At 46.9% G+C, this 72,089-nt stretch overlaps 1 protein-coding gene, 1 long non-coding RNA gene, 6 other non-coding genes and 2 pseudogenes across 8 annotated transcripts; 7 read left to right on the forward strand and 3 right to left on the reverse strand.

Moving 5' to 3' along the window:
• Positions 1-13,872: 13,872 nt before the first annotated feature.
• Positions 13,873-13,944, reverse strand: trnaq-cug. Its single transcript has one exon. It is a non-coding gene; the product is annotated as a tRNA-Gln (tRNA).
• Positions 13,945-14,780: 836 nt separating this feature from the next.
• LOC119118899 (piggyBac transposable element-derived protein 3-like) lies at positions 14,781-16,535 on the forward strand. The gene has a single exon (XM_037245626.1). It carries the CDS (start codon positions 14,781-14,783, stop codon positions 16,533-16,535), a length of 1,755 nt encoding a protein of 584 aa, XP_037101521.1.
• A 5,991-nt stretch (positions 16,536-22,526) lies between these two features.
• trnas-gcu lies at positions 22,527-22,608 on the forward strand. The gene has a single exon. It is a non-coding gene; the product is annotated as a tRNA-Ser (tRNA).
• Positions 22,609-29,975: 7,367 nt separating this feature from the next.
• trnas-aga lies at positions 29,976-30,057 on the forward strand. The gene has a single exon. It is a non-coding gene; the product is annotated as a tRNA-Ser (tRNA).
• A 6,011-nt stretch (positions 30,058-36,068) lies between these two features.
• Positions 36,069-36,189, reverse strand: LOC119118907 (annotated as a pseudogene).
• A 10,135-nt stretch (positions 36,190-46,324) lies between these two features.
• On the forward strand, positions 46,325-47,594 carry LOC119118895. Its single transcript, XR_005097002.1, has 3 exons — positions 46,325-46,346; positions 46,856-46,874; positions 46,976-47,594. It is a non-coding gene; the product is annotated as an uncharacterized LOC119118895 (long non-coding RNA).
• Positions 47,595-54,511: 6,917 nt separating this feature from the next.
• On the forward strand, positions 54,512-54,584 carry trnat-agu. The gene has a single exon. It is a non-coding gene; the product is annotated as a tRNA-Thr (tRNA).
• Positions 54,585-55,011: 427 nt separating this feature from the next.
• trnam-cau lies at positions 55,012-55,084 on the forward strand. The gene has a single exon. It is a non-coding gene; the product is annotated as a tRNA-Met (tRNA).
• A 1,986-nt stretch (positions 55,085-57,070) lies between these two features.
• Positions 57,071-57,182, forward strand: LOC119118904. The gene has a single exon (XR_005097006.1). It is a non-coding gene; the product is annotated as a U5 spliceosomal RNA (small nuclear RNA).
• Positions 57,183-65,758: 8,576 nt separating this feature from the next.
• Positions 65,759-65,930, reverse strand: LOC119118903 (annotated as a pseudogene).
• Between the last annotated feature and the right edge of the window lie 6,159 nt (positions 65,931-72,089).

Genomic DNA, 72,089 nt, shown 5'->3' on the forward strand with positions numbered 1-72,089 from the left:
AGTTAGCCTGTCTCTTTGCTGTGCAGGTGATGTCATTTTGCCAGACACGAAAGGTTTCCCTTTTCTTGGAGATGAGCTGTTCTATCTCCGTGTCGTTCTCATCAAACCAGTCCTGATGCTTTCTGGCCTTGTACCCGAGAGTGGCACGGCAGGTGTCGAGGATGGAAGACTTGAGCAGGCTCCAGTGTTCGTCAATGTCCTCAGGGTATTCCTGATTGAGGCTTTCTCCAAGAGAGGCCTGAAACTGCTGCAGGGCGGCAGTTTTGTTCAGGGTCTCAAGGTTTAGTCTCTGCCGGCTCAGCTTCTTTTGCAGTCTCCTCTTCCTCTTGAGTCTGATGGACATCGTGGATCGTATCAGGCGGTGATCTGTCCAGCAGGCCTCTGAATCCATCATGGCTTTTGTGATGCTCACGTCGCGCTGATCCCTGGCCCTGACAATGACATAGTCAATAAGATGCCATTGTTTAGAACGAGGGTGTCTCCATGAACCATTGAGTTTGTTCTTCTGGCGAAAGATGGTATTGGTGATGGTAAGGTCGTATTGAGCACATTTGCTAAGAAGCAAAACCCCATTGGAGTTGATGTTTCCAATGCCTTCCTTTCCAATGGTGCCCTTCCAGAGGTGGTGGTCTCGGCCCACCAGGCATTGAAATCTCCCAATATAATAATCTTGTCCTCCTTGGGGATTTTTGACAATACCTCATCCAGACAGGCATATAAGGCCTCTTTTTTGTCCTCATCGGAAACGAGGGTAGGTGCATAAGCACTAAGAACTGTTGCCGTCATCTAACATCCACCGCCTGATGTGCCAGCTTGTGACTAGGGGCTTCCAGACTTCACAATCCTGCCCCCGTTGCCACTTACTGGTCGCCACAGGACTTTAATCCGGGATGTAAGGTGGACTCCCTGAAAAAGACGCCTGTGCGTGACTTTGTTTAAAGTGGGGAGACTGGTGCACAGACAGTCACCACACTGTCCTTGACAGATCGGGGTCAGAGTCCAGTGGCAAGGAGACCAAGACGACTGGTGACCCTTTTCTGCTGCAGCCTTCATCCGCCTTCCCAGCCGTTGTGACGCCACCCCTTAGGTCAGCTATCATCCTCCGCCTGGTCCACCGTTGAGGTCTTCACTATTTTACCCATAGCTGGAGCTGTTTACCCACAGTGGTTGATGGGCAGTAGGGCGTGTCCACACACCGGTGGGCCTACATGCCACATCTCTGGGGCCCACTGCTGCTCCGAGATCCTGCACAACTTAGCCTGGGACCACAAGGGGCCAGTTGCCGTGTGTGGCCACGAGGAGGCGTGTGCAAGTCTTGGCAATGGAGAGGCTGTGTACCGGCTTATACACTCGGCTCCTCTTTTCACCCCCGGAAACAGAGGGCTAGCCGGTGGCGGTAGCTGAAAGCAGAAAAGTGGCAAGCAGACGCAGCATGCAGCATGCACAAACTACAGGCACTACGACTCCAACACGACTGCACTGACGCATCACACGCCCTGTGTGCTGATGGAACACACACACACACACACACACACACACACACACACACACACACACACACACACACACACACACACACACAGGGCAGTGACTCTCCAATACACATAGATACCAAATGGTCAGGTGAAGCTTTCCCGCCTTTTCCGGACAGTATAAAACCTTCTGACCTGGAGACCTGACCTAGTGTTGTTACATCTGCTGAAGTGCCATGTGCATTGACCGGCCATTAAACAACCCAAGATCTTGCCAATAAAGAACCAACCGTTACTCCACATCTTAGTTTTCCTGACCCAACAACAGACATCATCAACAACATGCAACAGCCGTTGGTGGAATCGAACCCGCACTTTCCTAACTGTGAAGCGGACGTGCTAACCAGTGTACCACCGAGCCGCCAAAGAGTATAAATACTACTATGTTGAGTCAAATACAAGACAGATTACAGATTTAAAACCACCCTTCGACGAGGATGGGAATCCATGCGAGCAGAGCACAGCGGATTATCAATCCATCGCCTTAAACTCTCGGCCACCTCATCGTGGACAACTTGTGTTGACACATCACATTATGTACGTTGTGCCAAGATACTTTGGATGTGAAGATAATGAAAATCCGGCGAGGATGTGATATGAAATGATGAGTGGAGAGCACAATGGGGTAGCAACACATCGCCTGAATATCTCAGCCACCGCATCTCATGCATGAGTTGTATGGGCGACATGATATGGTATGTACGGTGTGGTATAAGCCGCAAGGTAATATGATACAATACTTTAGATGTGAAACGAAGAAGAGATAAGCCACAAAAGAAGTGACACTGTCAACAAAGAAAAACGTTTTTTCAATGTTGTCTCACCCCAAATCTTTGGGATTATCGGATCTGCGCAGTTGGATAATTCCACCAACATTTTAACATCAACATTCTTTCATGGTCTGCCTGGGTGTCCTGGCTGAAGATCCTAAAGGTTTTGAATTCATTTTATGATTCCGCATATAAGCCATGATCGTATAGTGATAAGTACCGTAAATTCCGGACTATAAGCCGCGGCTTTTTTCCCAAATTTTGAACCCTGCGGTTTATAGTCAGGTGCGGCTTATATAAGGATTTTTTCGTGATTTTTGTGATGACTTGATCACTTCAAGATTCAAGAGTTTTTATTCGCCATGTTTGAGCGTGCCAAACAAGGAATTTGACTTCGGTAAAACACACCCTCTGTTCAACATTTAGGTGACTAACAACACTCAGGACATGTGAATAATGGCAAAAACAGTGTAGACAAATTCAAAAAGGTGTGAAGAGCAGGATGTTATTGCACAGTAATGACTCTGAGACTCTATGAGTGGTGTGAGTTCATCAGAGCAACAGCCTGGGGGAAGAAGATGTCTCTGTGTCTGCTGGTTTTGGCGTACCGAGCTCTATAACGCCGTCCGGAGGGGAGTAGTTCAAACAGACTGCAACCTGGGTGAGAAGGGTCTGTAGAGATGTTCCTTGCACGTTTCCTGGTCCTGGACAGGTACAAGTCTTGGATAGATGGGAGGTTGATTCCAATGATCTTTTCTGCAGTCCTGATTGTCCGTTGCAGTCTGTGCTTGTCTTGTTTGGAGGCTGATCCAAACCAGACAGTGATGAAGGTGCAGAGGACAGACTGGATGATGGCAGTGTAGAAGGTCTTCAGAAGCTCTCGCGGCAGGTTGAACTTCTTGAGCTGTCTCAGGAAGTACAGCCTCTGCTGGGCCTTCTTCCGGACAGAGTCTATGAGGCCGGTCCATTTCGGGTCGCGAGAGATTGTGGTTCCCAGGAACTTGAAGGTGTCTGTGGAGAGAATAGTATTACTGCGGATAGTGAGGGGTAAAAGTGGTGAAGGGTCTCGCCTGAAATCCACTGTCATCTCCACGGTCTTGAGCGGGTTCAGCTCCAGATGAGAGTCTGTGCCCCTCTGGTGGGACACGTTACGTGCTGTCTGTATCTGGGCAGTTCGTGTGCGAGGTTCGCCCTGTTAAGATCACCCAGAACAATGATTAGTGAGTTTGGTAGAAGTTTCTCCATGTCTGTTACCTGGTCAGCCAGCATCTGCGTGGCTTCACTCGCACGTGCGTGTGGTGGGATGTAAACAGCCGCCATGACGATCGAGGAGAACTCCCGTGGTGAATAGAACGGCCGGCAGTTTATGAAAAGTGTTTCTAGGAGAGGGCTGCAAAACTCTTTCAACACCGTGACATCAGTACACCAACGTTCATTAATGTAGAAACAGAGACCACCTCCCTTTGATTTTCCGGAGAGCTCCGCGCTGCGATCTGCTCGCGTTAGCCTGAACCCGGCTAGCTCCACGGCGTGGTGGGGGGTTCGTTCGCTGAGCCACGTTTCCACAAAGCACAGCGCGGCCGATCTGCTGAAGTCCGTGTTCCTTGAAGTGAGGAGCAGCAGTTCGTCCATCTTGTTCGCCAGGGAGCGGACATTCGCCAGATGATATTATGAGCTTTAGTAGGAATGCACGCTAGGTGACCTGCGTCAAAGGGCTCTAAACCCTTTCTCTTACTCTGCCATGTGACTCAGAGATTACACAAGCAGTGGCGCTGTTTGGACCATCTGCATTGTATTAAAACCCAATCAATCAGCATTTAAATTCAATTCTTCTGACATTTTGCTCACCAAAAACAAGTTGTTGACGTCATGATGGCGCCGCGGATGGCAGCCACGGTGAGTCGCTCTCTGTTTATTTGTCTTATTTTGTGTGTTTTCTGTGTCCTCTGCTGTCCATCCCGGATCACTTTTACTAGAGAAGCGCTGTAAAACATCGGACAGTCTTCTTCTGGTATTTTCTCTCCTGTTCTCTTCGATTCAGACTGTTTGTCGGAGATTCTAGCCGGAGCGGCGGTGCTGTACAAGCTAGCACGACGACGGCGGCGCGGAAAACGAGCGGGAGCACTCGTAAGGCTGAGGCAGAGAGGGTTCCGTTCTGCCCTACCGTCAATTCATCTGGCGAATGTCCGCTCCCTGGCGAACAAGATGGACGAACTGCTGCTCCTCACTTCAAGGAACACGGACTTCAGCAGATCCGCCGCGCTGTGCTTTGTGGAAACGTGGCTCAGCGAACGAACGCCCCACCACGCCGTTGAGCTAGCGGGCTTCAGGCTAACGCGAGCAGATCGCAGCGCGGAGCTCTCCGGAAAATCAAAGGGAGGTGGTCTCTGTTTCTACATTAATGAACGTTGGTGTACTGATGTCACGGTGTTGAAAGAGTTTTGCAGCCCTCTCCTAGAAACACTTTTCATAAACTGCCGGCCGTTCTATTCACCACGGGAGTTCTCCTCGATCGTCATGGCGGCTGTTTACATCCCACCACACGCACGTGCGAGTGAAGCCACGCAGATGCTGGCTTGACCAGGTAGCAGACATGGAGAAACTTCTACCAAACTCACTAATCATTGTTCTGGGTGATCTTAACAGGGCGAACCTCGCACACGAACTCCCCAGATACAGACAGCACGTAACGTGTCCCACCAGAGGGGCACAGACTCTGGACCACTGCTACACCGTGATCAAGGATGCATACCACTCTGCGGCTCGTGCAGCTTTAGGACTCTCGGACCACTGTCTAGTTCATCTGATCCTGGCCTACAGGCAGAAACTAAAAACTTCTAAGCCTGTGGTGAGGACTGTGAGGAAGTGGACAGTGGAGTCAAGGCAGGACCTCCAAGCCTGCTTTGACTGCACCGATTGGGGAGCTTTCGAAGCTGCAACTTCAGACTTGCATGAACTCACTGACACTGTCACATCATACATCAGTTTTTGTGAGGATCTGTGTGTGCAGACTAAGACCTTCTGCACGTACAACAACGACAAACCTTGGTTTACACCGAACCTCAGGAGGTTGCGCAAAGTCAAGGAGGAGGCCTTCAGGAGCGGCGACCGCGACCTGTTCAGGCAGACCAGAAACACACTGAACCGAGAGGTCAGGAAAGCCAAGAGGTGTTACGGGGAGAACCTGAAGAGACACCTCTCTGCCAATCCTGATCCCTCAACAGTGTGGAAAGGTCTGCAGAGCATCACGGGCTACAAGAAACGAACCCCCCGTCCTGTGGAGAGCCCAAGGCTTGCTAACCAGCTGAATAAGTTCTACTGCAGGTTTGATCAGTCCTCCCACACAACGGGACTTCCTGCAGCACAATCTACATACTCACCTCTCCCCACAACTGCTCTGTCCACACCTCTATCATCGTTGTCACCCACTCTCTCTCTTGCAGAGGCCGCGCCCGCACTCCAGGTCCGCGAGGAGGAAGTGCGCCAGATGTTCCGGAGACAAAAGACCAGGAAGGCACCGGGCCCAGACGGCGTGTCACCTTCCTGCTTGAAAGTCTGCGCTGAACAGCTGGCGCCCACCTTTGCACGGATCTTCAACCGTTCTCTGGGGCTGTGTGAGGTGCCCTCGTGCTTCAAGAGCTCCACCATCGTTCCAGTGGCCAAGAAGCCCGCCATCACAGGTTTGAATGACTATAGACCCGTCGCACTGACATCTGTGGTCATGAAATCTTTCGAGAGGTTAGTGCTGAACCACCTGAAGGAGGTCACGGGCCCCCTGCTTGACCCCCTCCAGTTTGCCTACCGGGCAAACAGGTCAGTGGATGATGCGGTCAACATGGGACTGCACTACATCCTGCACCACCTGGACACTCCAGGAACGTACGCCAGGATCCTGTTCGTGGACTTCAGCTCGGCGTTCAACACCATCGCTCCTGACATCCTCCAACAGAAGCTCATCCAGCTTGCGGTGCCTGCCCCCACCTGTCAGTGGATCACCAGCTTCCTGACCAACAGGAGACAGCGTGTGAGGCTGGGGGGCATCACATCTGACACCCGGACCACCAATACTGGAGCCCCTCAGGGGTGCGTCCTCTCCCCACTGCTCTTCTCTCTCTACACCAATGATTTCTCCTCAGATGACTCTCCTGTGAAGCTCCTGAAGTATGCAGACGACACCACTCTCATCGGACTGATCCAGGACGGTGATGAGACTGCGTACAGACAGGAGGTGGAGCGGCTGGTCCACTGGTGCAACCAAAACCATCTGGAGCTGAACCCGCTCAAGACCGTGGAGATGACAGTGGATTTCAGGCGAGACCCTTCACCACTTTTACCCCTCACTATCCGCAGTAATACTATTCTCTCCACAGACACCTTCAAGTTCCTGGGAACCACAATCTCTCGGGACCTGAAATGGACCGGCCACATAGACTCTGTCCGGAAGAAGGCCCAGCAGAGGCTGTACTTCCTGAGTCAGCTCAAGAAGTTCAACCTGCCGCGAGAGCTTCTGAAGACCTTCTACACTGCCATCATCCAGTCTGTCCTCTGCACCTCCATCACTGTCTGGTTTGGATCAGCCTCCAAACAAGACAAGCACAGACTGCAACGGACAATCAGGACTGCAGAAAAGATCATTGGAATCAACCTCCCTTCTATCCAAGACTTGTACCTGTCCAGGACCAGGAAACGTGCAAGGAACATCTCTACAGACCCTTCTCACCCAGGTTGCAGTCTGTTTGAACTACTCCCCTCCGGACGGCGTTATAGAGCTCGGTACGCCAAAACCAGCAGACACCGAGACAGCTTCTTCCCCCAGGCTGTTGCTCTGATGAACTCACACCACTCATAGAGTCTCAGAGGCATTACTGTGCAATAACATCCTGCTCTTCACACCTTTTGAATTTGTCTACACTGTTTTTGCCATTATTCACATGTCCTGAGAGTTGTTAGTCACCTATATGTTGAACAGAGGGTGTGTTTTACCGAAGTCAAATTCCTTGTTTGGCACGCTCAAACATGGCGAATAAAAACTCTTGAATCTTGAATCTTGAATCTTGTAATGAACGTGAACTTTTAATGCATTTTATTCAGAAGGTTACTTTGAACCCCGAGGCTTAAATGGCGGCGCGGCGTATTTATGGATTTTTACGGCCTCCAGGGGGCGCTCTAGCAGGAAGCAAGTCGCTCTTGCTTCTTATATTATTCTTCTTCTTATTATTTCTTCTTCGTCTGTCTCGCTGACAGACGAAGAAGAAATAATGCGCCGAAGAAGACGTGCTAGTTTGTGTTTTGAACATTTCGCGCATCACGCACACACCCTCATGGAAAACACACGAAGAAATGCATTTGATGCAGCTTTTAAGTTAAAAGCAATCGATTTGGCTGTCAAAGAGGGAAATAGAGCTTAAATGGCGGCGCGGCGTATTTATGGATTTTTACGGCCTCCGGGGCGCTCTAGAAGGAAGCAAGAGCGAGACAGACGAAGAAGAGATAATGCGCCGAAGAAGACGTGCTAGTTTGTCAAGACGGTTGCGTCACCCTTTTCTTTATTTCGTGGTCCCGTCTACTCTGGAGCTATACGTGTCGCTCGCTAGTTTAATGTAATTTAGCGCTTCGTGCATGAATAAAATTAGCATGAACAGACCCTCATCACACTCGAAGAAATGCATAAAAGCGACGACGAAAGAGAGACTGAGCAAGTGTGAGGCGAAGGATATCTAACGCTATTCCAATCGGACGCTGAGGAGGAAAACTTCGATGGTTTCAGTGGAAGGAGGAAGATGAAGACGATGAAGCTCTTTTTTTACTTTTACTGGTATGTTTTTTAACGAGCCCTGTTGGTGCTGTACTACCGTGTTGCTGCTGTGTTACCGCCGCGTCTCAGTGACTTTTACCGGGTATGTTTTTTTTAATCCAGCCCTATTAGTCTTGTGTTACTTCCGTGTTGCTGCGGCATTACTGCCGCATTACTGCCGCGTCACGGGCAGTGTTTGGAAAGAAATGTTAAGGTATGTTATTAAAACTTTAAAAAAGCTTTCTGTGTCCAGTCTTTCTTTGTTAATAACTCGGGTGCACACTTCCGTGTTGCTGCGGTACTACTGCTGCGTCACAGGCAATGTTTAGAAAGACATGTTAAAGTATGTTATTAAAACTTTAAAAAGGCTTTCTGTGAACGGTCTTTCTTTGTAAAAAACGCGTGTGCACGTGCGGCTTATAGTCCGGTGCGGCTTGTATAAGAAAAAAACTAAAACATTACCCAAGTTTAGCTGGTGCGGCTTATAGTCCGGTGCGGTTTATAGTCCGGAATTTACGGTACTCTGCGTTGTGCCCGCAGCTCGTTCGAATCATTTTTGCAAAAATGTTACACACAAACGTAGCAGGCACGACCTATTCTGGGGCAATGGACGCAATGGATAATGCATCTGAGTACGGAACCGAAGATTCTAGGTTCGATTCCTGGCTAGCTCATATGCCATTTTTTGGTCAACATTAGCTATGTGCACTTGAATCTTAAGCGCTGAAGTGACTCACAGACACTGTCAACAAAGAAGTTTTTCCCATGTTGTCTCATCTCAAGTCTTTGGGATCATTGGATCTGCGCAGTCTGATAGTTCCACCACCAGCTCAGTGGCCTAGTGGTAGAGTGTCCGCCCTGAGACTGGAAGGTTGTGGGTTCAAACCCCGGCCGGGTCATACCAAAGACTATAAAAATGGGACCCATTGCCTCCCTGCTTGGCACTCAGCATTAAGGGTTGGAGTTGGGGGGGTTAAATCACCAACTGATTCCCGAGCGCGGCACCGCTGCTGCTCACTGCTCCCCTCTCCCCCAGGGGATGGATTAAAATCACACGGGGATGGGTTAAATGCAGAGGACAAATTTCACCGCACCCAGGTGTGTGTGTGACGATCATTGGGACTTTAATCTTTAATCTTAATTTTAACATCAACATTCTTTCATGGTATGCCTGTGTTAGAGTGGTGCTCACTCTAACTTATTTTGCAAGAACCACACGGGAGACAGTATGCCCTTTTAAACACCTGCAGGTGGAGAGTCATTCGTCGCTGTGCATACAGCGATGATCGAATGAGGTCTGACTCTGGCCTCTTGCAAGAGCATTTTTATTAAGAGAAACAGGGTGGGGGTGAGAGTGGACTGGATGGAGAGAAAGCCCTTGACCTCTAGTCAAAGCATAGCAGGGGGTGTTTTACGACGTTGTGTAGGATGGGACAAGCTAGGTTATTTATTACAGGTTACATTCCAACATAAGCATAAAACTAATCTAGCTAGGTTATTTATTACAGGTTACATTCCAACATAATCATACGATCAAGATAATCTGGAAAACCCTGACAGCCTGGGTGTCCTGGCTGAAGATCCTAAAGAAAAGACCCTAAAACTCATTGTATGCTATTGCATGATCGTATAGCGTTGTGGCCGCAGCATCCCCGGAACGAAGCTGGGTCATGGCGTAATTAAATTACCTTGCTGAATTTGTCCGTTGTTCACTGTTGCCAAACAGCCTTCTGTTAAACACAAGCTTCCAGACATTACGTCCACCTATGTTTCAATATCAAGTTTATTTCATCAAGTTTTTCTGAATTCATCTTGGTGAAACTCCCTCAGGCATTCCTATCTTTTTTTAGGCCTGGCTGCCACGAGGCAGCGGTAGACATACAATTATGACCCTGAAAGGATATGCGCAAACTGGCTATGATATTTATAAAAATTCATTAATCACCGAAATGCAGTCCTCAGGTCCATGTCATATTCGCTACCAATCGGAATGTAACGGCGTCAGCTAATTTGATACGGGGCTCGTTGGTCGAGGGGAATGATTCTCGCTTCGGGTGCGAGAGGTCTTGGGTTCAACTATCGAATGAGGCCTACTTTGAAACACAGCTGGCTCCTATTCTCTGCCATTTTCGACAGGCCAATGTCACATGCGCATCATTTGCAGGCTGCATTTGTGTGACACGTGATATGAATTTAGACACAGCTAAGAACTACCAAATGGAATGTATCAGAGTCAGCATGGTTCCATCTAAAGTGAGTGAAAGAAGCCAGTTTTCTCCCAGTCTCAAATCAGGTACCACAACATAATTGCAGCGCAAAATCGTTTTAATTTGTCATGGACTTTGCATAGGAACCAACAATGACAAGAAATAGTCGAAGAAGCTGTTTCCACCCAGTCTCGAACTGGGGATCTTTCACGTGTTAGGCCAGGGGTCGGCAACCCAAAATGTTCAAAAAGCCATGTTGTCCCACCCCAAAAAAAACATACCTGTCGAGAGTGGCAAAAATCTAAAAACCTTTTATAAGGCAATATAGACTGTCAATACATGACCTGTATGCCTACTATTAAAATAATTAAGTAGGCTACAAATACAAAGCAACAAAGCGACGCAAGACGTTGCCCCTGGATAGCCGGCAGACTTTGTTGTGCAGCAGGAGATCGACATATTCGCTCTCAACTTCATCTAGCAATTCACGGAACTGGTGGTGGTTTAATGCTTTTGCGATTATTTTCTTCACAATTTGGATGACAAGGTTCATTACCTCCATACACTCTGGTGGGAATGTTTACGCACACAGCGCCTCTTGGTGCACTATGCAATGGAATGCAAGCAAATTTCGATCCAATGCTTTCTGTCGTAAAGTCACAAACTTTTGCGACCCTCTCAAACTCGGTGTGCCGTCTATAGCGTCTGAAATCAGGTGGCCAGTGTGTATCGCTGTCATTTAAACACTGCAGCACAGCCTCGCAGATGTCCTCCCCCCGTGTTTGGCCTTTTAGTGGTATCAATTTCTTCTTACGGCCCATTAGAGTTCACGTACCTGCATAGCAGAGCTGTCTGTTCGATATCGGTCACGTCACACGACTCTTCACAGGCAATTGAGAAAGCTGGAGCTGAATTGATGTCCTTGATACATGAGTATCATGAACTCACTTAACATCTAAGGCCCCATCCCTGAAGATGAGAGGCCAAGTGTACTCAGCCTGCGTCAGAAGTGGTATGACGTACGGAAGTGAAGCATGGGCCCTGAAAACAGAACACAAAGACAAACTAAACAGAGCAGAAATGAGGATGATCAGATGGATGTGTGGTGTGTCAATGATGGAGGAAAAGACCAGTGCAGAGCTGAGAAAGAAGATGGGAGTGGAGGCCATAGTGGATGTGGTGAGGAGAGGCCGACTGCGATGGTACGGACATGTAGTGAGGAAGGACGAGAACGACTGGGTGAAGAAAGTTATGTCGTATAATGTAGAGGGAACAAGACCCAGTGGCCGACCTAAAAAGACCTGGCAGACGACCGTGGCAGCCGACATGAAGGCACTCGGCATCAACCACGAGATGGCCATGGACCGTTCCCGGTGGAAGAAAGCCATATCGAGAATCCAGTCCAACCCAGCGGCAACTGGAAAGCGGACTTTAAACCGATGATGATGACGATGATGATGATTTGCTGATTGGTAATATTGTTTGCCATTCAAATTACCATTCCGTTCACTGATTTTGCGGAGAGAGGCATGTCTTTAATTTTCGGAATGATCTCGGTTTTGTTTTTGAAGTCCGAAAATACGCACTCTGATATTTTAACGAATTAATCCTTCATGTACTCGCCATCGGTGAATGGTTTTCCGCGCTTTATTATCTCCCGGGCTGCAACAAAACTTGCAGCAGTAGTAGAGTTTGGAGATGCAATCTATTTCTTGAAACTGTTTTTTCGTTCCTCAAATTGCACCTTCCCTCTCCGTTCCAACTGGGTGATCGGCAGCAAATTTAGCATGCTTTAGCTGAAAATGTCACTCCAAATTGCTCTTTTTGTTATATTTGACAACTTCTCATTGCAAATCAAACATTCAGGCAATCCTTCAGCATTGGCAATGAAAGCAAATAGTTGAGTCCATTCTTTCTTAAACCCTCTTTTCTTATCAGCAATCTTTCTGTTTTTGCCTTTAGAATCCATGGCCCGTCACTCAAACACCTGTTTGTTTACAACTCGCCTGTGCTGTGTCGCTTGCTATGCGCCACTCTGATATTCACTATTTTTAATATATTCACAACTACGTACATTTTCTACAGAATAAGAATGTTTGTGTCATGATTACCATCTAAAAACCATATTTAAAAAAACAAAACAACAACATCTTTTCCCATTTTCACGCATTTTTGCAAGAGCTCCAGGGAGCAGCTAGGATTGCGCTAAAGAGCTGCATGAGGCTCTGGAGCCGCGGGTTGCCGACCCCTGAACTAGCCCCATTTAATCTGAGGTGCATGCCATATGGGCTATCAATTGCAATGAAACGGCTTGAGTTAATTGACCTTGATTCTCTTTCGTCTGCTATTTTGATTCTCATCATACATAAAACATCACTTAAATCTGCCATCATGTGTTATCCATTGCGCCACTCGCCCTACAACACCGTATTGACTGTAAACTTGTGCGGAAAACTGTCATTGTCCAAAGGAAGGCTGTTTAGCAACAGTGACCAGCAGACAAATTCAACAAGGTAATTTGATTATGCCATAACCCGGATTCGAATCGAACCAAAAAACGAACCGAAAGGAACCAATCAGATGGCCCGAATCCATGCATGGTGGATGGCGCCGGTGGTAAACAGTGATATTTGAGAAGGGAAATGAAGTTTATAGGATTTGCAGACAGTGTGGAATCATTATTTCAACAAAAGTAGGCAGGTGCATACATTTGGGCACCCCAAGAGAAAAATGACATCAATATTTAGTAGATCCTCCTTTTGCAGAAATAACAGCCTCTAAACCAGGGGTCCTGAACCTGGAATCGGTCAAACTAGGGGTTCTGTGAGTCGGTCTTAGGGGTTCAGCAGAGCCTCTTCTGGGGAGGTCCGAACACACCTGATTTATAAATTCGTGATAACGCATATCTGAACTGGTCTCGCAAAGGCAACAGCAGAAGTCACATTGATTTGCTGGTATGTCATTTGACGTGAATTCATGCATTGTGTTGGTTTTATTCTTTGAACGAGGTGATGTTCATGCACGGCTCATTTTGTGTGCCAGTAAAAAACATCTATGTCTTGAATTTGAAAAAAATATATACATTTTTTTCACTAACGAGGGGTTTGGTGATTGCGGATATGAAACTGGTGGGATTCGGTACCTCCAACAAGGTTAAGAACCACTGCTCTAAACACTTCCTATAGCTTCCAATGAGAGTGTGGATTCTGGTTGAAGGAATATTGGACCATTCTTCTTGACAAATCGTTAACTCCAATAAACTTCATTTCACTTCTCAAATATCACTGTGTCTGTCTGCTATATGATATATTTAACTGAAATTGCTGATCCGAACAGCCAAGGATTTATAAAGAAAATCTTGAAATTGATTAGGGGTGCCCAAACCTTTGCATACGACTGTATATGACCAAAGATTTGAGGTCCAACCGAGACTAAAACTGGGACCACTGGATTCAGAGTCTAGAGCGCTCATGGAACCCTCAGGTGTAGGGAAGCATACGATTTCATGGGGCAGCACACAAGCTGTTGCCATTTCGCAAATTTTTCCCAACTAAATGACAAATTATTTGAGGTCCCACCGAGACTTGAACTCAGATCACTGGATTCAGAGTCCAGATTGCTCACCATTACACCATAGAACCCTGGCAGTGACAGAAGGAGGAGCATAATTCTTTCTGAGCACAATGCACTAACAGGCGCTCATTTTACGAAATTGACAAAAGTAGTGGAGGCAGGGCTTACACACTCATAGGGCTGTCCACAAAGTACTGAATTGGAATTTCTAAATTTGTGTTCCATGTAAATGACTACAAATTGGAAGTTCCACCAAGACTTGAACTTGGATTGCTAGATTCAGAGTGCTCACAATCACACCATGCCAACATTGATTAATTGATTGATTGATTGATTGATTGATTGATTGATCATTTATTGATCCCGGGGGTGGGGAAATTCAGGCCCCATCAGAATCCATACCACAGAGTGGGTATACAAAAGACACACAGATGGCATGAGCGCAACTCAATAGGCTCTCATAAGGCTGCCACACAAAAGCGCCACAAAGAAACCCAATCAAACGGGTTTCAGCCTGTAGTCTATATGTAGACGCTCCAATTTCCGCAGCTTCCGACGCCGTCAAATGACGACAAGCATTCGTGCCGATTGTATCCGGTTATAACCAACCTTTGACCTGTCGAACCCGGAACCGCTGCCCTTTTGCCAGTTTATGAGTCACGCATGCTACGTGAGCGAAGCCGGACGATCGCGATTCACGATGGAAGATGCAAAAAGGTGAGCTCCGGGAAATTATGATAGACTCGAGATAGCAGGGTGAAACTTTTAGGGAACAATTATCATATAATGGTTATTGACATATGTGATTGCAGTGATGATTCGCCCTAACGTATTTCCTCTATGTATTGTTTTATGCGAAACATCTATACATAGACTATCCGCGTCTATGGGTACACAGTCGGCGATGGAGGTCTTCGATGCAATCGAAGATGAGGACGCAGTTGTGGATAAAATCTTTATTGCTCCACCCGTGGTCAGTTTCGAGTCTGACGAAGACACGGGCGAGGAAGACTGCGGAGGAACGTTCAATAATCTCTCGGGACGGCAGCTTAGCGCTCCCGCCGTGGTGGTCCTCGCCGACGGACGTGTGATCGGAGATGATGATGATGGCGACACTGAGGAAGAAGAGGAGCCCCAACAGGCCTCCACCTCAAAGAAACGCTCGCAGAAAGATGCGTTGGACTACAATTGGACCAACAGTAAAACGCGCCTGACAAAATTCCCGGACGCCAGGCCTCTCGCCGTCCCCACAATTTTGGTTGGAAAGAGCGCAGTTCAGAAGCTGGACTTCTTCCTTTCCGATGTATATCCTCACCTTGTTCGCGAGACCATCAAGTATGCGGCGGTGACTGACTCCAACTTCCAGCTCACCATCGGAGAATTGAAGCGCGTGGTGGGGATCTTGCTGCTCTCGGGTTACCACCAGCTCCCCAGTCGCCGACACTACTGGAACACAGATGAAGATCTCCATTGCGCCCTCGTCGCTGGGGCCATGTCACGCAACAGGTTCGAGGAGATCATCCGCTACATTCACTGTGCCGACAACACGCGCCAGAACAGCAGCGACCGGATGACAAAGCTGCGTCCCATGATGGACATCCTCAACGCTCGGTTCGGGGAGGCGTATCCAATGGACTGCAATCTTGATCTGGACGAGGCAATGATTGAATACTTTGGAAGACACGGATGCAAGCAAGCAATCCGAAACAAGCCGGTGCGGTTCGGCTACAAGGCCTGGTGCCTGAACAGTGGGACCAACGGCTTCCTGCTCCACTTCGACATCTACCAGGGGGCGAGTGTAGATGCCTCTGAAGTGGAACGCAAGTTCGGCAAGGGCGGTGGCACGCTCCTTCGACTTCTGGACAACCTCCCCGATGCTGTGCGTGCACTTCCGCTACGCATCTACATAGACAACTACTTCACCGGCCTCCCGCTAGTTGCAGAGCTGCGCAGGCGGGGCTACGCTTGCACGGGGACGATCCGAGAAAACCGCATCCCGCGCTCTTGCCCGATCACAGATCAGAAGGCTATGAAGAGGAAGCCGCGTGGTGCCGTGTCTGTCGTGTACGACACGGCAAACAAGATTGCGCTCACTCGGTGGAAGGATAACGCCGTGGTCACCATCGCCTCCACCCTCACCGCTGAGCATCCTCTGCAGAAGGTGTCACGCTGGTCAAGGCAGGAGAAGAAGAAGGTGGCAGTGGACCAGCCATTTGTTGTCCAGCTGTACAACCGCAGCATGGGCGGCACGGACCGCGCCGACCAGAGCATCGAGCTCTACCGCATCAACATGCGCCGGAAGAAGTGGTGGTGGCCGATATTCACCTGGATGCTGGACGCGGCCGTCTTCAATGCATGGGTGCTGCACCGGCTGGATGAGCACGGCGGGATGTCTCTGCTGGAGTTCCGACGCGAGGTGGCCCGAACTCTGGTTGCAGCACCAGGCGCCACTCGAGCTCGGAGATCGGGCAGACCGCGCGTGTGCGCAGTTGCCGATGACTCCCGCTTCGACACCGTGGAGCACTGGCCGGAAGTGGCGGCGCAAGGCCGAAAGTGCGCACTGCCGACTTGCAAGTCGCGTCCGTCCAGTGCGTGCTCCAAGTGCCGCGTGGCACTGTGCACTGTGAAGTGTTTCCGTGCTTACCGCCAGCCGGAATAAAATGTGTGAGAAGCACTGGTCGCGTGATCCGTTTTCTGACCGGAAGTGGCGGCGCAAGGCTGAACATCATCACTGCTGAGTTACAGTTTATATCTCCGTTTATGGTACCGCAAGTTTGAAAGTTTGTTGTTGAAAGTTTGTTGCAAATAAATTCGGCTATGAAAGCCACTTGTGTTCATAGAAACTTTGGCATTTTCTTACGGCTGGTCCCCATACCCTGGGGATGACGGCCGCCGTTGCACATGCACGCCCATTGAAAATTGTGGAAATGGTCCCTTTCATGTTGCAGACAGCTGTTACGTGTAAAACACAACTATCTCTGAACATTCAAATAAATTACATCACGTTACACTTGCAAATCGTCAGAATGCTCCGATTTTTGTGCACGTATCAGCACATAGTCTATATATAGATGCCGCATATTTCGTAGACGCGACGTCATAACCAAAAAAGCGCGGCATATTCGTACTTAGGGACACCTAAGGACCCAAAAAATATGCACCTTTTTAGAAATAACAATTTGGGCAGAAACGGGTTAAGTACGAAAGATAAAAGCCATCAAAGCAAAGGAAAAAAAGTAACAGCGGCCAACCAGCACCCCTCAATATCAGAGAACACCCCAAAACACACAAAATAGCCTCCACGGGGTCCATAAACAGGTGTAAGGACAGTCCAGTTCAACGGCGCCCAATGGACCGTGGTCGTGAATCGGTGAAAACATCACAAAACAGGCAAACGTGTGAGCAGCGTCCTGGGCACCCAGTCGGGGCAGGTGCAGATGGACACCACGGGGCTAGCACGGCGAAGGTCGTTGGTTCCGACGATCACGAGGCTGCGAGGCCAAGGCGAGGGACCCGTCAGCACCGGCCGGATAAGCAGGAAGCCGTCGTAGAGTTACGCCGGTCTCAACTGATTACTCGGTAATCCAGAAGAGCATTAGCTTTAAAACCATCCAAGATCTAAAGTAAGTTCCACCAGTTGACATTGTAACTCGGAGAACATGTGATTACTTTATCAAATAGTATATGGCTCCTGTTTGCCGAGGTGTCCCTGGCACACTTTGCAAAGCAGACAACACTGACAAATAGATTTAGAAAATGTTGTTTCTACCCAGTCTCAAACAGGGGGTCTTTCGCGTCTTAGAAGAACAGGATGACCAATACGCTATGGAAACTGCTGTGACGTCCAAAGCATTTTGAGAAGCCTGGCAAAAGTTCAACAAAAGGGAGTGAGGAAGAAAGCAGGCACTTATGAACTTTTTGATTTGCTTTTCAAAACTGTGCCAGCAAAAGCAATTTTTCCATACAAAGAAATAAACTCCGCGTCGGGGAATTGAAGCCCGATTTGCCGAGCCCAGGCTGAGTCGTTTCGCTAAAGGGTACCTGATTTGAGACTGGGTGAAAACCAGGTTTCGCACTTTTCTTTAACTTTTGCCAAGCTCTTCAAAAGGCTATGTGTGTCAGCGCGGTTTCCATGGTGTAGTGGTTATCACATTCCCTCACACGCTGAAGGTCCCTGGTTGGAAACAAGTCTTATGATCCTTTTGATTTTAGACTCCGCGTCGGGGAATTGAAAATGTGGAGTAACAGATATTAGGTTGTTTAATGGCAGTCAGTGCACTTCAGCAGATGAAACAACAACGTCAAACTTCAAATCAGAAGGCTATATACTGACCAAAAGCAGGAACTAGGAAGGGAATGGGAGGGAAGGATAAGGTCTGTTCTGTTATCACCTGAATGTCCTGTTATTTACTGAATGTTTTGTGACTATGTGTCATGGAACTTAACTGAGCTCTGTGTGCCGTGTCTGTGCTCACTGCCTATGTGTAAGTGAAAGTCACAAAGCTCTGTGTGCCGTGTCTGTGCTCTGATTGAGCGACTATGTTTGGGTAAATTATTTACACATTGATCGATATGATGAAGTATATATGTTTGTATGAACTAATAAGAGTATCTGCACATTGCTGTTGCTCCCTCTTCAGGCCCTAAACTGATCGCCATTCAATTCCATCCATTCCATCCATTATCTGTACCGCGGGGGGTCGCAGGCGTGCTGGAGCCTATCCCAGCAGTCATCGGACAGTAGGCAAGGGACACGTTGTAACTGGTTGCCAGCCAATCGCAGGGCACACAGAGACAAACAATCATTCGCACTTGCACTCACATCTATGGGCAGTTTGGATTACTAAATCGGCTGACCAAGCATGTTTTTGTGATGTGGGAAGAAAACCCGGGGAAAACCTAGGCAGGCACGGGGAGAACCTACAAACTCCACACAGGGAGCACCAGATCACAAGTCAAAAGTCCTTATATGATACAAATGGATTTGATTTCATGTCGAATCGTATGCTTTGCATGTTTGAGTGGGGATTTGGGGAGGTTTCACCGAACATGTCAATGAATGAGGGAGTAACCGTAAAGATCTAAAATAGTGATGGGTGCGCTTGGTGCCCAGTAGCACTCACCTTTGGTCCAGTAAGTAAGGTGCACCACTGTAGCAGATGTTTCCATAGTGTAGTGATTATCATGTTTGCCTAACACGCGAGAAGTCCCCAGTTCGTGACTGGGTAGAAACAGCTTCGTTACATTCCGATTGGTAGCGAATATGACATGGACCTGAGGACTGCATTTCAGTGATTAATGAATTCTGATTAATATCATAGCCGGTTTGGACGTGTCCTTTCAGGGTCATAATTGTGTGTCTACCGCTGCCTCGTGGCAGCCAGGCCTAAAAAAAGATGGGAACGCCTGAGGGAGTTTCGCCAAGATGAATTAGGAAGAACTTTATGAAATAAAGTTGATGTGAAAACGTAGGTGGACGTAATGTCTGGAAGCTTGTGTTCAACAGAAGGCTGTTTGGTAACAGTGAACAACGGACAAATTCAGCAAGGTAATTTAATTACGCCATGACCCAGATTCGTTCCGGGGATGCTACGGCCACAACGCTATACGATCATGCAATAGCATACAAGAAATTTAGGGTCTTTTCTTTAGGATCTTCAGCCGACCATGAAAGAATGTTGATGTTAAAATGTTGGTGGAAATATCCAACTGCGCAGATCCGATGATCCCAAAGATTTGGGGTGAGACAACATTGAAATTTTTTTTTTTCTTTGTTGACAGTGTCACTTCTTTTGTGGCTTAGCTCTTCTTCGTTTCACATCTAAAGTATCGTATCATTTTACCTTGTAGCTTATACTACCCCGTACATGCCATATCATGTCGCCCATACAACTCATGCATGAGATGCGATGGCTGAGATATTTAGGCAATGGGTTGCTACTCCATTGTGCTCTCCACTCATCATTTCATATCACATCCTCGTCGGATTTTCAAAGTATCTTGGCACAACGTACATAATGTGTCCTGTCAATGCCATATGAGAAAGATGAGGTGGCCGAGAGTTTAAGGTGATGGATTGCTAATCCATTGTGCTCTGCACTCATGGGTTCAAATCCCATCCTCGTGAAAGTTGGTGTTAAATTGTTGTACAGACGAGCCTCGGTTCTCGAAAAAATCAGTATTTGAACAAAAAATTTGAGAATTTTTTGCTCCGGATGTCGAACGAAATTCGATTGTCGAACCTCACGAGACGAGCCGAGAGGACCCGCATGCCAACTGACTCTGTTCGTTATTACATTCTCGTTACTCTGAGGATTGCAACAACTCTAATCATGCCTCCAAAGGAAGCAAGTGGGAGCAGTAAAGCCATCCTAAAACACAAAGACGCTCCTAAAGCAATGCAACAGTGAGCGCCCGGCGCGCTGCGTTTGCGCGATCGGACCAAATTAAGCTCCCTGCGCACTGAGGTCCACTTAAATTTTGGAAAGTACATCAGGACTTTAAAAATATTTTCTAAATTATTGCTAAGCACTGCAGTTGCGCGATCGGACAAAAATGTACAAATGAAAAAATACTTTAAAAAGGCGGGGTTTTTAAATTTAAATTTTTTTCCATTATTTGTAATGGGAAAACATGATTCGGAATTTGAACGATTAACTTCTCCAACAGCCTTCTGGAACGGATTGAGGTCGAAAACCGAGGCTCCACTGTATCTGTAATCTGGTTTGTATTTGACTCAATATAGTAATATTTGTACTCTTTGGCGGCTCGGTGGAGAACTGGTTAGCATGTCCGCTTCACAGTTAAGAAAGTGCGGGTTCGATTCCATCAACGGCTGTTGCGTGTTGTTGATGATGTCCGTTGTTGGGTCAGGAAAACTATGATGTGGGGTAACGGTTGGTTATTTATTGGCAAGGTTTTGGGTTGTTTAATGGCGGCCAGTACACATGGCACTTCAGCAGATGTAACAACACCCCCCATCTCCAGATCAGAAGGTTTTATACTGTCCGGAAAAGGCGGGAAAGCGTCACCTGACCATTTGGTATCTTTGTGTATTGGAGAGTCACTGCCCTGTGGGTGCGTGTGTGTGTGCGTGTGTGTGTGGGTGTGTATATGTGCGTGTGTGGGTGTGTATGTTGTTGTAAGGCGGACGTAGTTGAGAGCGCCATGAGAACGTTAAAGGGGCAAGTGTGTGCATGGATTGTATTTATAAAACCCGCGCGGAGGTCAGGCCTTGTAGCACAATAGTTAGGGTACTGGTTTAGTCAACAAGGGGTTATGAGTTCAATTTTCACTGAGCCCTGATAATATACTTAATTGCTGTGCAAGCTGAATTTATAATAGTTGAGGGTGTAATTACACGTATCTTGTCCATGGTACTGGTGACCAGCAGTTGTGTGATGAGTTGTTGTTGTCTTTGGGGACATGAAGGGAAATTTTATAGTTTCTCATGGCACACAAATGTGCCCACACTGGTTGAAATTCACTGGCCTAGAGTCCTGGTTAGACTACATTTTCAAGAGTTTCTTTTGGTTCATCTTCTAAAGTTTGACACAGTTTTGCCAAGCAAGGCCGCGTAGCTTAGTGATAAGAGCACTAGAATTGTAAATCAGAGGGTGTGAGTTTAAATTCCCACTAGGTCTGACAGACAGCTACATATGCGAACCTTGCTTGTTTGTTTGTTTTTTGTTGTTTGTTTGTTTATTTTCACATACAAAAAACAATTTAAAATGTACGTAGATTAAATAAATGTGATGGAGATGTCTAAAAAACCCTCCAGGGGCTTGCGAAGTGGCATTCTCCAGATATATGAATACATTTAAGATAAATTTCAATGGATAGAGAAATATGCATCCTAATACATGTCATACGGATGAAAAAAAAAATTATAACAGGGATAGGCATACAACATACAACAATAAGGAAAAACACACCAAAACTATAACTAAAGAGAAGAATGAATGGATCCGGGTTCATTTAGCATACCATATGGAAAGTATTTAGTGTCTAAGAGAAGTGATTTCAGAGCCTTCTTAATTGGTCCCATAAAAATAGTGGCAGCGAATTGTAAATCTTTGACCCTCTGTAGTCTATGTTAAACTGAGTTTGGGCTGTACGGGCTATTGGTGGTCTGAGGTCATTTGAGCTGCGTGTGGGGTAATTATGGACCTGAGAATTATGTCTAAATAAGTTATGAAAAAATAGGGGAAGGGTTCTCCCCAATGAGCCTTGAACAAAGAGACCAATTTGAAGATGATTGACTTGAAAAACAGTGAGGACACCTAGCCGAGTAAAAAGAGGCTGACATGAATGTTTCGGATGTACACAACATATTACTCTTAGAGCTCGTTTCTGCAGACGATATATAGGCTCAAGTTTGGCACTTCTTTTGTGGCTTAGCTCTTCTTCGTTTCACATCTAAAGTATCGTATCAGTTTACCTTGTAGCTTATACTACACCGTACATGCCATATCATGTCGCCAATACAACTCATGCATGAGATGCGATGGCTGAGATATTTAGGCGATGGTTGCTACTCCATTGTGCTCTCCACTCATAATTTCATCACATCCTCGTCGGATTTTCATTATCTTCACAAAGTATCTTGGCACAACGTACATAACGTGATATGTCATCCCCAGATGAACAAGACGAGGTGGCCGAAGGGTTAAGGCGATGGATTGCTAATCCATTGTGCTCTGCACGCATGGGTTCAAATCCCATCCTCGTCGAAAGTTGATGTTAAATTGTTGTACAGTGGAGCCCGGTTCTCAAACAAATCATTATTTGAACAAAAAATTCGAGAATTTTGTGCTTCAGATGTCGAACGAAATTCGATTGTCGAACCTCGCGAGCCAACTGACTCCGTTCATTATTACATTCTCGTTACTCTGAGGATTGCAACAACTCTAATCATGCCTCCAAAGGAAGCAAGTGGGAGCAGTAAAGCCATCCTAAAACACAAAGACGCTCCTAAAGCAATGCAACAGTGAGCGCCCGGCGCGCTGCGGTTGCGCGATCGGACCAAATTAAGCTCTCTGCGCACTGAGGTCCACTTAAATTTTGGAAAGTACATCAGGACTTTAAAAATATTTTCTAAATTTTAGCGACCGCTCTGTCACAATAATGCGACCAGCATCGGCGAAGCACTGCAGTTGCGCGATCGGACAAAAAATGCGCAAATGAAAAAATACTTTAAAAAGGCGTTTTTTTTTTTGCTTGGAACGGATTAATTTCTTTCCATTATTTGTAATGGGAAAACATGATTCGCAATTTGAACGATTCACTTCAACAACCTTCTGTGGTCGAAAACCGAGGCTCCACTGTATCTGTAATCTGGTTTGTATTTGACTCAATATAGTAATATTTATACTCTTTGGCAGCTCGGTGATACACTGGTTAGAATGTCCGCTTCACAGTTAAGAAAGTGCGGGTTTGATTCCATCAACGACTGTTGTGTGTTGTCGATGATGTCCGTTGTTTGGTCAGGAAAACTAAGATGTGGGGTAACGGTTGGTTCTTTATTGGCAAGATCTTGGGTTGTTTAATGGCGGTCAGTACGCATGGCACTTCAGCAGATGTAACAACACCCCCCATCTCCAGATCAGAAGGTTCTATACTGTCCGGAAAAGGCGGGAAAGCGTCACCTGACCATTTGGTATCTATGTGTATTGGAGAGTCACTGCCCTGTGTGTGCGTGTGTGTGTGTGGGTGTGTGTGTGTGCGTGTGTGTGTGTGTGTGTGTGTGTGTATGTTGTTGTAAGGCGGACGTAGTTAAGAGCGCCATGAGAACGTTAAAGGGGCAAGTGTGGGCGTGGATTGTATATATAAAACCCGCGCCCTATGACGCGGTGCGCCCTATGTGTGTAAACACAGTCATGGCACACATAACGGAGACTGCGCCTTTTATTACGGTGCGCGTTTTAATCGTGAAAATACGGTGACTCGTCAGCGCTGGTTTACTGCAATTTGACGACAAACCGCAAAACTATTGGGCATAGAAAGCATCATTTATTGGCACGACTAAAGACTTAAATTTATCAGAAAGAGAGGAGTTGGACCTACTAACAAGGTGGCTAGGTCCAAGATCTGCAGAACAGGTGAAAAGGGTTCATGGAGTACCCGCTGGAGGCGTAAAGATGATTTGGGAACGGGTTGAAGAGTGTCACCGTTCCTCAGAAGCAATTGAGGACACACTGCTAAACAAGATAGAGGAGTTTCCAAGGCTAACAAACAAAGATACGAGCCAGCTAAGAGACCCGGGAGACATCTTGTAGGAGCTATTGTGGGAGCTAAGTCAGATGATTGATTGATTGATTGATTGATTGATTGATTGATTGAAACTTTATAGATCCCCGGGGGTGGGGAAATTCAGGCCCCAGCAGTATTCATACTGAAAAGGGAGCAACAGCAATGTCTAAATATTTCATATTAATTACATATTAATTTATGAAAACATAGTTGCTCCATCAGAGCACAGACACGGCACACACAGCTTGGTAACTTTTCCATTACACATAAGGCAGAGCTTATTAACGTCATGACACATTGATACAAAACATTCAGTAGACAACAAGACATTCTTATGAGGATATGTTTTCCTTCTTTTCCCCTCCCTTTTCTTCCCTTCCGTATTCGTGCTTGCGGAGAATATAAACCTTCTGATCTGGAGTCTGACGTGGTTGTTCTCCTCTGCTGAATTGCACTTGTACTGACTGCCGTGAATCAACCCAAGATCTTGCAAATAAGAACCAACTATTACTCCACATCTTTATTTTCTTTGCTCAACGACGGACATCTTGAAACAAAACGCAACATAACCCTGCCTGATAGTAGTGTGTTTGAATTTTGATTAGTGGTAGGTGCTAAAGACTCATTGCTAGCAAGAGAACTGGTCTTGCAAAAAAGGATTCACTCGCTGAGTCCAAATTCACAGGCTGCATCCTCAGAAAGTTTTTTTATTTTTTTATTGCCAATTATAGGGCTGCATAACGTGACTCCTGGTGCGACGCGAACGCACATCACGTGACACACGAATTCAGCCTTGAAACTGGCATTCGTTAAATGGCGACGGATGCTGAGCGGAGACTACAGACGTATATTTTAAAGTCATTTCCCATATTACTCTTTCAAATATCTATTCAGAAACTCTCAACATATAAGGACATACTGATTGAGAGAAAACAGGGGGGGGGGGGCTGAGAGTGGACAGGTTTGGTGAACCCCCGACATCTGGTCAAATCAGAGCAGGGGGTGTTTTATGATGTTGGGGGAAACAGAACAACTGATTGCTTACCTCTGCAGCTGGTTAACCAGTGCAGAGGTCTTAGCACTTTGTTTACGATGTTGTGGGAACAAACAGAATATTTTTTCCCCCTCAGCAACTGGTTAATCAATATAGTCTCCATTCCAACACAATCGTACAATCAAGACAATTTGTCAACCCTAACAATCTTGGGCCAGGAACTGAGCAGGAAAAAGGTTTCTCACCTGTGTGTGTTGTGTTTATTTTTAAGTGACTGTTCTGAGAGATTCTTTGACCACAAACTGAGCAGGAAAAAGGTTTCTCACCTGTGTGTGTTCTTGCATGTGTTTTTAAATGTCGCTTCTGAGAGAATCTTTGGCCACATCTTTTTTGATGAAAAGACACACCTTGTCCTTTTGCTCGTTAGGCATGACTGTTGTCACATTCAAACTTGTACATAAAGGAGAATCAAAATCAGGACTCGACCCTGCTTTCCAAGACCAGCGCTTCAACCAGCTATGAGGTTCGAGAACACTAACTGGTTCTCAAACTTGGCCCAGCTATCTTGCTTTGCTTGCTCGCAAAATAGTAGCATGGTAGTTAAACGTGCCTATTGATTTGTGACACATCCTAATTTCGCAATATTGTACATGAATAGTTTATAGTTTATTAGTAACAGCTATAGATCAGACCTTGTAGCACAGTAGTTAGGGTACTGGTTTAGTAAACAAGGGGTTATGAGTTCATTTCTCACTGAGCCCTGATAATATGCTTAACAATTGCTGTGCAAGCTGAATTTATAATAGTTGAGGGTGTAATTACACGTATCTTGTCCATGGTACTGGTGACCAGCAGTTGTGTGATGAGTTGTTGTCTTTGGGGACATGAAGGGAAATTTTATAGTTTCTCATGGCACACAAATGTGTCCACACTGGTTGAAATTCACTGGCCTAGAGTCCTGGTTAGACTACATTTTCAAGAGTTTCTTTTGGTTCATCTTCTAAAAGGTTGACACAGTTTAGCCAAGCAAGGCCGCGTAGCTTAGTGATAAGAGCACTAGAATTGTAAATCAGAGGGTGTGAGTTAAATTCACACTCGGGTCTGACAGACAGCTACATCTGCTAACCTTGCTTGTTTGTTTGTTTTTTGTTTGTTTGTTTATTTTCACATACAAAAACAATTTAAAATGTACATAGATTAAATAAATGTGATGGAGAATGTCTAAAAAACCCTCCAGGGGCTTGCGAAGTGGCATTCTCCAGATATATGAATACATTCGATCTCTTTGTGTGTCTTGGCATGTGAAGAAATTGACAATAAAGCAGACTTTGACTTTGACTTGATTTAAGATAAAATTTCAATGGATAGAGAAATATGCATCCTAATACATGTCATACAGATGAAAAAAATATATAACAGGGATAAGGCATACAACATACAACAATAAGGAAAATACACCAAAACTATAACTAAAGAGAATAATGAATGGATCCAGGTTCATTTAGCATACCATTTGGAAAGTATTTAGTGTCTAAGAGAAGTGATTTCAGAGCCTTCTTAAATTGGTCCCATAAAAATAGTGGCAGCGAATTGTAAATCTTTGACCCTCTGTAGCCTATGTTAAACTGAGTTTGGGCTGTACGGGCTATTGGTGGTCTGAGGTCATTTGAGCTGCGTGTGGGGTAATTATGGACCTGAGAATTATGTCTAAATAAGTTATGAAAAAATAGGGGAAGGGTTCTCCCCAATGAGCCATGAACAAAGAGACCAATTTGAAGACGATTGACTTGAAAAACAGTGAGGACACCTAGCCGAGTAAAAAGAGGCTGAGATGAATGTTTCGTATGTACACAACATATTACTCTTAGAGCTCAAGTTTGGCCTGGTGAGTACTAGGTCAAGCGATACTACAATAGTAAATATACGGCTCGATCATTGAATAGTATAGCATATGGCTACCTCGGAGCTTATTAGATGAAGGGTTTTACGCACAATACCAATGCTCTTGGCCATTTTTGTGGAAATAGTCATGATATGACATTTCCAGGACAATGATCCATCAATCATAATGCCAAGGAATTGTGTAGAACACACGTTAATTATAGGGATGTTATCAATATATTTTGCTGGTGATTTGTTAAATATATGAGATTTGAGACGATAACATATGAAGTTTGATTTTTTTAATATTAAGTGATCATTTGAATGTGCTTGATATATGTAACTATTGAATGTAACTGTATGCTGATACATATGCTTAATTTGAATGTGCCTCATATTGGTTCAGCAGTTCATTTTTTCGGACATTTTTCTCAGTTGTCATTGTCATCCCAGTGTCAAAGTTCAATGTGGCTTAGAATAATATTGAATGTTTCGTGACTTGGAAGAAATTCAAGAGGTAGTGGCATAGTGGTTCTCTCAACTCATTTCAGTTTCATTTATGGTCTATTCTTCGGAGATGGTTCAGGTTTTAAACATGACCACGGCCAAGATCTTGAGGTATGGCGTCACAGATGACGAGATGGTGGACGAACTGCAGAAGAGAATTGCAGACGAAACCAGCATCCCTGCAGCCCAGCCGGAGTTGCTGCTGGAGGCCGGCTCAGCCTTGGAGCCTCACGGGCCGGCCACGCAGTGCGCCATCGATTACACCGTAACTCATATTGAATCGTTCTCGCATGAAAAAAATGTCAATGGTACATCATCATCATCGGTTTAAAGTCCGCTTTCCAGGCGCCGCTGGGTTGGACTGGGTTCTCGATATGGCTTTCTTCCATACTGAGAATATTTTTGGAGCAAAACTTTTTCCAGTCGGATGCCCTTCCTGACACCAACCCAAGGGGAAATTGATTTTCTGGAGGGGTTGACTCCCTTAGCCCATTCCTCTCCCGAGGAGCCCACTGGGCAGTGGTACTATTTAACCCATAGTTGGGGTCTGGTTCGTGGGCACCAGGGCGTGTCCACACACCGGTGGGCCTGCGTGCCGCACGTCTAGGGGCCAAACCTCCTCCGAGTCCCTTGTAGTTTAGCCTGGGTCCGTGTTGTACCCACTTACCATGTGTCGCCGCATGGAGGCACTACATAGGGCTTGCTGTTAAAGAGGCTATGTACTGGCAGGGAGAGACTTACGCACTCGGCTCTCCCGTTCGCATACTGCTAGCCAGCGGTGAGGGTTGACAGTGAGAAGTGACATGCACTGGGCACTCCACCAACACACTAGACGCATCACAACAACCCGACTTGGTCTTATGAAGTCAGACACACCACATCATGTCTCAAATCTCACACTATGTGCAGGAGATAGATGGGCGGCGGACAGACTTCCCTCTCGTTTTCCTGTTTGATCGCTCATCTTGTAGTTCCGAACCACCGTTGACTCCTCGCGTCCTCCCTGAAAACATCCGTTTTCTCCATGAGTCTTCCTCCTCCATTTGTTGGAATTAAAATGTATTTTATTCTTAGTGTGTGCCATAGAATAGTGGAACTCTTTAAACATTCTTAGTATTAGAATTACCAACATAGAAAATAAGGCAGAAATTGTATTACTGTATTATTGCTTAATCGCGTGACCCAATGTAACATTATTCAGTTTGAACATTAAAAAAGGGCTAATGGGAAAATAAAAAAAACATTAATATCAATTATATTGTAAAAATACTGTGTACGAAACACAAATATTGAATTTGTCACCATTTAACTATCAATTTTAAATTAATTTACAAAATTACTCTTTTTTCCACACTTTGATTTATTTTAACCCCCTTATTATCATATTATTTTTTGTGTAAAACCTATCAGATATACTACATAAAGCTAGATTTTATGATAGTTATTAATGGTAAAATTATTGTAGTCTTCTTCTTTACCAGAAAAGGATCCAAAGCGCGTTCTGCCTTACAGCCCTCTGAGGAGGACTTGTGGCCAGGTGTGGCACACCATCCGTTCCCTGAAGGAGGAATGGCAGAGACTGAGACTGCAGCAGGGACAGAAAGCAGCCAAGTAGGAAACACACACACGCACGCACACACATGAATGTGTGAACTGTATCCAAAAATGACAATATTTTCCTCCCAGCATGAGCTTGCTGAGACAAAACTTAGCCCTGTCCAAGCAGAAGAATGAGATGGTGTCCATGCACCAGAGACTCAAGGCCCAAGCTGGACTTCTTCAACACCACCCTTCATATAGACATGGACAAATGCCAGGAGCAGACCGCTACTGGAATTGGTATCATGTTAACTCTGTTTCTTTGAATGGGAACAGATCATTGGATTAATTGAATTTGAATGCAATTTGATGGTGGACCTTACCAGAAATGGACTGAAGTACAATCAGCGGCGAAGATAGTATTAGAAGTTCCGATGGATTTCAAGTCCATCGCCTTATCCACCATGTATTTATTATTATTACATAGTGTGCTTGTGGCCGAGTGGTTAAGGAGATGGACTAGAAATACATTGGGGTCTCACCTCGTAGGTCCGGGTCCTGCCGACAACGATCCAAATTTATTCTCATGGTGTAATATTAAGTTAAAGTTAAAAGTTAAAGTCCCAATGATCGTCACACACACATCTGGGTGTGGTGAAATTCGTCCTCTGCATTTAACCCATCCCCGTGTGATTTTAATCCATCCCCTGGGGGAGAGGGGAGCAGTGAGCAGCAGCGGTGCCGTGCTCGGGAATCATTTGGTGATCTAACCCCCCAATTCTAAGCCCTTAATGCTGAATGCCAAGCAGGGAGGCAATGGGTCCCATTTTATAGTCTTTGGTATGACCCGGCCGGGGTTTGAAACCACAACCTTCCAGTCTCAGCTGAGATACTCACCACATTTGTACGGTGTGTACTACACAGTGTGTTGTTGTGGCCGAGTGGTTAAGGCGATGGACTAGAAATCCATTGGGGCCTCCCCTCGCAGGTTCGAGTCCTGCCAACAATGATTTAGAATCTCGTGTTGTATTATGAGATACTCACCACATGCATTTAAACATTGTGTGTCACAGTGTGTTGTTGTGGCCGAGAGGTTTAGGTGATGGACTAGAGATCCATTGGGTCTCCCCTCGCAGGTTTGGTTCCTGCTGACATTTCAGATTTTGAATTAGAATCTTGCTAGCTCCTCGCAATATGCATTTTGACAATGTGAAGACCTCGCCAGTGTGTGTTGTTGTGGCCGACTGGTTAAGGCGATAGACTTGAAATCTGTTGGGGTCTCACCTGGCAGGTTCAGGTCCTGCAGACAATGATCCATAATTTTTATTAGAATCTCGTGGTGTATTATGAGATACTCACCACATCCATTTTAACAGTGGGTATTACAGTTTGTGTTGTTGTGGCCGAGTGGTTAAGGCGATGTACTAGAAACCCATAGGGGGTCTCCCCTCTTAGGTTCAAATCCTGCTGACAACATTTCCATCCATCCATCCATCCATCCATCCATCTTCTTCCGCTTATCCGGGGTCGGGTCGCAGGGGCAGCAGCTTTAGGAGGGACTCCCAGACTTCCCTCTCCCCAGCCACTTCATCCAGCTCATCCCGGGAGATCCCAAGGCGTTCCCAGGCCAGCTGAGAGACATAGTCTCTCCAGCGCGTCCGGGGTCGTCCCCGGGGTCTCCTACCGGTGGGACATGCCCGGAACACCTCCCCAGGGAGGCGTCCAGGAGGCATCCTGATGAGATGCCGGAGCCACCTCATCTGGCTCCTCTGAACGTGGAGGAGTAGCGACTCTACTCCGAGTCTCTCCCGGATGACCGAGCTTCTCACCCTATCTCTAAGGGAGAGCCCGGACATCCTGCGGAGAAAACTCATTTCGGCCGCTTGTATCCGGGATCTCGTTCTTTCGGTCACGACCCATAGCTCGTGACCATAGGTGAGGGTAGGAGCGGAAATCGACCGGTAAATTGAGAGCTTTGCCTTTTGGCTCAGCTCTCTCTTTACCACGACGGACCGGTACAGAGTCCGCATTACTGCCGACGCTGCACCAATCCGCCTGTCGATCTCGCGCTCCATCCTCCCCTCACTCGTGAACAAGACCCCAAGATACTTAAACTCCTCCACTTGGGGCAGGATCTCATCCCCGATCCGGAGAGGGCATTCCACCCTTTTCCGATCGAGGACCATGGACTCGGATTTGGAGGTGCTGACCCTCATCCCAACCGCTTCACACTCGGCTGCGAACCGCTCCAGTGAGAGCTGGAGATCACGGCCTGAAGAAGCCAACAGCACCACGTCATCTGCAAAAAGAAGAGACGCGATGCTAAGGTTTCCAAACTGGACCCCCTCAATGCCTCGGCTGCGCCTAGAAATTCTGTCCATAAAAATTATTAACAGAATCGGTGACAAAGGGCAGCCTTGGCGTAGTCCAACTCTCACTGGGAACGAATCCGATTTACTGCCGGAAATGCGGACCAAACTCTGGCATCGGTGATACAGGGACCGAACCGCCCTTATCAGTTGGCTCGGTACCCCGTACTCCCGAAGCACCCCCCACAGAACCTCCCAAGGGGCACGGTCGAACGCCTTCTCCAAGTCCACAAAACACATGTGGACTGGTTGGGCGAACTCCCATGCACCCTTGAGGATCCTGCTGAGGGTGAAGAGCTGGTCCACTGTTCCACGGCCACGACGAAAGCCACACTGCTCCTCCTGAATCCGAGGTTCAACCTCCCGACGGACCCTCCTCTCCAGCACCCCTGAATAGACCTTACCAGGGAGGCTGAGGAGTGTAGTCCCCCTGTAATTGGAACACACCCGCCGGTCCCCCTTCTTAAAGAGGGGAACCACCACCCCAGTCTGCCAATCCAGAGGCACTGTCCCTGATGTCCACGCAATGTTGTAGAGGCGTGTCAGCCATGACAGCCCCACAACATCCAGAGCCCTTAAGAACTCCGGGCGGATCTCATCCACCTCGCCACCGAGGAGTTTTTTAACTACCTCAGTGACTTCGACCCCAGAGATTGGAGAGTCCGCCTCAGAGTCCCCAGGCCCTGCTTCCACAATGGAAGGCGTGTAGGTGGAATTGAGGAGGTCTTCGAAGTATTCTCCCCACCGACACACGACGTCCCGAGTCGAGGTCAGCAGCACGCCATCCCCACTGTAAACAGTGTTGACGTTGCACTGCTTCCCCCTCCTGAGACGCCGGATGGTGGACCAGAATTTCCTCGAAGCCGTCCGGAAGTCATTCTCCATGGCCTCGCCAAACTCCTCCCACGCCCGGGTTTTTGCCTCAGCAACCGCCGAAGCCGCGTTCCGCTTGGCCATCCGGTACCTGTCAGCTGCCTCCGGAGTCCCGCAGGCCAAAACGGCCCGATAGGACTCCTTCTTCAGCTTGACGGCATCCCTTACCGCCGGTGTCCACCAGCGGGTTCGGGGATTGCCGCCACGACAGGCATCAATGACCTTACGGCCACAGCTCCGGTCGGCCGCCTCAACAATGGAGGCGCGGAACAAGGTCCACTCGGACTCAATGTCCCCCGCCTCCCCCGGGACGTGGGAAAAGCTCTGCCGGAGGTGGGAGTTGAAGCTCTTCCTGACAGGGGATTCTGCCAGACGTTCCCATCAGACCCTCACAGAGCGTTTGGGTCTGCCAGGTCAGACGGGCATCTTCCCCCACCATCGGAGCCAACCCACCACCAGGTTGTGATCAGTTGACAGCTCCACCCCTCTCTTCGCCCGAGTGTCCAAAACATGCGGCCGCAAGTCCGATGACACGACTACAAAGTCGATCATCGAACTGCGGCCTAGGGTGTCCTGGTGCTAAGTGCACACATGGACACCCTTATGTTTGAACATGGTGTTCATTATAGAAAATCCGTGTCGAGCACAGCAGTCCAATAATAGAACACCGCTCGGATTCAGATCGGGGGGGGGGCCGTTCCTCCCAATCACGGCCTTCCAGGTCTCACTGTCATTGCCCACGTGAGCACTGAAGTCACCCAGTAGAACGATGGAGTCCCCAGAAGGAGCGCTCTCCAGCACTTCCTCCAGGGACTCCAAGAAGGGTGGGTACTCTGAGCTGCCGTTTGGTGCATAGACACAAACAACAGTCAGGACCCGTCCCCCCACCCGAAGGCGGAGGGAGGCTACCCTCTCGTTCACTGGGGTGAACCCCAATGTGCAGGCGCCCAGCCGGGGGGCAATAAGTATACCCACACCTGCTCGACGCCTCTCACCGTGGGCAACTCCAGAGTGGAAGAGAGTCCAGCCCCTCTCGAGAGGGCTTGTACCGGAACCCAAACTGTGCGTGGAGGCAAGTCCGACTATGTCTAGTCGGAACTTTTCTGCCTCGCACACCAGCTCGGGCTCCTTTCCAGCCAGAGAGGTGACATTCCATGTCCCAAGAGCCAGCTTCTGCAGCCGGGGATCAGACCGCCAAGGTCCCTGCCTTTGGCCGCCGCCCAGGTTACACTGCACCCGACCCCTTTGGCCCCTCCCACAGGTGGTGAGCCCATGGGAAGGGGGACCCACGTTTCCTTTTCGGGCTGCGCCCAGCCGGGCCCCATGGGCGAAGGCCCGGCCACCAGATGCTCGCCTTCGAGCCCCGCCTCCAGGCCTGGCTCCAGAGGGGTACCCCGTTTACCTGCGTCCGGGCGAGGGAAAACGAAATCCTGACATTTTTTGCCAAATTACAATGGACTGACGTGCCCGTTCAAATGGGTACCACCAGAAATTAAACTGCATTGATAAACGAGGGCTTAAATGTGATTGTCTGTCTGCACTCGGCATAATTTCTCTGTTTAGAATAGAATAGAATAGAATAGAATAGATCTTTATTGTCATTGTCACATGTACAACGAAATTTAAAAAGTGCCAACCGATCCGCGCATGCGATAAAAAAAATATAGAATAAATAGAATAAAAGAAAAAAAAACAAGCTAAAAACCCACGGAAGAACATACACAGACATAATCATTTACGTTTAGCTGCATTCAATGTGACTACCGCTGTAGGATAAAAACTGTTGGCGAATCTGCTAGTCCTCGACCTAATTAATCTGTAGCGTCTGCCTGATGGCAACAGTTCGAAAAGGGAGTGGCCAGGGTGGGAAGTGTCCTTCAGAATGTTCTGTTTTTTTTAGACAGCGGGTTCTGTGTAGGTCTTCCAGTGTGGGGAGAGGGCAGCCAATGATCTTCTGTGCTGTGTTGATGACCCCTTGGAGCTTTTTCCTCTGAGCAGCAGTGCAGCTGGGGTACCAAACACATATACAGTACGTTAAAGTGCTTTCTATGGAGCAGCGATAGAAGGACACCAGCAGTCTCCGTGTAATGCTGTGCCTCCTCAGCACCCTTAAAAAGTAGAGTCTATGTTGGGCCTTTTTAAGCAGCTCAGAGGTGTTCACGCCCCAGGTGAAGTCCTCCTCGATGTGGACTCCCAGGTAGCGGAAGGAGGACACCCTCTTCACACAGACCCCGTCGATGATGAGTGGTGGAATGTCCGTTTTATTTTTCCCCCTAAAATCAATGACCAGTTCTTGGGTTTTAGCCGTGTTTAGGAGCAGATTGTTCTCTCCGCACCACTCCGATAGCTGGACCACTTCGTCCCTGTAGGCAGACTCATCCCCCTTTGAGATGAGCCCCACCACGGTTGTGTCATCCGCAAATTTCACGATGGTGTTGCTGCGGTGGGCGGGGGTGCATGCATGTGTGTAGAGCGTGTAAAGCAGTGGGCTCAGTACGCAGCCCTGTGGGGAGCCGGTACCAAGACTGAGAGGTGTGGATGTATGACGGCCCACTTTCACCCTCTGGCTGCGACCCGTCAGGAAGCTCTTAATCCACCTGCACGTATTATGTGGAAGTCCCAGGCCCTCCAGTATGTCCACCAGTCTGTGGGGGAGGATGGTGTTAAAAGCAGAGCTAAAGTCCACGAAGAGCATCCGCACATAGCTCCCCGGCTGCTCCAGGTGGGACAGTGCAGCGTGGAGGGCTGTAGCTACTGCGTCCTCTGTGGATCTATTTGCCCTGTAGGCAAACTGGTGGGGGTCAAAACCTCTGAACAGGAGTGCTGTGATGTGACCCCGTACCAGCTTTTCAAAGCACTTCATGACCACCGGGGTGAGTGCGACTGGCCGGTAGTCATTGAGGCTGGTGATGTGGCGTTTCTTGGGCAGGGGGACTATAGTGGAGGATTTTAAACAGGATGGGACGGTGGACTCAGTAAGGGACTGGTTGAAAATCTTTGTGAAGACTCCAGCCAGCTGATCTGCGCAGTCCTTCAGGACACGCCCAGTGACGCCGTCAGGACCCGCAGCCTTCCTCGGGTTGATGGTCCGCAGCGTGCGCCTCACCTCGTGCTCCTTCACTGTGAGGGTGAAGCTGCTGCGGTCTGTGGGATGTGATGTGGCCCCTTCAGGTGGCTCGGACTCGAACCGGGCGAAGAAGGTATTGAGGACCTCTGCCAGTGAGGCGTCCCCCTCAGCAGCTCCGATGGTGGTTCTGTAGTTGGTGAGATGCTGGACTCCCTGCCACACCTGCTTGCTGTTGTTGCTGTCCAGGTGATCCTCAATCCTCTTCTTGTAGGCAAGCTGGGCCTCTCTGATGCCTCTCCTCAGGTTGGCTCTGGCTGTGCTGTAGAGAGCCCCGTCCTCAGACCTGAGGGACAGGGCGGTGTCCCTCTCCTCCAGCAGCCGAAGGACCTCCCGGGTCATCCAGGGCTTCTGGTTGGGGTATATCCGTATAGGTTTGTCCACTGTGACAGTGTCTGTGCAGTGCTTAATATAACACAGAACACTGTCTGTGAACACGTTCAAGTCCCGGTGTTCGAAGATGTCCCAGTTAGTCCTGTCGAAGCAGTCCTGCAACTGAACATGTTCACATATATGTCGGTATGAATTATGTGAACGTATGACTGTTGCACGGAGTATGATATAGGCAGCTATCCGTTGCAATATTGATATTTTCACAGAGAAAGGATACTCCGGTTTCGCAGAGCATAAAAAAAATTGACTTAGACTTAGACTTAGACAAACTTTATTGTCATTTTGTCAACACTAGGTGCTGAGATAGACTCTTGTTGTTCCTCCCCACGGAAATCTTTAGTAAAAGGCGAAAGATTTATTCGATCTGAAGAGAAACGAGTGATCTGAAAATCTGAGTCAAAACGGGCCACCCCACTGCTGGTCTCACCAAATTCACAGGCGGTCTCACACTCAAATTGCAGCAACCATTCCTTCTAATACAAACAATAGACGTTCATAGATTTACTATAATTAGAAGGACACAACCTAAATAGAAGGTTTAAACGAGTATTTTGTGTTCATTAATGTCTCACTTACTTTAAACCTTGTTGGCGCACAGGATTGTAGGTACTGGATCGAACACTGACGGCGCTCGTTCTTTCAAGCAGCGTCACCTATCGATTGGGCGTCTATTTTGAGTATTGAAGGTAAAAACAGTTGTATGTCTTGGTACGTGTACTTTTGGTATGAGAGAACGGGAAATGATCCCATCTCTGTGTTTTATTTCAAAATGTGTACCGTAATTTTCGGACTATAAGTCGCGTTTTTTTTTCCATAGTTTGGGTGGGGGGGCGACTTATACTCAGGAGCGATTTATATACATATATATGGGGTTTTTTCACTTTTTTGGGCATTTTATGGCTGGTGCGACTTATACTCCGGTGCGACTTATAGTCCGAAAATTACGGTAATTTCATTATTTTACTCAACACAAATCGGGAAACAAAATACGATCGTAATTTCTCAAATGATTTCTCAAATTTCAAAAATGCTCTATATCAAAGTCAAAAGTCAAAGTCAAAGTCAGCTTTATTGTCAATCCCTTCATATGTCAAGACACACAAAGAAACCGAAATTCCGTTTCCTCCATCCCACGGTGACGAGACATACAAGTAGGCGACACAAAACAAAAACAAGAAGGCACAAACCATAAATAATAAATAATAAATAAAATAAAATGAGCGATGAATAAAAACAGACCAATAACCCATTGAATATGAGGGGCAAAACCGAGCCAGTGAGCATACAGCAAGAACAGGACGCTACGCTGAAAGGGGGAGCGAGTTCAGGATCCTAACAGCCTGGAGTACGAAGCTGTTGGAAAGTCTGGTGGTGCGGGAGCGCAGGCTCCTGTACCGCCTCCCAGAGGGCAGAAGTTCAAACAAAGAGTGAGCGGGGTGACTCACATCACTCACAATCTTGGTCGCCTTGCGAGTGAGATGGGAGGTGTAAATGTCCTTCAAGGAGGGGAGAGAAGCACCAATAGTCTTACTAGCCGTTTTCACAATGCGCTGCAGGGCCTTCAAGTCTTGGTCAGTGCAGCTGCCACCCCAGACAGCAATACAGCTGGAGAGGACGCTCTCAATGGTGCCGCGGTAAAAAGTAGTCATGATGGCCGGAGGAGTCCCCGCTCGCCTGAGTTTCCGAAGGAAGTACAGGCGGCGCTGGGCCTTCTTCGCCAGCGACGCGGTGTTGGTGGACCAGGAGAGATCCTCACTGATGTGCACCCCCAGGAACCTGGCGCTGCTCACTCTCTCCACCACAGCACCGTCGATGGTCAGCGGCAGGTGTTGGGCGTGACCCTTCCGGAAGTCAACGACAATCTCCTTGGTCTTGTCGACGTTCAGCAGGAGGTTGTTGTCCCTGCACCACGCGGTCAGAAGGTCAACCTCCAGCCTGTATGGAGTCTCGTCTCCCTTGGTGATGAGACCCACCAGAGTCGTGTCGTCAGCAAACTTCACTATGCGGTTGCCGCTGCAGGTGGCAGCGCAGTCATGCGTCAGGAGGGTGAAGAGCAGCGGACTGAGCACGCAGCCTTGGGGGGCCCCTGTGCTCAGCGTGATGCTGGCGGAGATCTTGTCGCCAACACGTACCACCTGTGGCCTCTGACAGAGGAAGTCCAGTAGCCAGTTGCAGAGGCCGGTACTGAGGCCCAGCTTGTCAAGTTTGCTGATGAGACGCTGCGGCACAATGGTGTTGAAGGCAGAACTGAAGTCCACAAACAGCAACCTCACATACGAGTCCTTCCCCTCCAGGTGGGTGAGGGCCGAGTGGAGGGCAGAGCAGATGGCATCCTCAGAGGACCGTTTGGCTCGGTACGCAAACTGGAAGGGGTCAATGGTGGGAGGGAGAACTGACCGGATGTGCTCCAAGACAAGCCGCTCAAAGCACTTCATGACGATGGGCGTAAGTGCCACGGGGCGGTAGTCATTGAAGCAGGACGGAGCAGGCTTCTTCGGCACAGGTACGATGGTGGCTGCTTTGAAACTCGACGGGACGATGGCCTGCTGCAGGGAAGTGTTAAAGATGTCCGTGAAGACACCCGTCAGCTCACCAGCGCAGTCCTTCAGCGCTCGACCCGGGATGTTGTCCGGGCCCGCCGCCTTACGGATGTCGATAGCGGCAAGCGTCCTCCTCACGCTGTCGGCGGAGAGGCACAGGGGCAGCTCGTGGGAAGGGGGAGTGGCCTTCAGCGGGCAAGTGCTGTTCTGAGCGTCGAAGCGAGCAAAGAAGCGGTTGAGGTCATTGAGCAGACGGACGTCGCCATCACAGCTCTGCGGCGCGGGCTTGTAGTCCGTGATGGTCTGAATGCCCTGCCAAAGGCGCCGTGCGTCCCTGCTGTCCTTGAAGTGGGCGGTAATTTTGCCCGAGAACGCCCTCTTCGCTTCTTTGATGCCCCGGGACAGGTCGGCCCTCGCAGTCCTCAAGCCAGCCTCATCCCCCGCCCGGAAGGCTTTGTCCCTGGCCCTCAGCAGCCTGAAGACAGCCCCCGTCAGCCATGGCTTCCGGTTTGCCCGAGTGACGACGGATACTGAGTGTGTCACATCATCAATGCACTTCCCGATGTAGGAGGAAACAGAGTCAGTATACTCCTCAATGTCCGCCCGACCGTCGCAAGTGGCCGCCCTCCTAAACACGTCCCAGTCGGTAGAGCCAAAGCAGTCACGAAGCGCATCTCTCTTATATCTTATATCTATATCTCTCTTGCGTCGCGAATACCGTTTTTTCCCATGTATAATGCGCAAAATTTAACTACTTTATTGTCCTAAAATCTGGGGTGCGCATTATACATGGGTACAATTTTTTTTATTTTTTTTTTTTTTTTTTGACACGTTAGCTATATAAAGAGCGAGAGTTCAGTTCTCTACCTAAATGCGTATTACAGGTAATATTTTATTACACAACACTTTGCCTTGTTCCTTTCTTCTCTGCTGTTCACTTCAAACACGCTCCATACGAACACAATGCTCTCGTATCAGACGCTTGCTCGAGCACCTGCTCGTTTGCTGTCACAATGTATGCTACACAAATCCGAAACATTTCTTCGCTATCGAGTTTACTAGCGCATGCGCAATGATACTGACCGGCAGAATAACAACCGGTTGTTCCCAAAGATTATCTTTTTTCTGAAATAATTTTACGTTTACGGACTTAAGTAACCCGGCCGGGTCATACCAAAGACTATAAAAATGGGACCCATTGCCTCCCTGCTTGGCACTCAGCATTAAGGGTTGGAATTGGGGGGTTAGATCACCAAATGATTCCCGAGCGCGGCGCCGCTGCTGCTCACTGCTCCCCTCTCCCCCAGGGGATGGATCAAAATCACACGGGGATGGGTCAAATGCAGAGGACAAATTTCACCACACCCAGATTTGTGTGTGACGATCATTGGGACTTTAAAAAAGAAAAAAGAAAAAGAAAAAAAAAGTCAAAATTTGGGTGCGTATTATACATGGGTACAGGCTTTTTTCCAGCATTGACATGCCATTTTTAGGGTGCGTATTATACATGGGGGCGCGTTATACATGGAAAAAAACGGTAATTGAGGCTTTTGACGTTGCTGGCATGGTTTGGAGTGTAATTCACCTCCATTGCGATGGTGGCGTTTGATATTTGACATTTGAATATAAATCTGTCATTTTACTTTAGGAAGTAAAAGTTGTTTTCTAGAAATCCATACTTTTGATGTATGAGGAACAACAATCAGGCGCATTCTTCAAAAAGACCGACCTACAGCCGACAAAAAGGTTTTGATACGTTCATATCATGTAACGAGTCAGGAACGTGGTAATTACATATTATTTTGCATTGACTAATTTGGTTAATACAGTTTAGCAAGCAAATGCACAGTTCCAGAGTACAGTTAATAACATGCTCAAAAGCGTTCAGTGTGTCACAGCACCGCAGACCTAAACTCCATGTGCGTACTACAGAGCGTGATTTTTGTTTTAATCAGAAAGACCAGGGGAGAGCGCGAATGCAGTCCACCACTGTTGTGTTTATACGGAGTAGAGATGAACGCTAATGCAACTTCTTTTTTCAGCAACTTTTTATTTTCTCCCCACTCGTGTCTCACATAGCAGTACAATGCCCCTGGCGCACTACAGAGCCCCCAACTGTCAACATTATGCGAGACCTCCAATAACACACTATATAATATTATAGTTTCAACATACGGTAATACCACATCTCCCTTTTTCCAGAGATCATAGGGTAGACTGCCTTTGTCTCGTCAGACCTTAGAGGATTATTCTGCCTATTGTGTAGAAAGGTCTGTTCCTAACCTTTGCCAAGGTCTTTCAGGGCACCCTGATGGCATGAGTGACTCTTTTGGGTTGTGTCGCTCTTGTATGCATGTCCTGCAGTTCAGTATTATTTCGTTCACTTGCTGGCTGTGTCCTGGCCACCACACAGATTGACGTGCACGTGCTTTACATTTCACGACACCTAAATGTCCTTCGTGTAATTTGAATAGCATGTCGTTCCTCATTGCAGAAGGTATTACCAGTCGTGTGTCCTTTAGCAGTAAGCCATCTTTCACTGTTAATGTAGCTCGCTCCAGCCAGTAGTTTTTCAGCGCTGTTTTGCATGTGCTGGCCATCCTTCCATGCACATGGTCATGACACGCGAGCAGACACTGTCGGCTTTCAACTGCTCTTTCAGGTTTTCTGTATATGATGAGCTGACAGGTAGACTCTCAGTGACACAGACCACAAATATGTTTGTGCTCTCCATCAGCTCCTGGTCATCAGTTTACAGGTGCACGTGAAAGTGTGTCTGCTGTCCAAAGCGACTTTCCTGGTACGTGCACGATGGAGTATGAGTAGCGCATCAGCCTCATACTGAAACCCTGGATTCTCTGTGGCAAAAGATCCAGTGCTTGGGCTCCGAGCAGGCTGAGAAGGGGTTTATGGTCGGTCTCCAGGCAAAACTCCTTTCCGATGAGGAAATCCCGAAACCGTTCACAGGCCAATGTGAGGCCCATGTGAGGCCCATGTGAGGCCCAGAGCCTCCTTCTCCACCTGTGCGTATCGTTGCTCAGTTGGAGTGAGTGACCGTGATGTGTAAGCCACAGGCTTCCATCCTTCCCCCCATTTCTGGAGAATTACACCCCCCAAACTATACGATGATGCATCAGCAAATACTTTGGTGTCTCTGCCCGGGTCATACATAGCCAGCACCGGAGGAGAGGACAGAGCTTTCTTTAGGTCTTCAAACGCTGCTGCCTGGTCCACGTCCCAGACCCAGCAGTTTTTCTTTGAGAAGAGGTCACGGAGCGGTTTATCTTTTTCAGCTAGCTGGGGAATAAACCTTCCCAGCTGGTTGACCATGCCGAGAAAACTCCTTAATTCACTAGCATTTGTGGTCTCTGTCATGTCTGTGATGGCCTCTGTCTTTCTTGGGTCAGGGCGGATGCCTGTGGCTGTGATTATATGGCCCAGGAAGACTACTTCGCTCTTGGAGATTTCACACTTGTCCACATTCAGTGTGATGCCTGCTTTTTCTAGTCTTTGTAGCACGGCATTAAGTCGAGTGTCATGCTCTTCCTGGTCCCGCCCCCACACCAACAGATCATCGATGTGACAAACCACACTGTTTGAGCCCCTCTGTGATCTCCGCCATCCTGCACTGGAAATGTTCGGGCGCAGAAGCGATGCTAAATGGAAGTCGGTTAAAGTGGAACCGTCCGAAGGGCGTTATGAATGTAGTGTACTTGGCTGACTCCTCCGTTAATGGAATCTGCCAAAAGCCCAAGTTGGCATCCAACTTGCTGAACAGTTTTGCTCCAGTAAGCGTTCCCAGGTTTTGTTCCACAGATGGGAGAATGTATTTTCCACGGTACATATACACATTCAAGCCGGTTAAATCCACACACAACCGCACCTTTCTTTTGTCCTTTTTGGGCACGACCACCATGCCGGCACACCAATCAGTTGGCTCCTCCACCCGGCTGATGACGCCCAGAGCTTCCATGCGGTGGAGCTCTCTCTTGACTTCACCCACCAGAGGTAGTGGAATCCTCCTGGTTTTTTTTACTGAATATGGCACGGCACCTGGCTTGAGCTTTATGGTGTATGGTTGTTGTAGCTTACCCAGACCGCTGCGCAACTTGGGGTAACTTGCCTTGATGGTCTCCATGTCTATGCTGTCAACTCGGATAAGCAAGCCAAGGGCTTTAATGGCTGGCAACCCAAGCAATGGCGTGCTCAGGTTTTGAACAACATAAACACAACCTTCTCCATGGTCTGCTTGGCTCCTTTCCTCAGCTGCAGTCTGGTGAACCCTGACACGTCCAGTGGAATCCGTCCTGGACCCAACAAGGGTTTTTCTGGCTTTTTGAGAACAGGCTGCTTTGTGTTGGAAAATATGTTTTTAAACTCAGTCTGTGATACAGCAGACAGCAGCGGAATTTCGGTTTCTTTGTGTGTCTTGACATATGAAGGGATTGACAATAAAGCTGACTTTGACTTTGACTTGACTTTGAAAAGTAACATCCGCACCAGTATCGAGTTTGAAGGTGACATTTCTATCTATTATGGTTATATCAGCAGTCCATGTATGGCTATCTGATGTCACTGAGCCCAGAAAGAAGCTTTCCTCCTCTTCCTCTATACCGTGCACAGCTTTACCTGCACGACACAGACGCTGGTAGTGACCTTTTTTACCACACGTGTGGCACTTGGCATCGTTGGCAGGGCACTCGTGCTTAGAGTGAGGTGCGACACCACATTTGTAGCACTGGTTTATGTTGCTGAGTGGCTTAGCTCCATTACTTTTGAACTTATTGAATCTTGGCTTTTCTTTTTGCTTTCGGCCTTTACATACTCTGTCTACAGAGCAAACATCCATCTGCTTTACACCACTGGCGTCACTCCTCAGTGTGTTTTGCTGCTTTTTAATCTCCTCAGATTGTCTAGCCATGTTATAGCCTTTTCAAGATTCAAATCTCGCTCCATTTGCATGCGTTCTGAGAGCCGTGTGTCAGCCAGTCCAACCACTATCCAGTCCCTGATTAGCTCATCATGCAATGTCCCATAATTACAGTGTTCAGCTAATGCATACAGAGTGGTGATAAATGCATCAACAGTCTCATTTGTTTCCTGTTTTCGCATATTAAAGCGTGCTCGTTCATAAACAATGTTCTTTTTCACTATAAAGGTGAAGTGGAAACCATCTCTCACTTTAATGTAGTCACGCTGGTCTGCTTCAGTGACCTTCAAGCCTCTCAAAACGACATCTGCTTCGTCTCCCATACAGTATATCAAGGTATTCACCTGATTTTCTTCGGAGCTTGCTGTTAAGTTGCTTGCCTGACGGAATCTCTCATAACTCCTTATCCATTTTGTCCACTCGTGCGGCTTGGAAAAATCAAAGGGCTCCGGTGGTTGAATGCTAAACGTAGCGCTGGCTGTGTTAGCCATCACTCCGCTCGTCTTCTCCGTCACTCATTTGTCTTCCTCACACGTCTCGTCCTTTCCCTCCGCGGTGGACGTTTCTTCATGTGGGTTACTGTTTCACAGTACACCATGTTGTGTTTATACGGAGTAGAGATGAAGGCTTCTTTATTCAGCAACTTTTTATTTCCTCCCCACTCGTGTCTCAATAGCAGTACAATACCCTGGTGCACCACAGCGCCCCAACTGTCAATAATTATGCGAGACCTCCAATAACACACTATATAACAGGGGTCTCAAACTCCAGTCCTCGGGGGCCGCATTCCTACATGTTTTCCAAGTTTCCCTCGTGAAACACACCTGATTCAAATGATCAGTTCATCCTCACGTTCTGCAGGAGCCTGATAATTGAATCAGGTGTGTTTAACGAGGGAAACTGTAGGAATGCGGCCCCCGAGGACTGGAGTTTGAGACCCCTGCTATATAATATAGTTTCAACATACGATAATACCACAGCAGGGATGAGAATCTTCCGCGGATCCGCGGATTTCCGTGTTTTCTTCCATCGGAGGTATCATTTTTGTGAATCTTGTAGATCCGTTGAGAAAATAGTTTTTATATGGGGGGGCTGGCAGCAGTATTGCGACAACAACTGAATTATTTTCGGCAGCATTTTGGCGCTACTTTCGTCACATCATTTGCCTACTCATTTGCCTGATTAGCAAAAGTTTTAGCCAGCATGGCGAAGGTTTTAGAGAAAAAAGATGAGGATGGTGCCAGGGAAATAAAAGTCGAACAGGATCAGGAACTGCTTCAGATGGGCATGGCTCGAGAGCAGCGTCATTTTACAACTCGGAACACAAAGACGCTCTTAAAGCAATGCGACAGTTAGCGCCCGGCGCGCTGCGGTTGCACGATCGGACTATAATAAGCTCCCTGTGCACTTAGGTCCACTTGAATATTGGAAAGTACATCAGGAGTTTAAAAATATTTTCTAAATTTCAGTGACGGCTCTGTCACAATAATGCAACCAGCGCGGTGCAGTTGCGCGGTCGGCGACGCGCTACTGTTGCGCGGTCGGCGGTGCGCTGCAGTTGCGCGATCGGACAAAAATGCGCAAATGAAAAAATGCTTAAAAAAGTCTTGGAACGGATTAAAAATGTTCCATTATTTGTAATGGGAAAAATAGATTCGGAATTCGACCGATTCGCTTCTCAAACCGCCTTCTGGAACGGATTGTGGTCGAAAACCGAGGCTTGACTGTATTATATTCACCTTGGCAGCCCACCAAGCAGGAATATTTTTTTTAACAAAACTGTTGAAATCGAGTGATGAAATGAATGGTTTTGGGGTTGCTATACTGCCAAAATGCAGGAGTTTCCAGGGAGCTTTTCCCCCTGAGCCCCCTCTGGGCCGTTGCCCCTGGCCCCCTGCGGCCCCATGTGGTAGTTGGGGGCTGCCTTTTGCCGATGGGCACAACTGTAGTGTCCCTGCTAATGCAAACTTCCTGTGTTGCAGAGAAGAACCAGCGGACACACATAGTCATTGCCTGTCTTTTTGTACCTTTAATCAGGATTCTGCTATTGGCTGTAATGAAGATTTGGCACACAAATCGTTTGTATATTCCTGAATTGTAAAAGCGGTGCTTTCAGGCCTCCTCATTTTAACATTGTTTTAGTGATCAACACACCAAAACATCTGCAACAGAGAAAACTTGGCATTTTTTCTTTTGGTTTTTGTTGAACTGAAAACTGACATTGGAGGGGTCTGCAATCCATCTCGGGCCATGGTAACGGGGCTGATCGGAAACCAGTTTGTGGGGACAAGGACCGGGTGGATAAACTCAATCTGTTCTTCAACAGATTTGATTCCGCCTCCCTCCCGCCTCTTCACCTCGCTCCGCACCTCATTCTGCCACCTTCGACACTCCAGCCCCCCCGCCAGCTCACCAACCCCCTCTCACCCCCCCCCCCCCCCGAAGTCACTCTTCTGTCTCCACTCCATCACCCCGGTCTTCCGACATCCCCCTCTCCTTTACAGATCTCCAGGTGAGGAGTCACCTCAGTAAGATCGAGGCAGGGAAGACCCCGGGCCCAGACGGCATCTGGCCAAGACTGCTCAGGGACTGTGCGGACCAGCTGAGTGGTGTGGTCAGGTACCTGTTCAACCTGAGCCTGAACAAGGTCCCAGGACTGTGGAAGACCTCCTGCGTGGTCCCTGTACCGAAGGTGCCGCGCCCCAAGGAGCCTAACCACTTCAGGTCTATTGCCTTGACTTCCCACCTGATGAAGACTATGGAGAAGATCATCCTGGGTCACCTGCGTTTATTAGTGGGAGCGCAGCTGGACCCCCTGCAGTTTGCTTACCGGCCTGGTGTTGTGGTGGACGATGCAGTGATTTATTTACTGCACAGAACACTGCTTCACCTGGAGGACTATAGAGGCTTTGCAGTCATGTGATTTTATCACGTGATTTTGTGTTATGCCGCCATCTTGGCGGTCAACCGGTCAGCTCGTTCCTACGTGTTCGTACAGATTCAGTTTGATTTCTGCGCTACATTTTCACCGATTTCATCCGAATTATGGCTGATTTGCTATCCAATGAAGTTGGGCATTTGGATAAAGAATCCAAGAAACGTTACAGAGAGAAGTTGAACCTTGTTGGCACAACGGATCCGTACCTTTTACCGAGAAGCATGCTAAAATCACCTGAGCATTTTGCAACAGCCGACCTGCCTGATCTCTCATATCCAGATATTTATAATTACCTCGTCGATTCACCATCTCCGTACACTGGAAAGGACCTTAAGGCATACAAGAGTCTGGATGCCTACAAGTATTTTACAGCAGGTTTTGTGCATGATGGGCTGATATGGCAGATTCCAAACAGAATCGATTTCTTCTCATGACCAAGGTAAGGAAAATATCATTGAAATCTGAGAAATTAATTCCTACAATAAAACATTACATAATTTCCAACTATTCAATATAGAGCTTATGCAACAATTTCTACAAAAATACTTTTTAGAATTCATGCTTGATAATTCCTTTTGGTCTCTTGCTCAAAATGAACCAGGTTTAAATTTTCAAGCTAATTTAATGAATGATTCATGAGAAAATTTACCAAATGCCAGGTAAAATATGCATAAATGGACAGTAAGAGGTCTAGCCTTGTATATTATATCCAAATTAGGGACTGATAATAATATAAGGTATGTCATATTATCTGTTTCAGGTAAAACACTCTCAACGGATGAATGATCCTCCCCTCAGACCTTGGGTAGCAATAGCGAAAGATGGTCAGATCCTGTGCTGCCACTGTACCTGCATGGCTGGATTGGGTGAAACATGTTCACATTCAGCAGCATCCCTGTTCGCCCTGGAGACATTAATACGTATGAAGACGGCCACTTCATGCACATCACTACCTTGTCAGTGGCTGAAACCATCACCATCGCACATAGAATATGCTGAAGGATGCAATATCGATTTTGCCCGTCCAGCCCAGAAACGAAAGTCAGAAGTTTCAACTCCTGAGGAAAGTGCTGCGAGAAAACTGCTGAATGTTCCTCCACCAACTGAAGAGCAGAAAGCTGCCTTTTACAAGGCTTTGTCTGAATGCGGTGGAAGACCAGCAATTTTGAGCATTGTCCCTGACTATGCTGACAACTTTGTGCCAAGGGCAGTGAAGCGAAAGCTTCCTGTACCTCTCTCCCAGCTGTACGATTCTGGCAATATGAAACTCAGCCCAGATGAACTTGCACTAAAATGCCGGTCAGAGCTGGAAAAGTTGCATTCCATTACCAGAGAGCAGGTTTGCATTTTTTTCGCACTTAGTCATTAATATATATATCATAAATAATTTATTGTTCTCCAACCTGTTACAAATAATCTAATCATAGTGAAAACAATTTTTATTAAAATGTTTTTCAGATATCTGCGGTTGAAGAAGAGTCCAGGGGCCAAGCAACATCACATCTTCACCAGCTTTTCACAAGGGACAGACTGGGAAATATTGACAAGTGCTGCTGCTGCTGCCAATGCCCTCTCGCGGTCTCTCTTGCGCTGCTTGAGATTTTGTCTTCTCTCAAAGATCTTCAATGAACATTTGAGTTTTCGTTTGTGAGGTGACTCGGTATGCTCAAATATACTTGGCACATAGTCTGGGGATAGTGGATCTTCGCTTTTTGCACCTGAAACAATTAAACAATCACATTATTCATAATGACTACCATAAATTCCAAGATGGCGGCGCCCCAGTCGGCCGCGGCCGCTACGCGTCTCAGCAATCTACGGGGATATTCACAAAATATGTCGCCTAGGACACTACAAACAACACAAAGTTTAGTTCATCCATCCAGTAGAGTAGTGTACGATCGCCAGCGCCTGCTGGAGGTACGGTCATCGAGTGTTTTCGGACTCGTAGCCACAACTACCCTGGTCTGTTTGCGTAGCCTCGGAGTGCTTAGGGCGCTAGCCCCAGGAGCTCACGACGCAGCGGGCTCGCCGGGCAGCACACGCCGGAGGAGGAGTAAGCGTAGGCGGTGTGACCGGCGGCGAAAGCGCGGCTGTCGAGGTGGGCTAACGGCTAAGCTGAGAGCTAACCCCTACAAACCGCCGCTTCCATCCATCTTCCTCTCCAACGTCCGCTCACTGGATAATAAAATGGACCATCTAAAACTGGAACTCTCTTCAAAGAGGGAAGTTAGGAACTGCTGCGCTCTCATCCTGACGGAGACATGGCTGAACTCATCAATGCCGGACAACGCCGTTAGCCTGGAGGGGCTCGCTACATTCCGCGCCGACAGAAACAGCGAGCTAAGCGGTAAATCCCGAGGAGGTGGGCTGTGTGTCTACATCAACAACAACTGGTGCAAAAATGCTAGATCTGTCGCCAGCTTCTGCTCTTCGGACATCGAGCTTTTGACTGTTAACTGTAGACCCTTCTACCTGCCCAGAGAGTTTACTGTTGTTAGCATCACGGCTGTGTACGTGCCTCCTAGCGCTAACACTAAAGAGGCCATGAGGGTTCTCTATCGGACGATCAGTGAGCTGCAATCCACGCACACAGAGGGGGTTTTCATCATTGCTGGGGACTTCAACCAGGCTAGCATGAAGACTATTCTCCCTCATTTTTACCAACACGTGGATTTTCCAACTCGGGGAGAGAACACTCTGGACTTGGTTTACACCAATATAAAGGATGCATTCAGAGCAGCCCCCCGCCCCCACCTCGGCTCTTCAGACCACCTATCTGTTATGCTAACCCCTGCATACAGGCCCCTGCTGATCAGAGCAAAACCCACAGTGAAGCAGGTGAGGGTGTGGTCTGAGGGGGCCATGGAGGCACTCCAGGACTGCTTTGAGTGCTCTGACTGGGACATGTTCAAATCAGCAGCAACATATGACAATCAGATCAACATTGATGAGTACGCCATGACTGTGTCAGCCTACATCAACAAATGCTCCGAGGACGTCAGCACCACTAAGAACATCATCACCCGAGCCAACCAACGACCCTGGATGACTGAGGATGTACGTCATATGCTACGAGCACGGAACTCAGCCTTCAAGTCTGGCGACAAGGAGGCACTGAGGACAGCGAGAGCCAACTTGAACCGTGCCATCAGGCTAGCGAAGCGAAGCCACAGTCGGAAAATTCAGGATTTTTTCCACGACGCCAATAACACCAGGAGTATGTGGCAAGGCATACGGGCGATCACGGACTACAACTCACCCTCCCCCCCGGTGGGTGAGGTTGATGCTGACTTCCTAAATGGTCTAAATAACTTCTTTGGGCGTTTTGAGGCACTAAACAGCACTCCGGCAGTTAAAACTGTTCCCCACCAGGAAGAGGAGGTCCTCTGCCTTGACTCAGCCGACGTGTGGAAGACTCTGAGAAGAGTCAACCCACGTAAGGCCCCAGGCCCCGACAACATACCTGGGCGGGTGTTCAAGGAATGTGCAGGCCAGCTGGCTGGTGTCATCACAGACATTTTTAACATCTCGCTGGACCAAGCCAAAGTGCCAGTGTGCTTCAAGGCTGCCTCCATCATTCCGGTGCCGAAGAAACCTCAAATCACCTCATGGAATGACTACAGACCTGTGGCACTGACTCCCATCATGATGAAGTGCTTCGAAAGGCTGCTCAAAGATCACATCGTCTCCAGACTCCCCCCAACATTCGATCCGTTCCAGTTTGCCTACCGGCAGAACCGCTCCACTGAGGATGCCATCTCCTCCGTTCTTCACCTGAGCCTGGCTCACCTGGAGGAGAGGAACACCCACGTGCGGTTGCTGTTCCTGGACTTCAGCTCAGCGTTTAATACCATCATTCCACAACATCTGGTGGAAAAACTGGAACACCTGGGCTTCAGCACCCCCCTTCGGAACTGGCTGCTAGACTTCCTCACCAACAGACCTCAGTCAGTCCGGGTCGGACAGAACACCTCCGATGTCATCACCCTCAGCACAGGCTCCCCTCAGGGCTGCGTCCTGAGCCCCCTGCTGTTCACCCTGATGACACACGACTGCGCCCCCAGGTTCACCACCAATCACATCGTGAAGTTTGCAGACGACACAACGGTGGTGGGCCTCATCAGGGACAACAACGACCTGGACTACAGAGAGGAGGTGGAGCAGTTGGTGGGCTGGTGCAGAGAAAATAGCCTGATCCTGAATGTGGAGAAGACGAAGGAGATCATCGTCGACTTCAGGAAGAACCAGCCTCACCACGCTCCACTGATCATCAACAGCTCAGCTGTGGAGGTGGTCAGCAGCACTAAATTCCTGGGAGTCCACATCACAGACGACCTCACCTGGACTGTGAACACCACAACACTGGTCAAGAGGGCACAGAAGCGCTTGTACTTCCTGCGGAGGATGAGGAGAGCCCACCTGCCCCCACCCATCATGAGGACGTTCTACCGAAGCACCATAGAGAGCATTCTGACAAGCTGTCTCTCGGTGTGGTGTGGAGGTTGCAGCGCCTCCGATTGGAAGAACCTGAGGAGAGTGGTGAGGACAGCAGAGAGGATCATCGGGGCTCCTCTTCCCTCCATTCAGGACTTGTCATCCCAGCGCTGCGTGTCCCGAGCCCGAAATATTATCAGTGACCCATCACACCCCCACCATGGACTGTTCTCCCTGCTGCCCTCTGGGAAGAGGTTTCGCAGCATCCGCTGCAGGTCCACCAGGTTCTGCAATAGTTTTTTCCCTGCTGTCGTCAGACTGCTGAACATTCAAACGTAGCATTCCTCTGCACACTTGTAAATACTGTTTTTGTCTCCTGCACTGTTCACATACTTTATCACTGCTGCACTTTGTACTTTATAATTATCTTATTTCATATTTTTATATAGAATGTCACTTTTTTTAACCAGCCGAAATACCTCTACATTGCTGAAAGCCGTATGCAACGAAATTTCGTTTTGTACACACCTAGTGTTGACAAAATGACAATAAAGTTCTGTCTAAGTCTAAGTCTAAGTCTAAGTCTATAATTAAGCACGTTGTTGAAGGGGATATACCCAGTTCAGTTTGTTTCGTAATGGCATTTCATAACTTGACATATTAAAAAACTCAATAGAGTGAAATCATTCAGTAAACTGTACCTGTCTGTTCAAGTTGCTACCATTTTTATTTTTTGTTTATTTTTGCATGATGCCTCATCTGATTGGCTTGAAAACTTAACCAATAAAAATTTTAACCTTGTGCCAATGGCTTGAAAACGTTATCAATGTAGATTTTACCTTGTGCCAAATGAAGTAACAAAAAGCCTCTTGTTCAAAAATGCTTCATTAAAAAAAAATTGTTTCACAAGGTTCATAATAATTTCTTTTGAAATTTCCTAATGCATTCACTCATGAGAATTAATTGTTCAATTCCAATATGATTTTCAAGCCAATCAGATGAAGCATCATGAAAAAATAAACAAAAAATAAAAACGGAGGGGGGGGGGGGTGAACTGAAGAAATCATCCCATTCCCTGCCTTGCTGCTCTTGCTGCCTTTCTAAAAATGCACCCAGCATTTTCAACAATCATATTTGTATCATCCCATATTGTATTATTTCACATTTTGTGAAACAAATCAGGGGTGAATAGTTTACATACCTGATATGAAGTGCTCATTGCATATCCTTGTGTAAATCGTAGGTTTCCATCGTTCACGACGAATCGCCGCGATCCATTTATCGCGTTTTTGGATGTTTGCCGGAAATCTATAGAAGGTTTATCGCCTCGTCTATTGCTACATCCAACAGCACAGCAGGTTTCCGGCATTTTCAAGCTCAAATAGCAGCAGATGTAACAAGAAAGCGTGTGTGAGTCGTTGACCGGCACTGAAATGTTGACCGGCAAGATGACCGCCAAGCTAATGTGCGCGGCTGATGACGTCAGCTGCAAAGCCTCTATAGGAGCACTGGGAGGATCATGTTCTTCGATTTCTCCAGCGCTTTTAACACCATCCAGCCGTCACTGCTTAGGGCGAAGATAAAGAAGCCGGGTGTGGACCAGCGCCTGGCTGCATGGACAACGGACTTCCTCACCGACCGGCCGCAGTACGTGAGGTTACATCGTTGTGAGTCCGACGTGGTGCGCTGCAGCACTGGTGTTCCCCAGGGTATGGTGCTCTCTCCTTTCCTTTTCACCCTGTTCACTTCAGACTTTAGTCATGACACCGCTCACTGCCACATCCAGAAGTTCTCCGACGACACGGCCATTGTTGGAAATGTCTCGTAGGGGAACGATCTGTAATATCGATTGGTCATCAAGGACTTTGTCAGCTAGTCTGAGCTCAACCAGCTTCAGCTGAACACCAGCAAGACAAAGGAGTTGATTGTGAGCTTCGGGAGGACAGCACCCATCTTCACTCCGGTGAACATCCAGGGATCGGGCATTGAGGTAGTGGAGAACTACAAATTTCTGGGTGTTCCCCTTAACAACAAACTGGACTGGACTGATCACACCCACGCCCTGTACAAAAAGGGCCAGAGTCGCCTCCACCTGCTGAGGAGACTGAGGTCCTTCGGTGTGTGCAGGGCTCTCCTCCGGACCTTCTATGACTCTGTGGTGGCCTCGGCCATCATCTACGCTGTGGTCTGCTGGGGTGGGGGCAGTACTGACTGGGACAGGGGGAGACTGAATAAGATGGTCAGAAGAGCGAGCTCTGTTCTGGGCTGTCCCCTGGACTCCATTGAGGTTGTGGGTGAGAGGAGGACGTTGATTAAGCTTAAATCCATCATGGACAACACCTCTCAACCCCTCCATGAGATTGTGCGGTCCCTGAGCAGCTCCTTTAGCGGCAGACTTTTGCACCCTCGGTGTAGGAAGGAACGGTTCCGCAGGTCCTTCATTCCCTCTGCTGTCAGACTTTACAACATGCATGCCACCTGATAAAAATGAATGTGTTTCGCCTCTACTAGCAGCACTTGTGTTTATCCTTGTCTGTTATTGACCCTTTTTGTAATTCTGGCACTTGTTTTATTCTTGCACTCGTATTATTCTTGCACTCATATGCGCTGCTGTGACAAGTGAATTTCCCCGCTGTGGGATGAATAAAGTTCAATCAATCAATCAAGAGTTGGTTCAGACTGAAGTAAAGTTTTTGATTTCTAAAGCATGACACATTAAATTGACTATGAAGGGACTCGAAAGCTCAATCATCTGATCCGAAGTCAGACGCCTTATCCATGAGGCCACATCGCCATGTGAAACTTTTTAAGTGTGGCCTTGATAAGACTAAGAATTCAACGGCTCCCAACAAGCAGGGACGCCCAACGTGTGGCTTGAACCCACAACCATGAGATTAAGAGTCTCATGCTCTCCCAACTGAGATAACCAGGCTTCTCCTATTGAGAATTGTTTCATTCTTTCACTTTTTTTTAATGGGTTTGGTTCACGAAAACCAGCAGCCACGTTTTAAATCTAGCCTCTGAAACACATTCGTTGATAAGACTAAACATTTAAAGGTTCCCAACAAGTGGCAGCTGTCCAATGTTGTCTCTAGTTGGAAACCCCAGCCCAAGTTGGAAACCCTAATTGGAAACCCTTGCCCCAGTTGGAATTCCTAGTTTGAAACCCTACCCAGAGTTGGAACCCTAGTTGGAAACCCTAGCCCTAGTTGGAAACGCTGGCCCTAGTGTGTAATAGAGAAAGCGTTTTTTCTTTTGGTTTTTGTCACTTTGTTGCACTGAGATTGGGGGGAGTCAGCACAACAAAAAAATAAATCAGAAACCAAAACCCTTTCTGACAGTATACAAGAGTTGGTTCAGACTGAAATAAAGTCATTGATTTCATATGAATTATATTAAATTGACCATGAATGGACTTGAACACTCAATCCTCTGATGCAAAGTCAGACGCCTTATCCATTAGGCCACATAGCCATGTGAAAGACTGTACCAAGTGAAACATGGCAACGACTTCTGATGACTGCAGCCTTTTGTGGCAAGTGAAGTTCACAATTGTTACAGACATAAATGGCCTGTGGATTAATCAATTTACAGTAAAAGAGGATTGTAATGCAATTGACATATTACCTTGTTAGTGCAAGTGGTCGTGCATCAGTCTCAAAATCTGAAGGTTGTGAGCGCGGCCCTCACACGGGGCGCTGTTTTCCTTAGTCCACAGTAAAATCATTGTCAATTTCAGAAGATAACAGGTTGCTCAGAATAGAATAAAGTTTTCTGTCTGTGAAGTTGAGTTTAATTGAAATGGCCGGTGGTTGAATGAATTTTACAATAAACTACCTTTGTAAGACCAACTACTCACGCCTCGTTAGCGCAGGCGGTAGCGCGTCAGTCTAGTAAACTGAAGGTCGTGAGTTCAACCCTCACACGGGGCTCTGTTTTATTTAGTCCTAACCCTAACTCGAGTCCTTGTTGGAAACCCTAGCCCCAGTTGGAAACCTTAGTTGGAAACCCAAGTTTGAGAATGCTCAGACAAAAGTAACTTTTTCTTTCGATGAAGTTCAGTTTGATGGAAATGGCCGGTGGTTGAATCTTTTTTACAGTAAAATAGAATTTTAAGACAGGTGCCACAAAGTCTCGTTGGCGCACGCGGTAGCGCGTCAGTGTCGTAATCTGAAAGTCGAGAGTTCGGTCCTCACACGGCGCATGATTTATATATAGTCCAACCCTAACTCTAGCCCTTCCTGGAAACCCTAGTCCTAGTTGGAAATCCTAGCCCTAGCCTAGTTAAGTTTGATCAAAATGGGCGATGGTTGAATCAATTTTACAGTAAAAAACAATTGCACAAAATGCAAATACATAGCGTCGTTGGCGCAGGTGGTAGCGTGTCAGTCTCATATACTGAAGGTCGTGAGTTCGATCCTCACACGGGGCATACTTTCATATAGTCCTAACTCTAGCCCTAGTGGGAAACCCTCATCCTCGTTGGAAACCCTGGCCACAGTTTGAAACCTTAGTTGGCTTCCCTAACCTGAGTTGGAAACCCTAGTTTCAGAATGCTCAGACTTAAAGTCAGTTTTTCTTTCTGTGAAGTTCAGTTTGATTGAAATGGCCGGTGGTTGGATCAATTTTACAGTAAAAAAGAATTGTAAAACTGCAAATGCACAGCCTCATTAGTGCAGGTGCTAGCATGTCAGTCTCACAATCTGAAGGTCAACAGTTCGGTCCTCAGGTGGGGCAGACTTTTTATATACCCATTCCAAACTAGCCCTAACCCTAACTCTAGCCCTAGTTGGAAACCCTCGTCCTAGTTGGAAACCTTAGTTGGAAACCCTATTTTCAGTAGGGAGCAGGTTGCTCAGACTAAAATAACTTTTTCTTCTTTTAAGGGGTAGGGCAGCAAAGTAAGCAGGGATTGTGAATATCAGCAAGCACAGGTTGCTCGACTGGAGTCAAGAGAAACAAATTAAAAATTGTACATAAGATGAAAAATTTGCCTCTTTCTTTTGGCTTTTGTCACTGACATTCGGGGTCACCACAACAAAGATCAAAACAGCACACAAACAGTTTACCTATATTTTCCTCTTTCAATTTGATGATACACTAGACATGAAGACCTGTTTAGATTTAGACACGCCTGGAAGTCGATGCCGGTGCTTGGGGCCGTGTGGCGGTGAACTATTTCTGTTATAGTTATTTGATATATTTTATTTCGTGTAGCAACTTGTATATGTTTTTATCGTTACAGTTCAGTAGTTGTTGGCTCGTTGAACTCTTTTTATGTTAAATAAAGAGCCGTTTACCAAACCCACGTCTTTCCTGGTACTTTGTTAAAAGGACGAGGAATTTGATCGATGGATTTAATGATTTGGAGTGACACAGATGGTTTGATAATATTGTTGTTTATATGATAGTTATTTGATATATACTTTATATATCGTTATATGGGTCTGTGGAATATTTAGAATATTTAGACGTCAGCGGCGTGGCACATACGTGGCATCGTTTCCATAAAGGACGATCGATGGATTTAATGAATTGGAGTGACACAGATAGTTTGATAAACGTGTTATTTATGTAATAGTTATTTGAATAACTCTGAATGTTACGTCAGGCCCGTCCTCAGCTCTTCGTTTGTGTTTATGTCACATTAGTATACCTATCGTTTAGCCTGTTGTTGCTCGTTCATGTCTGTTCTTGGCGTTGGATTTTTCGGATAAATTTCCCCCAAATGCAACTTATACTCGGGAGTGACTTATATCTTTTTTTTTTCTTTCACTTTATTGTGCATTTTATGGCTAATGCGCCTTATATTGCGGAGCGACTTTTAGTCCGAAAAATACGGTAGTTATATATACACTTAATCTGTCAAGAAGTAATTTTTCTAATTCTTGACAGAGTTAAGTACTCTTTGGAGAGTATACTAGCTAGAGCTATTGGTCTACAGTTAGCAATACATCCTACTTTACCAGCCTTGTCTTTTATAACAGGGACCAGAACTACAGACTTCATGGAGTACCGTGAGTCAGCAAGCCATGAGAAACAGAGAGACAGCAGCGCTGTCAATCGGGGGCCAGCTAACTTTAAATGCTCTGCTGTGATGTTATCCAGACCACTGGCTTTTCTGTCAGAAAGTTATCCTCCGGCAATAGACACCTCATGACAATTAATGCGCTGGATAGATTTCTTGTGCGCTGAGAACGTGCGGGCAGTGCGCGATTGCGCACGCGCGCAGCTTAGAGGGAACATTGCTTGTGGGCCTCATTGGCCTCTGCATGGTGGCCAGCTACCCATTTATTCCACCCGGGCTTGATGTTCTTAGCCTTTCTAGGGCGAGAGAATAAAGACCTGCTAGCAACCAGAAGGGCTCTCACTATATCATGATACATTAAACATAAACTTTTCCCCATATTATCAGCTCACTCTTATTTCTCTTCAGATCGAATAAATCTTTGGCCTTTTACTCAAGATTTCCGTGGGGAGGAACAATAAGAATCTATCTCAATTTTGTGATGCTCTGCGAAAGCGGAGCTTTCTTTCTCTGTTAAAATATCAATATCGCAACGGATAACTGCCTATATCATACTCCGTGCAACAGTCATACTGTCAAGTAATTCATACCGACACATATGTGAACATGTTCACATAAACAGTGAAATTATGCTGAGTGCAGACAGACAATCACGTTTAAGACCTCGTTTATCAATACAGTTTAATTTCTGGTGGTACCCATTTGAATGGGCACATGTCAATCTATTGTAATTTGGCAAAAAATATTGTTTTTGAATAAAAACCAATAACCATCCCCCTCAATTGCACAAGCACTCCTCTTTACTGTTCACAAGCACAATCACAAGTACAAGTCATCTTCATCCATAAGCACAGCAGTCTCAAAACAAAATGTGTTCCATCAACTTTTAGTGTCTTAATAGACAATGATGGTATATATTTACATATTGAAACACAATATCCACCTCCTTCAATGTTACACGTGAATGCACATACAGAGAGAAGTTTTATTCATTTTGATCAGGCTACATGAAGCAAAATATAAAGGTCAATGTAATTCTCATTAATGGAATAAATTACTTCTTCTGGCAAGGCTGTAACGAAGGGACTGGTGGTGTTGGAGTACTTATCGCTGAAAAGTGGATAGATCAAGTGCTAAGCATTAGCAGGGTAAATGAGCGGATCATCTTTGTGAAGTTGATCGTTGGGAAGCGCCTGACAAACGTAATTTCAATCTATGCCCCTCAAATTGGCAGAAGTCAGGACGAGAAGGATGCGTTCTGGGACAAGGCCATCACGGTGCTGTCAGGGATCCCCCAGAATGAGGTTATAATTCTGGGAGGTGATCTGAATGGACACGTGGGGAGGGAGTCAGATGGCTTTGAGGGGGTACATGGGGGACAGGGGTACAGCATGCGGAACACAGAGGGAGAGAGGATCCTGGAGTTCGGCGACGCACTGGAGCTGGTGCTGTGCAACACGCTTTTCAAGAAGGACGAAGCCAAATTAGTAACATACAGTTCGGGTGGCTGCAAGAGCACAATAGATTACATCATGGTCAGAAAGGAGGACCGCGTCCTGGTCAGGGATGCCAAGGCAATCCCCGGAGAAGAGTGTGTGTCTCAGCATCGCATAGTCATCGGAGACCTAACTCTGCGGATCAAGGAGGTGGGGGCTAAGAAGCATCCTCCCAAGTTGAAGGTGTGGAAGCTACATAGCGGAGGGAATAAAAACGAGTTTCGGGAGAAGATTGAGCATATAGCAGAAGTGGAGGAGATGATGGAGTCGGGTGGTGTGGATGGCAAGTGGCAGGCAATGAAGAAGGCTCTGCTTGAAGCTACAGAGGAGGTGTGCGGATGGTCAAAGGGTAAAGCAAGAGAAAGAGAGACATGGTGGTGGAATGACAGCGTCGAAAGAGCGGTGAATGAGAAGAGGAGGTGCCATAAAGTATGGAAGAAATCTAAAAGGGAGGCAGACCGAGCGCGGTATGTAGAGGCAAGGAGGGCGTCACGGGCAGCAGTGAGGGAGGCCCAAGAGACCAAGAGGAAAGAATTTGTAAGTGAATTGGAGAGTGAGAGAGGACAAAAGAGCTTCTTCAAGATAGCGAAGCAAATGGTTAAGGAGAGGCGTGATGTGATCGGTGCAAACTGTGTGAAGGATGAGAATGGCAACATTGTGACAGACAACAGAGGAGTGAAGGAAGTATGGCAAAGGTACATGGAGAAGCTGCTGAATGTGGAGAATGACTGGGATGGAGAGGTGGGATGCGATGAAGTGGAGGGTGAATGTGGCCCGATCACGCGAACAGAAGTGGGGAAAGCCATGAAGGCCATGAAGGATGGAAAGGCAGCTGGACCATCTGGAGTGGTGGCAGAGATGCTAAAGGCAGCGGGAGACGTCGGTGTGCAGTGGATGACCGACCTGTGTAACAGTGTCATCGCTGAGGGGCACATTCCGGGGGACTGGACAAGAAGCGTCCTGGTGCCTCTATTCAAAGGGAAGGGGGACCCACTCGCATGCGGGTCATACAGGGCCATAAAGCTGCTGGAGCATGGAATGAAGCTATTAGAGAGGGTGTTGGAAAGGAGGGTGAGGTCACGGGTAAAGGTGGACGAGATGCAGTATGGCTTCATGCCTGGTAAAGGTACAACAGACGCAATTTTTGTCATCCGACAGATGCAAGAGAAACACCAGGAGAAGAGGAAGAGGTTGTACTTCGCTTTTGTTGACCTGGAAAAAGCGTTCGACAGGGTGCCAAGGGAGGTGTTGAGGTGGGCCCTAAGGAAGTTGGGCGTGGAAGAGGGACTGGTTAAGGCTGTGATGGCTCTCTACTGCAGAGCCTGCACAGCTGTTAGGACAGGAGTTGGCGACAGTAATGGGTTTGAAGTAAGGGTAGGGGTGCACCAGGGATCAGTGCTCAGCCCATTACTGTTTGCTATCGTGATGGATGTGGTATCGAGGGAAGTGAGGGGTGGACTACCATGGGAGCTGCTCTACGCGGATGACCTGGTATTGATGGCTCACAGTCGAGAAGACCTAGCTAGGAAGCTAGCGGCCTGGAAGACATGCCTGGAAGTGAAAGGAATGAAGGTGAATGTGGCAAAATCAAAGGTCATGGTCGGTGGTGCTGGCCTGGGAGTGATATCGCAGTCAGGAGCATGGCCATGTGGAGTTTGCGGGAAGGGAGTGCAAGCTAACTCTATCCGGTGCAAGGGTTGTCAGAGATGGGTACACCGAAGATGCAGCGGAGTAAAAGGCAGCCTACTAGCTGCAAGTGAGACCTTCCAATGCAAGCGGTGTAGGGGAGAAGTCGCCCAAGCAGACCCAGCTGAGCAAGAGGGGCTTGTGGTAGATGGGGAAATGTACGAGGTGGTGGACAGCTTCTGCTACCTTGGAGACATGCTTAACTCTGATGGGGGGGGGGGGGGGGTAGCAGTGACCACAAGGGTGAGAAGCGGGTGGAAGAAATTCAGGGAACTCATGCCCTTCTTAACATCTAAGGCCCCATCCCTGAAGATGAGAGGCCAAGTGTACTCAGCCTGTGTCAGAAGCAGTATGACGTACGGAAGTGAGGCATGGGCCCTGAAAACAGAACATGAAGACAAACTAAACAGAGCAGAAATGAGGATGATCAGATGGATGTGTGGTGTGTCAATGAGGGAGGAAAAGACCAGTGCAGAGCTGAGAAAGAAGATGGGAGTGGAGGCCATAGTGGATGTGGTGAGGAGAGGCAGACTGCGATGGTACGGACATGTAGTGAGGAAGGACGAGAACGACTGGGTGAAGAAAGTTATGTCGTATAACGTAAAGGGAACAAGACCCAGTGGCCGACCTAAAAAGACCTGGCAGATGACCGTGGCAGCCGACATGAAGGCACTCGGCATCAACCACAAGATGGCCATGGACCGTTCCCGGTGGAAGACAGCCATATCGAGAACCCAGTCCAACCCAGCGGCGCCTGGAAAGCGGACTTTAAACTGATGATGATGGAATAAATTACTCCTTTTGACCAGCAGGGGGGTTTGTGTGCACATGAAGCCTCGAGAAATGAACCTATTTGCAAACCGTTTGGTGGGAAAGCCTCAAATCCTAACATCTTACATTTAGATCAGACCCCATCAAGTCATAATTGACTGCTTAATCCTGTAAGAATGAAGCGAACGGATTGAAATGGTTTTCCAACATATGAACTATTGATTTGACCAGTAGAGGGGGTGCACCGTTCCTGGAGGTACTGCAATACCAGGTCCATGTCTTCTAAGCTTGCAATGTGCAGCTGTGAGAGTTGCTGCAGCCATTTGGAGCACAGCCACGGGCTGGGGGGGGATCTGTCTGTGCTTCCTTACCAGCAAGTTTCTGGAAGTCCACATGGCGTCTTTGATGGTGGCAAAGGTCAGCGACTGCTTTTGTAAAGTCTTCTTGCTTGGTTTTCAACGGGCTCAAGCTGCGACAGACAGGACTCTCTCGTTAGGGGATAGTGCGCACAAACACACCGCTAGGGTCAGACCGCACAGAATCTCAAAATAGTCTCAAACCCCGCTTGGGATCTCAACAGCAAACCATTGTTCTTCTACCAAGATTTTCTTTTCGTTTTATTTTCATTGTTCAAAAACTTTGATTGAAGAGCGATCTCGTCGAGGAGCGATCACGCCGAGGCTTCTTCCCTGTCGGGAAGTCGCCGAGCCACCAAACGTCGGAGTCTTCCAGCGCCATCGGCTCCGCGGCCGGCGTCGGATTTCGCTCCAGCGACTCCAGACCCGTGGCCGCCACTGGGGTTCCTCCCGGCGCCATCAGACTCGCGGCCACATTAGGGTCCCACTCCAGCGTTGCCGGATTCGCGGCCGTCGCCGGACCTCGAGCCAGAAACGCTGGACCCGCGGCCGTTGCCGGACTTCGTCCCAGCAACGCCGGACCTGCGGCCGTCGGCGGACTGCGTGCCAGCAACGCCGGACCCGCGGCCTTCACCGGACCTCTAGCCACCTGCGCCGGACCAGCGATCATCCCTCCAGGAGCCTAGCCAACACCAGGTACCAGGAGGCCAGCTACCACCAGGCCCAGTAGGCAAACGCCATCAGCCCCAAGAGGACACCCACCACCAGGCCTAGTAGGCTAACACCACCAGCCCAGGAGGAGAGCTACCATCAGGTATTGATTGATAGCCGGGATGGCCATGAAAGTGCTTCAGAAGGACATGGAGGAGCTGAAGTTATCAATGCAAGTGATGTCTTCAAATGTGGAAACCATAATGAAGCAACAGGCCATTATTACAGAGCTGATGGGAGAGGTGAAGCAGCTCAAACAATTAAACATTGAACAAAATAAGAAAATTGTCAGCCTGGAAAATAGATTAGACAATTAGGAGCAGTACTCAAGAATGAGCGATGTCATCATCACAGGTTTAAGGATCAAACCACGGAGCTACCAGCAGGCTGTGAAAGGCCTTGCTTCAGAGGATAATCCTGAACATGAGGAGACAACAGAGGAGCAGGTAAAAACTTTCCTCCAGAGTAAAGACATCGCCATTGACATTGTCAATATTGAGGCATGCCACACTCTGCCAACTAAAAGTCTAAATGGTAAGCCTGTCGTACCATCTATAATTGTCCGATTTACAAACAGGAAAAGTAAGATAAATCTGCTAAAAGGCACGAACGTGTACATTAATGAACACCTCACCAAGAAAAATGGTGAAATAGCTAAGAAAGCAAGAGCTCTTAAGAAAAGCGGTAAAATACAGTCCACTTGGACTGCTGGTTGTAAGGTGTTCATCAAACCTGTTGGGGCAGCAGAAAGTTCTCATGGTTTCTGCATCAGTGCCATAGAGCAACTTAAGAGGTACGAAGGAGACTAGTAACCTGTACATCATTCTGTTGAACCTCAAGTTGTGGTGCCTTTAGATCATGGAATGTAAAAACCTGGTGAAATTATCAACCCACCATGAACAGTACTGACAAATGCCTTTCTTTTCCAACTGGTGTGTTTAACAAACAAGCACTGATAACTGAAAATGAAGAACTTGATTTGAAAACATTTGACTTCACTGACCATAAGGGATTTGACATAGAGAACAATATTGATCCTGAGAATAACTTCTTCATCAACTACACTCAAAGGAACAGCAAATACTATACTGTAGAGCAGGGGTCACCAAACTACGGCCCGCGGGCCGGATACGGCCCACGGGACCGTTTAATCCGGCCCGCCAACCCTGAACAAATTGTATTATTAAACTTTTTTTTGTGGTCATTTTGCCTGCAATGACTGCGTTTCCCCAGTAGATGGGGAAGCGCTCGCCTGCGCATTTACTACCGGAAGCCGTGTCAGAAAGCTCGGTGCACACTCACAAGCGCGTGTACGTACTCAGTAGTACGGACATGGCGCACTCGCGCTCTATTTGTATCAGTCCCGAATTTAGAGCGTGGGCTGTGACGACAGCATTCTTGTAATTCGCGCGCTGAGCTTTCAGATGCAGTTTTGCGCTAAAGCCACCCACAAACCTTCCCCTGGAATCCTTCCATTAAAATGAGTCGCCCAAGGAAAAGCAAGGTGGACACAGTGCCGAGCGTTTAAAAGAGAGTGGCCAATTTGGCTCGACGTACGCGACGTGACGTTCAGCCACATGAACGTCAACATCAAACCGTCACAGATCGAGGTAAACTGACCAACACCTCGGATCTCGCCTAAGAATTGCCACAACAAATTTTACTCCAGACTATGACGCACTAGCAAACTTTAACAAAAAAGACAGCGGTGTCTACAAGCCTACTGGAACCTACAAAAGGATTATAAGAAAGGAACACAAGAACTTTAAGAGACTGCTCATATGCGTCAGAGAGATTCTGCTCTGACAACTGAGCTGAACTTTTATCTGTTAAGATTGTGCATGGCACAACAGAAAGTTAATGTTCCATGGCTTTTTTTTCTATGAGGAACCCAGAGAGAGTTATTTAGTTATTATTAATTTCCAGTTTTTTCTGTGAAGAACTCAGAGAGGGTTATTTAGTTATTATTTATTTCATTAATAGTGTTATTATTTGTTTCCTGACTTTTTTTCTGTAAAGAACCTGGAAAGGGTTATTAAATAACCGTTATTTGGTTATATGTGGCTTTCTGGAAAACAATAAATTTTTTAAGCTCCCCTACGATCGTCACACTTTTTCTGTTACAAACTGACACCGGCCCCCCATCAGAGAAGGGAAAGGTTATGTGGCCCTCACAGGAAAAAGTTTGGGGACCCCTGCTGTAGAGCAATTTAACAAGAATGTAACAACAAATAGAGCAATATCAATTATACATTTTAATAGTATGAGCTTGAAAGCAAACATCTCTAAGATCAAACAATGTTTAAAAGATATGAATAATCCGTTTACTGTAATTGCAATATCTGAAACCTGGTTAAAGGAAGATCAGTCTGAAAAGATTGACATAGAGGGGTATGAGAGTTATACATTAAATAGGAAGGTAAAAAGATGTGGAGGAGTTGCTCTATTCATAGATAAAAACTATAAGTGTAAGATAGTAAGACGTATGTCTCAAGCAATAGATAATATCATGGAATGTATTACAGTTGAAATAGAAATGGAATCATCTAAAAACATTCTGGTAAGCTGTGTATATAGATGTCCAGGTTCATGTATTGAGACATTTAGTGAACTATTATCAGGAATGTATGAAAGAAAAATCAATACGAAAATGGTGTACGTCTGTGGCGATTATAATATAGATCTATTGAACCCACTTCAGCTGACTCCAGTAACAGAATTTATTAACTTAATGTACAGTATGAGTCTATACCCTGCAATAACCCGTCCGACTAGAATTACATCTCACAGTGCCACAATAATTGATAATATATTTACAAATGTAATTGAAAAGAAAGTAAAAACTGGACTGATAATAAATGATTCAAGCGACCACCTGCCAGTGTTTGCAGTGATCCAGGACCGTACAAAGAAAAAAAAGGATGCTATAACTTTTAAAATGTGTAGAATGAACTCTGGTAATTCATTTAACTCATTCAAAAATGATCTTTTACAACAAGACTGGAAAAAGGTATATGTGGGTGATGTAAATGAAGCCTACAACACATTCATGGCCATTATATCCAAACTTTATGAAAAAAACTGTCCTCTTGTAAAGAAAGCAGTTAAACCAAATTCAGTGGAAAAACCATGGCTGACAAAGGGAATCTTAAGTGCTTGCAAGAAGAAAAACCTATTATGCAAAGATTTCTTAAAGATAAGAACAAAGGAAGCTGAATTCAAATATAAGATCTACAAAAACAAATTGATTAAAATAATGAGAAACAGTAAAAGGGACTACTATAGCAAGATACTGGAGGAAAACAAGAGTAATACAATAATAACATGGAAAGTGTTAAATGAGATTATTAAAAACAGAACTGGAAAGCCAGGATATCATTGGATCTGCGCAGTCTGATAGTTCCACCACCAGCTCAGTGGCCTAGTGGTAGAGTGTCCGCCCTGAGACTGGAAGGTTGTGGGTTCAAACCCCGGCCGGGTCATACCAAAGACTATAAAAATGGGACCCATTGCCTCCCTGCTTGGCACTCAGCATTAAGGGTTGGAATTGGGGGGTTAGATCACCAACTGATTCCCGAGCGCGGCACCGCTGCTGCTCACTGCTCCCCTCTCCCCCAGGGGATGGATTAAAATCACATGGGGATGGGTTAAATGCAGAGGACAAATTTCACGACACCCAGGTGTGTGTGTGACGATCATTGGGACTTTAACTTTAACTTAACTTTAACTATTTTTTTGCTCTAATTTAAAGTTCCTCAAAAACTTCTTGATGAAGGAATAAGAAGGTGGCAGGTTAAAAGACAGGAATTCTTTGGTCGGTGGTTATTAGCTTTAGTTTCCGGAGGTATGAGCGTATCCAGAATCGTGTCATTGCTTGGCTTTTCGGTGCATTTGGTGTAACGAGCGCGCTTCGCAGGTGCAGGGCAACATATCTGCTTCCGAGGAAGAGCTTTAAGTCCGGCACTCCTTTTCCTCACTTTTTTTTGTTTTTCTTCATGGTGTCCCTCTTCAGTCTCTCCAACTTGGATTTCCAGATGAAGTAAAAAATGTCTCGTTCCAACTCTAAAATCACCTTCCTTGTGGGGATGAAAACAGAACTGATTAGTAAAAGCAAGGGTAAAATCACCACTTTTATGGTTAAAATCCTCTCTTCCATGGTCAGCTCTCTTAATCCCCCAAACCCAAGAACAGATACTACACTTGATCTTAGCCAAAAGGCCGAGAAGCGATGGAGTATACGAGTGACGGACTCAATTACAGGCTTCCCTGTCTACCACCCTGTCTTCTCACCAACGGTTTGTTAGAATAGGCCTCTTTGGCACATGTGATTAACTAGGTAGCTTGAGCTATGCCGTTATATCGCTGTAACCCTTCTCTTGCTTTATTAGCTTTCTCTACTCTATGACACCCTTTGCACATACATATGTAGAAGTCGCTCTCAGTTAAGACTACAAGGTCACACATTATCACACAGGCTAGGCAGAGTCGCCTCCTTGCAGGAAGGCAGCCCAGAGTAGTATAAGAGCAGGAACCTTGGCGCTGGGAGAGGGACCGTCTTCCGCATCTCGCAGAAAGGGCTCCACAGCTGTGTATCGATTATTTTGGCATACATTAAATAGTTAAACTGTGAAGGCTGCCTCTTGGTAATTACTGTTAGCATATCGAGCATTAAGGATAAAGAACTGGGAACAAACCTAACAGGTTACAGTACGGAACAGAGTGCTGCTCTTCTGGGCACTAATAAATCGGCAAAGTTGTCTGCCGATTTATTTGTTCACTCTTCTTCACTCGCAGTAATGCATGTAGTTCACAAGGAATATATGTGTCCCCTTTCAGCAGTCTCTATCCAACTACACAGTGTAGGTACCTATTAAAAGGGTAGTCCCGATGAACTTTCCAGGGTCATCATATGTACAACAGCTGCGCCGAAAAGAGTTGGGCCAGAAGAGCGAAACTGACTCAGGACTTGAACCCACGCCTTAGGAAAGACTGGAGTCAAGTGCCTTAGACCGCTCAGCCACACTACCTACCGACTGCAGTTTCATGATTGAATTTTGTTGACAATCTATTAAAACGTGAAAATGGATAAGTTGGTTTCTCCACCAGCATCCAGGTTAGCGCTGCCCGACTGAGCTTTGTTCATAATGTAATGAACAATATGAGTGACAATCAGAATCCAGTTGCGAGTTGGAACCGAATACTTGTTTGCCGATTAGAGGACTTGAATTTCTAGCACTGAGCAGCAGAGTGGCGCAGCGGGAGCGTGCTGGGCCCATACCCCAGAGGTTGATGGATCGAAACCATCCTCTGCTATTTGGAGGTTGTCTGCTTTGGACCTTCTTTCAAGTCATGCTTTTGAGAAGAAATGTCGTGCGCATAATACGTTGGTTGTGCTGCATGACCACCCATCCTCAATGCATACAGTTTATGAGGCATATATGTGCCTTCTTTCACCATTCTCAGTCCAAATACACAGTGTAGTTACCTATTGAATGGGTACTCCAGGTTAGAATAAAAGGCAAAGATTGATATTTCGCAAAAACCTTTGAAGGGTCTTGATACTTCACGGCTGCACTGACAGGATTTGGGCAAAAAGACCAGACCTGAATTGATGCAGAAGTGGCTGTGGTGGGATTTGAACCCACAAGTCAGGAGTGACTGGAGCTTAAATAAACGACCGCTTAGACCGCTCGGCCACACTACCTAATTCCTGGGGTACTGTATGGAGTTTTCTTGACAATTACTATATTAAAATTTAGAAGGATACATAGCTGGTTTCTCCATCAGCAACCAGGTTAGTGCTGTCCGACACCGCCTTGTTTATAATGTAACAAAGAAGAAACAACTCGCAGAAGGCCTGGCAATCATCGACAAGAGCCAGCTACCCGGAAAGCAAAAATTGTGGTGCTACAACTTCACATTGTACCAAAGGGCCATGTGGCCACTGAAGATGACCAACATCAACAGCGAACGGGCTGGACAGACTAACCCATCTCCTACATTCGGAAATGACTAGGTCTACCGAAAGGTTTCTCTGACACAGGCTTGTTCGGGGCAACCGTGCTGCAACTGCCGATCCAGTCCATACCTTGGGCTATAAGAAGGAGAAGGTCAGGTTCGTTCTTGAGCTAAAAGGATCCTTGGATCCTACTGTGAGAAATGCACTTGTGGCGCTATTGGCAGGCTTCAACATCAGGAAATAATTGGCAAGGTGAAAGAAGGGAGAGCGGGGATTGGCTGGGGATTGGCTGGGGAAAGCCTCCACGATTCTGGTCCAAGGCCACAAAGAGGGGGACCCCTGTGCAGCGCACCTAACGGCAGCCTACAGCACCTACTGGCAGGCTGCACTGACAGAGGCACGCTACAGATGGCGCCACGATCCAGTCCTGACGAAGCTGGCCAAAGTTCTCTAGACCAGCAGAAAAGAGGCCAAAAACCAGTCTGCAGCCATACAGCTCCCTGTCAGGTTTGTGAGGGCAAGGGAGAACAGTCGAGACACCAGCCGACGAGGCAGTTTTCCGACAGCTGAAGTTCATTCGAATCAGGGAGAGCACGGACGCAGTTCCGCACTCTCACAAGTTACGCGGTCGAGATTAAATTGAATTCCTTTATTGTCACGTTAACGCAGTGTTAACTGTGAAAATTTGTTCATACTAGGCATTCCATATCAATGAGGACAGGAAAAGGGTTCTCCCTCACCAGTACGCTGGCACTGCGTGCCCGGAGCCAAGAACGCCTTAAAATGAAGATGGATTTTTCATTCTTTTTGAGATTGGACCAAAATCTACTAAAATGAATCTCTACAGTCTTCGAATTGGATTTTGTCAAATTTTAAGCTGATAGATAGGCTAGGAGAGAGGACTTCGGGCCAGCAGAAAAGTGATCCAGTGATCTCAGTTCAAGTCTCGGTTGGACCTCAAATCTTGGTCATATACAGTCGTATGCAAAAGTTTGGGCACCCCTCATCATTTTCAAGATTTTCATTTATAAATCATTGGCTGTTCGCATCAGCAATTTCAGTTAAATATATCATATAGCAAACAGACACAGTGATATTTGAGAAGTGAAATTAAGTTTATAGGATTTGCAGATTTGTCAAGAAGAATGGTGAAATATACCTTCAACCAGAAACCAGACTCTCATTGGAAGCTATAGGAAGTGTCTAGAGCAGTGGTTCTTAACATTGTTGGAGGTACCGAATCCCACCAGTTTCTTATGCGCAATAACCAAACCCCTCTTTCGTGAATTCAAGACATAGATGTTTTTTACTGGCGCACAACATGAGCCGTGCACGAACACCACCTTGTTCAAAGAATAAAACCAACACAATGCATGAATTCACGACAAATGGCATACCAGCAAATCAGTGTGACTTCTGCTGTTGCCTTTGCGAGACCTGTTCTGATATGCGTTATCACGAATTTATAAATCACGTGTGTTCGGACCTCCGCAGTGGAGACTCTGCTGAACCCCTGAGACCGACTCACCGAACCCCTAGAGTTTGACCGAACCCAGGTTAAGAACCACTGGTTTAGAGGTTGTTATTTCTTCAAAAGGAGGATCTACTAAATATTGATGTCATTTTTCTGTTGGGGTTTCCAAATGTATGCACCTGCCTACTTTTGTTTAAGTAATGATTGCACACTGTCTGCAAATCCTATAAACTTCATTTCACTTCTCAAGTATCACTGTGTTGATCACTGCCGTCATTCCCCATGCATGGATTCGGGCCGTCTGATTGGTTCCTTTGCCAACCCCCAAACACACACAGGATACCATTGATTTAATGGTACCGCATATAGGCCATGATCGTGTACTGGTTAATTCTGTTGTGTTTGATTCAAATCCGAGTTATGGCATAATCAAAGTACCTCGTTGAATTTGTCTGCTGGTCACTGTTGCTAAACAGCCTTCCTTTGGACAATGACAGTTTTCCACACAAGTTTACAGTCGATACAGTCTTGTAGGGCGAGTGGCGCAATGGATGACAATTTCTGCCTTATTTTCTATGTTGGTAAATCTAATACTAAGAATGTTTAAAGAGTTCCACTATTCTATGGCACACACTAAGAATAAAATACATTTTAATTCCAACAAAAGGAGGAGGAAGACTGTCAGGGTTTTCCAAACTATCTTGATCGTATGATTATGTTGGAATGTATGTAACCAGTAATAAATAACCTAGCTAGATTAGTTTTATGCTTATGTTGGTGTGTAACCAGTAATAAATAACCTAGCTTGTCCCATCCTACACAATGTCGTAAAACATCCCCTGCTATGCTTTGACTAGAGGTCAAGGGTTTTCTCTTCCCTATCCAGTCCACTGTCACCCCCACCCTGTTTCTCTTAATAAAAATGCTCATGCAGGAGGCGAGAGTCAGACGTCATTCGATCATCGCTGTATGCGCAGCGACGAATGGACTCTCCGCCTGCAGGTGCCCAAAAAGACTTAATTGTCTCCCATGTGGTTCTTGCAAAATAAGTTAGAGTGAGCACCACTCTAACATTTTGGTGCCGAAACCCGGGACCTCTCATACCCGCCATCTGGCTGACGGAGGACGACACGCTGTACACCGTCGACGGGCCAGCGTCCATTTAGCCGGACCTGGTAAAGAAAGACCTGGGAAGGAAATTCTTCGCTGGGCCAGCATCTTAGGTCTGCCTTCGTCTGACAGAGGTGGATTGACGGGACCCGGCAGTGCAACGAACCAGGGGACAAGTAAGTTAAAGCCCTAAAGTTGTGTGATTGTGTTGTTGTGAAACGCGTAAAAAGTTAAAAAGGTGCACGAGATACGGCTTTGGTTTGTCCGAGCTATGAGATACGGCTTTGGTTTGTCCGAGCTTTGAGATACGGCTTTGGTTTGTCCGGGCTATGAGATACGGCTTTGGTTTTTCCAAGCCAAGAAACAGCTGGGATTCAAGTCCCAGTGGAAGGAACGGGCTAAGAAAAACAGAGTTTCTTTTTCCTAATTGAAGAAGGGCGTAGATCCTTTTTTTTTTTTCCGTTTTTCCAAGCTGTTTGGAAGGGTTTTACACCCATCCTGGATAGGCCTAAAAATAAAAAGCGCTGGAGTTTGTGTGGTTGAGAGTGTGTCTGGTAGGATAAATTGACTAGAAAGAGAATTTGTTGAAAGTTCAATTTAAACCTGCATTGAGGATCCTCAGAGAAAGAGTATATATTTTTGAAACAAAATTGTATAAACCTAAAATACCAAGTTAAGATGGGAAATAAAAACGATAAATCCCTAGCTCTTGACGGAGATGAGAAGTACATGGTGAGTAAATTTGTTAATTGTATGCAATACATGCCGAAGTGGAAGAAAAAGTATGGAGTAGAAGGGAAGTTGAAAGTTGAAGTGTGGAAGATAGTGGTTGATGTTTTGGAGGAGAGTGTGAATAGGAAGTCAAAGGGACTGAAAAAGAAAAGAAAAGAGAGAGAATTAATTTGTGCTAGAATGTGGTTGAATGCTTCACAAGAGAGAAGAGAACAAATCCAAAAGACAAAAGATAGAAAGATGAAAAGTGATGAGGCTGCGACTATGTTTGTCAGGCCGGAAGACAATGAGGCCACAGTGCGCAGGCGCACTGTCCCAGGTGCACCTCAAGCAGAGGAGCAAGAGGGGCATTCCGCTCGTGCGCAAAACTTGTATCCAAGCTTAACAGACCTGCACCCTCCCCCATATAACAGCAAAAAAGGTCAGGGTCAAATTATTAGAAGCCCTGTACAAACAAGAAGTTTGACCACTGCTGCTAGATTTTCCCAAAATTTAGACAATGTTGATGTGTGCCCAATGATACAGGTGCCAAACCCTATTGTAGGGGAAGGCCAACCTCCACATACATATGTTTTTCGGCCATGGACTTTGGAAGAGGCAAGGAAAGCAGTTGAAGGGGTTACCCCTGTTGCTGAAGACCCAGAAAAATGGGCAGAAGACATGGCTGGAATCATACATTCCTATAGACTAAATGGGCATGAGGCAGGAGAAGCTGCAATGTCTTCCTTGGGAAAAGACTGGGCAAAGGTTAAAGGAAATTATACAGGTAGAAATAATCAAGGGCCTTTTCCCTATCCCGTTGAGGGAAATCAATTGGGAGGGGAGTATGCAGCACAATGGAATGATCTTGTGCAAAGAGTGCGAACTATATTTCAAAGACGAGCGAATTATGGTCATTTGGCAGGAATAAAACAGAAGCCTGGGGAAGATACTGATGATTTTCGCTTGAGATTTGAAAAAGAATTCAGGGTGCATAGTGGCATCCCATTCAATGATGCAGCTGAGAGTGCTTATCAGCAACAGCTTAAAAATGCGCTCCTTACAAATTTCCGCCCTGAAATAGGCAACTGGGTGAGGAAACATTTGGTGGAAGTAGATATTGCAAGTGTGACAA

This window comes from Syngnathus acus, unplaced genomic scaffold, assembly GCF_901709675.1.
Source record: "Syngnathus acus unplaced genomic scaffold, fSynAcu1.2, whole genome shotgun sequence".
In the NCBI taxonomy this organism is placed as follows: Eukaryota; Metazoa; Chordata; class Actinopteri; order Syngnathiformes; family Syngnathidae; genus Syngnathus; species Syngnathus acus.

Bases quoted from the DNA above. Each gene is read 5' to 3' on its own strand.
- LOC119118899 (XM_037245626.1), top strand. From the start codon at position 14,781: ATGGAGGTCTTCGATGCAATCGAAGATGAGGACGCAGTTGTGGATAAA.